General features: G+C 37.7%; 2 protein-coding genes across 2 annotated transcripts; both read right to left on the bottom strand.

Annotated features, from left to right (window-relative positions):
* Positions 1 to 49961: 49961 nt before the first annotated feature.
* LOC141685523 (uncharacterized) lies at positions 49962 to 50393 on the bottom strand. The gene has a single exon (XM_074490617.1). It carries the CDS (start codon positions 50391 to 50393, stop codon positions 49962 to 49964), a length of 432 nt encoding a protein of 143 aa, XP_074346718.1.
* Positions 50394 to 58416: 8023 nt separating this feature from the next.
* On the bottom strand, positions 58417 to 59099 carry LOC141684316 (uncharacterized). The gene has a single exon (XM_074489232.1). It carries the CDS (start codon positions 59047 to 59049, stop codon positions 58606 to 58608), a length of 444 nt encoding a protein of 147 aa, XP_074345333.1. The 5' UTR covers positions 59050 to 59099; the 3' UTR covers positions 58417 to 58605.
* Positions 59100 to 72089: the final 12990 nt, after the last annotated feature.

Here is a 72089-nt window from a genome sequence, read left to right as displayed (position 1 = left end):
TTCTTTTGACCAAGACTTTCATGAGTACTATGAGAAGGCTCATATACTAGTAAGTATATACTAGTAATTATCTTACACACGATAAAAGATTCTAGTAAGTATCCATTTAGATACTTATATTATTGTTATCACTATATATTATCTTGCGAGCTGTAAGGCTCACTCTTGCTTTATTTCTTCATCACACAACAACAGTTAGGAAAGATGGCCAGACTCCAGCAGACCCAGCGCAAGCGCGTGGGAAGCGTCCCGCGTCTTCCCGATGATGTTGTGGCTGCTATAGCTGCAGAGGTAGATCTATTGGTAGATCAGGCATTCTATTTTTGAGAATCAATTATGTATAATTATAACTTGTGGCAGATAATGGCAATTAACTGTAAATTTATCAAGTAATCATTTTGGGTTGTAATAATTTTAAATTGTGGATTCAAAGACTTGTACTTATTTCAATTTCATCTCTGAGACTATAACGGGTTGTGGTGTGTGTTAGTGTGGGGTCACAGCATAAGGTTATTATTATTAATTAAGTGAAGTGATATTGTGGAAAGAAAGACCGTGACGACCCGGATCCCCGACCCCGGATCTGGGGGTGTTACAAGTTATCTATTGCGATTACATAGGACAAGTAAGATGGTTAAAAATACCTACGAATCATGGATACAATAACACATGAACCTATGCTAGCATGGCAAGTTCTAAATTCTTAAATTCATTTACGCTTCATTAAGAATTAACACGCTATCTTATAAGTTTGCGACGCTCATAAGACGAATAAGCACAACCAATACTAGGTTATCATACAATCACCAGACACTAAGGCAACGAACAAATTAACTAAAGAAATCCATAAATAAATCCGCTAGAACCCCACGATAACGATTAGCCTGTAATCGGACTCATCATCAATGTGGGTTCCGATGAAAGCATGGTATAATAAACGTAGTCTTTATAAACAAATAATAAACAAAGTACGTAATCCAGAGTATTAGGTTCAATAGAAAAAGAAACGAGCATCCAAGATTACAACTTAGAACAAAGATTTAAAAGAATAAACTAGATCTTCTTCGCCTTCGTTGAATTGTGTTATAGGTCTTCTTGTCATCTTCTCCTTAAGCTCTGTTACGTCTCTCTCTATGAAAAATGTCTTTTATTTGGGTATATATAGCAGCCCATGCAAAGTAGAAGTCATCTAATTAGAAGCCAAGTAGAATCAGGATTTTATCATCCCGACCCAGCGCCGGCGCGCGCTATGACAGTGCGGGCGCGCTGGCCTCCTGGATAAAATTCTGCTTTCTTTCTTTTCTTGCTGCAATGAGTTGGTTTCCCGAGCTTTATTCCTTGGACACCATCCTAACACCATATTAGCATCAAATCAATGCTAATTCACCTGAATCTCGAATTAATATCTGAAATGCAAAAATACTAGAAAACACATTAAAACACCAACAACTTGAGTACAAATACACCAATTCAAAGCTTAATGGAGCATTATAAAGTGTCATAAATGCCACTTAACAATAACATGGATTGAGGCTAACACATTGACCAAGATAACAACTCAACAAATTTCTGAATTTCTCTGGGAAAATATGATATAACGGTTTGGAATCTCATACATCCTTGTTACAGATAATGGGCGATAATTTGATAATGCAGAATTCAAGGAGTACTGTAATCATAATAGCATAGAACTTCGCTTCACCTTGGTTGCTCATCCACAAGAAAACGGGCAAGCAGAAGTTTTTAACCGAATCATCCTTGATGAACTTAAGAAGAGGGTCGAACGGTCGATAAATACTTTGGTGGATGAGTTACTGCATATACTATTGGCATATCTTACCACTTGCAAAGTTACAACTGAAGCTACCCCATTCATGTTGGCTTATTAAGCCGAAGCTGTGGTGCCCATAAAGATCACCCATGGATCACCTAGGGTCAAAGCCTATGAACCAGAGACCAACAAAGAAGGTATGAGGCTCGCTCTTGACCTTATTGATGAGGTTAGGGATGAAGTTAACGCCCTCAATGCATAGCGTCAACGAAGAGCCTCCCTCAATTACAATAGAAGGGTTAGAAAAAGGTTCTTTCAAAAAGGAGACTTGGTCTTGAGAAAGATTCAGGCATTATGAGTCAGTCATAAAGAGAAGCTTGCCCCTTACTAGGAAGGACCTTACAAGGTCAAGAAGACAATAGGACGAGGACCCTACAAGTTGGAAATCATGAGCAGTGACAAAGTGCCTCGTACTTGGCACATTTCAAACCTGAAGGTTTATTATGTTTAGGACACGCAAGACATGTTCCTAGTACTTAGTAGTAGATGGAGGAATAAGGTCGACGAAACTATTTTCCATTCTATGTAAAGGTTGAACCCATTTTCCAGGATATTATCTATCATCTTATCTACCAATGTACGAGCATCTAATGAATGCAAGTACCGAAAAAGATGAGTATGAAATCAAACTATAAATGTGTAATATAGGAGATCCCGAAGGATCATAAATCAAGTTTCGATAGACAATCAGGTTACACATCAAAGACGTTCAAGTCCATGAAGGATCGAAAATAGATAACTGTAGAATAAAAGCCACACATGACAAACAAAGCAATGCAAGGCCATAAGGATCACTCATCTGAAGAGTCTCCATGTCCATCATCATATCACCCTTTTTGCTGACCTCCTCCTTCTCCTCTTTGTTAGACTACTCAGAAGAGGAGGAGGATGAAGAGTTGTCATCACCTCTAGTTATCTTCCTTGACACAGATTGTCGAATTTTCCTGTAAAGAGGTCCCTTAGACTTAGGGCTCACGAAAGGAGCTTTCCCCTGGAGCTAGAGCCTCTATGGTTTGAGCAAGAATCAGAATGTTGACGGACAATCTAGAGTCCAAAATCAGATGATTGGCCAATATGGCAACCTTAGAAACAATCCAAGGGTTAGGAAAGTCTAGTGGATCCACCACATCCGGGTAAGAGCTATGAACAGAGCTGATGGACATATTAATAGGGCACATTTCATGATCATGAGTGTCAATCATCTTGAAAAAGTCTTCTAACTGTTGATAAATTCCAAAAGAGCTCTAGACTCCCAATCTTGAGATTTTCTCTCAAGTTTCTTCATCAATTCCTCCAAGGCTATGTGCTCACTCCTCAATTTCGTACTCTTAGTGGAAGAAACTGCGAAGTAGGCGTTGGCCTAATAAGAAAAAGATTTTAAAAAATAACTTCATCAAATGTATTTGGTCGACTAAAATCTACACTACATACTCCATCCTACCAAACAAGGCCTTTGGCCGATCAGACATCCCTCAGAAGGGACTCCAGCCGACCTAAGAAGGTCGACCAGTCTCCAAGGAAGGCATTAAGCTATCCAAGCTCTTACTGAACAAAATAAATTGATGTATTGAAATCTTTAAAAAGAAGAAATGTACCTGATACAAGGCATGAGCCCCGCACATCTCCGCTTCAAGGAGCTGTTCACCTAATAAGAACAAATTTGGACAAGGGTAAAGTAGGAGAAATATAAGTACCCTCAATAGAAAGGCCTCCAAGGATAGCTTCAACAAACTTCCTTTGAGTCTTGAAGACCCGAAAATGAAAAGATAAAAGCTTGGAAGGAAAAGCTTCGAAGATGGATAGAAATCAAGGATTCCATATGAAGTTCAAGGTGCATCACGAACACAAACATGGTAGTTTATGTTTGAAGCCCTTCATGAACATGACCAAGATATGTTGTCCAAAAAAGAGAAAAATATTTCCCACAACATGACTAGAGGGTGATGAATGGACCCCTTGACCGACCAAAGGAGGCAGAGTAGCCATCCAGGTAGGCCTTCGGCCAACTAAAGGGTCCTCGAATGAGGACCCAAGCCAACCAGGCACTCCTCGGATAAAAAAAATAGAAGAAATGATAAGGATCATGATATTCTAATCGAAAGAAGTGGGATTCAATGCTCAATCTACGGTTTATGGCTAACTATAGTCATGACTGAACTTTGAGAAGGGTTTTTGTCTAACTAAAGCGCCCTCAAACAAAGTTCAAGAACGACCGAGACTTTCTTGGACCAAGTTTTCAGCCAATTAGTGGTTCCTAGAAAGAAACAACGATCGAAGGAAGGAAACTAGCCAAACAAGGAGAAGTCTTGAGGCCAACCAAGACACCCCATGAAAGGGTTAAAAATGACTAGGATATCCTCGAATGAACGTCCAAGGACGTCCTTGAAAGGACATTTGTCCAAGAACATCTTCGAAATGTCGCTCAAGGATGTTCACAAGCAAGATCTAGGAAAGTCCCCAAAGAAGGTTCAAGGAATCCAAGGACGAAAATCTAAGGAGGTCCACATACCAACTCCCAAACCAATCAAGGACCTAACGGACGAAGCCCCTGGGTGACTAGGCCAGGACGACCTCCCAAAATGCAAGGTCTTGGCCGACCAGGACGTTCTCGAATGTATGTCTTGGTCGCCCAAAATGTTCTCGGACAAAAATCTGAGGAAGTCCATGAACCTACGTCCCGGCCTATCTGAGACCTCTCGGACGAAGCCCCCCGGCCTACCTCCCAAAATGGAGGGATTGAGTCGACTAGGAGGTCCTTGAATGGATGTCCAAAGATGTTGGGAACTAGTAGGGATGTACCCAAGAAAAGATTCAAGGAAAACGTGAAATAAGACCAAGGGATGCTCCCCAAGAAGGCTCGAGAAGTCCTAGAAAGGAGGCTCCGTCAAGATAAGAAACCTCCTCGGAAGGAGGCTCCGTCAAGACTAGAAACTCCTTCAAAGGAGGCTCCATCAAGACCAGGTTAGGCCGACCTCCCAATTTGGAGGGTCTAGGCCGACTAGAACCTCCTCAAAAGGAGGCTCATTCAAGACTAGAACTCCCCGAATGAAGGCTCTGTTAAGACTGAAACCTCCTCGAAAGGAGGCTCCGTCAAGACCAAGTCAGACCGGCCTCCCAATTTGGAGGGTCTAGGCTGACTAGAACCTCCCATAAAGGAGTCTCCCGACCGACTAAAGTGTTCTCCACTCACAAAAAAATCTCCAGTCGTTTACCAGGCACCCGCGATACCCGAAGCAGCCCCGGCGCCTGAGGCGGCCCCAACCGACAAGGCACCAACGAAGGCGCCTGTCGACGAAAGCCGCCCCACTCGGCACCAGCGAAGGCCTCGGCCGAACAGGCGCAGCCAACCAAGCAACGGAGGAAGCCATGGCTGACCAGGAAACTCCAGTAGCCTCCTAGTTGGGCGGAACATTCTCAAACAAAATTTTTGTAGTTTGTCGGGAAATTTTTTGGCCAAAAATAAAAAAAAAATCAGATTTTTGTATTAGACCCGATTAGGGATGTTTAACTTGTTTATGCTTATAATTAGCGTAAATTAAGATTAATTAGTGACTTTTGCTCAAGTAGCTCCGATTAAGGCATATTAGTCCCGATTAAGGTCTTTAGCCCAAATTAGGGTCGAGTACCTCTTATTAGGGCCGACTAGCCTCGATTATGACCAATTAGCATATTTTAGCCTAAAATTAGGTTTTTTAAGCCTGATTAGCAGCTTGTACATGAAAATTAGTCCAGTTTAGGCCCGATTAGCCCTGATCAGGGCATGTTAGCAGCTTTCGCCCTATAATTGACCTTTGCAAAGGTTTTAAAGGTGATCAATGCTTGCTTTTTAGTCTCGATTAGGGCAGTTTAGTGTCCAACACTATTTAATTAGCCTGTGCAAAGGCCAAAAGTGTGTATAGACGCACAAAATATATATAGTCATTGTAAATGTGTAGGTCACTCCACACTTTACGATAAAATGAAGATATCCATGAAGGACCGATACCCGAGAAGGGCCGAAAGTACCCCGACTCGCGAAAAGACCACTATAACTTCCACAAAAACTCGAGTAGTTTTCCCGAAGGTTTGGGGGGAAATGATATGGGTCGAAAATGCACCCTAAATATATAATGAATTTCGCATTAATTATAATTGGAATTCATGTCCAAAACCCAATACAAACCAGGTCGGTCAAGGCCTATCACGGATTGAAAATAGCCCAGGCCCATAATGCCCACGAACGGAGGTTGTTCACGGACAAGGCCTAATACGGCTGAAGACTAGAGAAGTGACGTCCAACATGGACTCTAACTCCTACAAGGAAGGATTTAGAATCCGCTGCTTTACAGGAGTCCTAAAACCCTCTAAGTTGGAGACTTGTCCACCAAGTCTTCCAACCTAAGGGAGATTGATTTTTTTATTAATAAAAGTGATGTAAGGGAGAGCTAGTAGCTTGTGATTTAAGAAGTCATTAAGACATGCTAGTAGTTTGTGATTTAAGAAGTTATTAACTCAATTTGTGTCAAATTTTTTATCTTTGCAGTTAAGAGCTCATTTAAGTAAACTGATGCCCTTGCTCTAAAACTTTTAAAGAGTAAATTAAAACAAAGTTGGACTTGCTCGTAGAGCATATCCAATCACATTAACTAAATATTAGCTTAAATAGTAAGAATATAATCATTTAGTAGATATAGTGAACTTATAAAAATGTGTCCAATGTTGGGCCCGCTTGAAATTTCTTAAAAAATGAAATTTATGACTTAAAGTCGTAAGTGTCACATAAATGATATGAACATCTTAACTTATAAGTTATTGAGGTGTTTGGATAATTTTATGTATATGTTATTTATAAGTTGATAATGTGTTTGGTAAATTATAACTTATAAGTTCTATTTTTTTTGAAACAAAATTAAAATTTAAGTTACAAATTAGGTGAATTAATTATTTTAATACATGAATATAAAATAAGAAAAGAAGATTAAAAACAGGGATAATGACCTCGGGATAAAACTATATATATATATACACTATTCATCTCGACGATAATAAAATATACTATTTATTTGGGCTAAAAAACTAATATAATTAGATTGATTTAGTTTGGTCGTTAAAAAGTGTCGGTTAAAATAAAAATATATAATTATTAAAATGATATAAAATATATTCTTGCAAAATTATTTAAAAAAAATCGTCTTTTAGAAAAAATATTTATCGGCTGAGTTACTAATTTTACGATTCATCAGGAGATTTAAAAAAAATCGTATGATTTATCGGTGATTTACAAATTGGTCAAATAATTTTGACATGTCGACAAATTTTGAAAAATCGATCTATTTGTAATAGAGATTATATACCTTGTGAGAATAATGTTCCTGAGGTTATCAGAGATATATGTAGTTTTTAGTATAAAATAGTAATGGTATTTTTGTAAATATGTATAATTTTCTGCAATTACAATAATATCCTCGTGTATTTACATGGGATTTTTTTTTAATCTCGGGTAAGCTTTCTGAGGTAACGTCGGGAATATTATTCTCATACCTTATTCATGTTTAATTTGTTGTAATTAATCTGATTAAATATTTTTTTGATAAATCTAATTAAATAATTAGTCAACAATAAAGATTATCCAATACAGTATAATGACATTAAAATTAATTGATCGGAAGAGCAGGGTCATGATAGAGAAAGTACAGCTCCTAACTTTTAGTTTTTCTACGTTTAAGTTGTTATTTCCTTGATTAAACAAATTACCCAAACACTGTGTCAAAAACATCGAACCTACTTTATAAGGTTGGATAGTTATCAATAGCTTAATATCAAAATTTTATTACACTTATTTGAACTAAAAGAAGAAGATGGATGCCTACGAGTCTAGTTGACAGACGTCTAAAGAATGCCTCACTATAAATATAGGAGCGTGTTTGGAATTTTTAAAAAAAAATAATTTATGATTTAAAAGTTAAAATGTGTCATAAAATAATATGAACGTCGTAACTTAAAAGTTATTTGAATGTTTGGATAATTTTAAATATAAGTTACTTATAAGTTGATAATGTGTTTGTTAATTAATAATTTTGATACATGAATATAAAATAAAATAAAAAGTTTAAAAACGTAGATAATGGCCTCGGGATAAAATTATATTCCCACTTTCTCATTCAACTCTATATACTTTCCTTTTTTAAATGTCTCTCTCAGTTATATACATTTCAATAGTTACCAAAATTAGTAAAGTTTTATATAAAAGTTAAATACAATCATTACTTTTTTCAATTACAGTCATTTTTTACATTAAATATTAATTGGTCTCATCACTTTACACACTTTTCTTATATTTTTTCCACTAAATTATATTTTTCCTTAACCGCTGTGCCCAAGTCATTTGTATAGAACTCAATGGGACGGAGAGAGTCTAATATACACCATTCATTTCGACGAAAATAAAATAATACTATTAATTCAGACTAAAAAACCAAAACAAAATATAAATTATATTGATTTAGTTTGGTCGGTATAATGATCTCGGGTAAAAATAAAACTATACGGTTAAATGGGTTAAAACAAAATCAAAATCAAAATATAACTAACCGTCATTTAAAAAATTTGTATCTTAAATTTTTTATAAAATTGAATTTTGAAAAATAATTTAATAATAAAAATATTTTGTATACGTACTAGTTTTTAATTAATATAAATTAAATAAAAGAAAATAAGAAAGACAATAAATGAGATGGGAATGAACATGGAGAACGAAAGAGTATTTTTTTGTCACAGAAAGTAAAGATTTATTACTCATGAAAATCTTTATAAAACATATGATAAAAAGAAGGGTGGACATTCCTCAATTCCCACTTACATTCATACGTTCAGCTATTGAACAACTATATCTTGTTAGATAATGAGCTCCACTGTTCGCGGAACGTTTAACAAAACGAAGCACTACATTCTGATTTTTTAAGTTCTCCAATAGATGTGCCTGCATTCATCCATAACTCGTCTTAAGTAAGAATAACTTGAGAAAGAACTGCAAATTAACTGGATTACCTGGAGACAATCAGTGTAAGAACCCTGATTTTTGTAATATTTTAAAACTTCAGTGAATAGTAACTGGAACTAATTATGTAGTACGTATGGAGTTCATCACAAATATGAATAATGGAATTTTGGAAATCCAAGATCATATTCTTGTTTATCGAGGAAAATAAGTGAATGTAAAAGCCGTCGGAATTCGAAGATTCACGATTATACTACGTGTTTTCGTATCCGTAAGGAATGGCGTAGAACCGGGAATACTACGTGAAATAAATATTATATCAAGGTGTTTCTATGATCAAGAGAAAGGAATAGAGTTGGTTAAAGGATTATAAGCGATAAAAGAATTCACTACGAAACGAAATGTTATGCGAGTAAACTATCGGAATGGAACGACAATCGCGTGTGCGATAAATAATCAAATGAGAAATTAATTCCATGCAAGTTAGCCATGAAAAACCAAGCTAACTAGTAGTTAGGAGATGTAACTAGGGAATTAAAAGCTAACTAGAATAGTTAGTGGAATAGTAAGTGAATAATAAGTGAATAGTAAGTGGGAGACAAGGAAGTACAAGGCCATACCTCCTCATTTCTACTCATCTAAATTGTCAACCAAGCCTTTTTTTTGCCGATTATTATGTCCATATATACACACTATCAAGCACATCTTATACACTCCCACACTTTAACAAAAAAATCAAGCCAAACCCCCCCCCCCCATCCCTCTCTTGCTCTCGGCTGCTTCATGCAGAAATGGAGAAGAGCTCTCTTCTTCACTTCACTTCTCCATCCTTCCCTCTATTAAAAATTCTATAAAAATTCACAAAGCTTCCTTACATCCTAGTAAAGGTATTTTTATGATTTCATGGCCAAATTCTTAATGGTTTGTGAGAAACAAATTTTTGAAGTTCAAGAACTTTATGTACTATTTTGACTAACATGGTTTCTTGGTTTTATTTCTTAAGGATCTAGCCCTTCTAAGTATTTTTCAAGCAAACCAAGCCCTAATCATCATAGTAGTAATCCTCCTAGTGCTCAAGAAGGTATAACTTCCAACTCTTTAAAGTTTTAAGGGTGGGTTTAAGAGTTATTTATGATGTAGTGACAAGATCCAAAAGTTTGTGTATATGTGAGGTTGTTTTGCTCATATTCTTGCTAAGTACTTAAGTTTTTGAGTTGTGATACTTGTATGTGATTCTAGATAAAGTATATAAGGTGTATTTGGGTGGATCTTGAGAAGTAAAAAGTGTTTTATTGGTCATAAGTAGTGATTGTGTCAAGAACAAGTAATAGAAATGGAATGTGGAGCCTATTGCACTTGGTCTGCTTTCTGCAGTATATTTGGCCATGTAAATGTTTGAAACTTGTGAAGCACTGGCCATGAATGGGTATATCTTTATTTGTAGTTTCTGTACATGTATGGATCATCGCGAGGGGATTTACGGTTTAGGAGTTATGACTGTTTTAGTGTAGAGCGTTCATACGAAAAGACAACTGCACATAGGCCACTTGCATGATGATTTTAAAAGGCTAAAAATGATTTTGGAATCTTGGAAAAATCATGATAATTAAATATTGCCGCATGGAAAACTGTACAAAAATAATTTTAAGAAAATATTAATTTTTCGATTTTATAAAAATGGTTTAGTGAAGTGAATCGATAATCGCGTACTAACTAAGATCGTTGGTTATTGATTTTAGATCGCCAACAAAAGCCCCGAGACCATACCACTCCTAGCACTCGAGGAAAGTTTACGAAACCCTATCACAAATTATCCATGCTATATATACTGTTGTGATATTGATGCCATGATTTACAGTTTGAAAATATATGTTTGTCTGCGATATCTATACATTCAAATTATGCGATTGTTTACGAAAACAAACTTCGTTTTATACGAGTATGAGTAATTGAAACGTAATTTTAATATAATACAAGATAGTGGGAGTCGGAGATATTTTAAATCAATTTAATTCTGGAACGAGCCGGACGCGGAAGATTTCTATTTCAATAAACAAAGTACTTTCGCGTAACATACATATTAAGCGAACGATTGAGATTAATTTATAACTATAAGAGATAATCGAATATTCACTCAAGGGATATCCTATTTGATTATTTATTTATAAGTGATACCTAAAGAGTTACTAAAATATCCGGAAAATACTTAAAGAGATATTGAAAAGTTTTTAAATCAATTCACTCTATCTAAAACGTATGTAACCATTCGAAGGATAATTATAAGATGTCAAATTCTGTCTTAAGTATTTAATTGAAATTTTTATCAATTCATTGAACCTTATTGAGAAACATTTTGTACTTAAGGTTTTATCAATTCATTGAACCCTTCTTAAAAATATTATGAGACCGTAAATATTTAATATTTCGTACTTCTAAAAATCATTTAAAAATAGACATAGTTCCCAAGGATACTTTCCTAATTATTCAAAATTCTCGGAAGAGATCAATCATCTGAAACTTATCAAAACCTTAGGGAACTTAGTTTAGAAGCATAAGGGTTTTGCTTCCTCGCTCAATGAAAAACAAGTGAACAATATATGTAAAACTCTACTACATTAAGGGTTTGAAAATGATTTTAAATTCAAAACTCCGACAACTCCCAAGGATCAATTGAATTAAAGTGACGAATAAATCATCTTATTTAAAGGTCAGCTCAGAATGATCTATTCCTTCGATAAAGGATTTTATGTAAATGATATAATTGTTTTGGGACTGGAATGTGCCCTGCCCGACACGGAGAGGTAATGGGTAGTGACCAAGCGCGGAGTGGCGCAATATACAGTTATATGGTCTCTGTGACCATTGACTTTCGAACTTGCACGAAAATGGGCAACCATCGTGTAATGTCTTGATAAGCCCAAAGGCGGCTAGGTTTGTATTCCTTCTACTAGTAGAGACAATTTCGTATTCGGCTGATCACAGGTACGTGGTTTATTCCAGTATAGTCCCTTTCCTCCACTTAGGATAAATTGTTGTGAAACCTACAGCAGAAGGCCGACAAGGCTAAGTTTTAAATAAGAATGTTGATGGACATATATCACATCCATTTGAGAATCTTGGTTCAAGCTTCGTATTGAGATTTTGAGATGAAATGAGTACGAGTATAAACTGATTAAACTAATACATTTAGAGTTGAGTTTATCATAAAAATTGACAAGCATATAAACTTTTAGAAATCTTGTATATACAATGCTAATTGGTTGTTTTTCCCTATATGACCATATTTAAATAATGGTTATCTATATCTTGCTGAGCGTTAGTGCTCACTCTTGCTTTTATAAACATCATATCACAACAGATTACCAGCATGGCCCCAACCAGGACGACTGCCCGCAAGCGGGTAGGGGACGCACGTGAGTACCGTAGACTGTTCGTCCGCCAGCTATCTCAGGTAGACGAGTAGAGATAGTTTCCTTTTGAGTACTTGAACCAAGACTATTTGTAACACCCCCAGATCCGGGGTCGGGGATCCGGGTTGTCACGGTCTTTCTTTCCACAATATCACTTCACTTAATTAATAATAAATAACCTTATGCTGTGACCCCACACTAACACACACCACAACCCGTTATAGTCTCAGAGATGAAATTTAAATATGTACAAGTCTTTGAATCCACAATTTAAAAGTTATTACAACCCAAAATGATTACTTGATAAATTTACAGTTAATTGCCATTATCTGCCACAAGTTATAATTATACATAATTGATTCTCAAAAGTAGATGGTCTGATCTACAATAGATCTACCTCTGCAGCTATAGCAGCTACAACATCAACGGGAAGACGCGGGACGCTTCCCACACGCTTGCGCTGGGTCTGCTGGAGTCTGGCCATCTTTCCTAACTGTTGTTGTGTGATGAAGAAATAAAGCAAGAGTGAGCCTTACAGCTCGCAAGATAATATATAGTGATAACAATAATATAAGTATCTAAATGGATACTTACTAGAATCTTTTATCGTGTGTAAGATAATTACTAGTATATACTTACTAGTATATGAGCCTTCTCATAGTACTCATGAAAGTCTTGGTCAAAAGAAATGAACCAAGTTTGATATCTTAATGCGATGAAGTCGCAAAATATTCAGTATATATACATATATACTTTTCAAAATATTGGAAGTCCTCTTCCATGCATAATATACACAAAATCCCAGTGTATAACTGTATAAAAATATCGTTGCAAGGTGATCTCATATATCTAACCTTGTCTCAACGTTTTTCTGAAAATCTTTGTCATTCATAAGACAATTATTAATTAGATATAACTTTAAAAGATGAGGTTACCAAATACCCCAATATACTTATATCTTTCCCAATACTACTTGAACTACCACCGTTCAAGTTATAACCAGTTTCAAAAGTTCATCACATAGATGAGACTACAAGACAAGATTTGAATAGATTCAATCTTTGAAATATTATTGAATGAAATAAAGTTACGAGATACTTTATTTAGTCCCGATATATATATATCCACATATATATATCTCTTAAACATTTCCTGGAACCTCTGTTATGTAAAGTATGAACAGAGTTTGAAACATCCAATGAATTTTGGAAACGAAAAGAATTTTGGCATAAACCCGATATCTCGCTGATCAGGCAAAGATATCAATAAGTAACCTTTTCTACTGTAGATGGATGAATTCCTCACCGGTCATCACCCTGGCCGCATTAGGACCTCGCGCTAGACCGTACCCCGGCCCCTCACGCGTTGATGGACTGCCACCCAGCCACTTACACAATAATAGACCGTACCCCGGCCTGTCGCTTATGCCGACTCAATCAAATGGACTTACTTCCCGAACATTGGGCAAGTAATCAAATTGTTTTCTCAAAACAGCAACCTCGTTACGAATATAAAATACACCACAGAGCCGGATTCCCCAAGTTTTGAGCGAGTATTTAAATCCCCTTTAAAAAGGAAGATCTTAAATATAAAAATGAGTTTTGGGATCCGCTCTGACTTTTAAAAATCATTTTGAAGACTCGAAAACACTTTAAAGAGTGTTTGGAGTAAGGCTGATTTAATGGAGTAAATCAGTCCCCAGAATATTAGAAAATATCTGAATATTATTAATTAAATAATATTCCCATAAAGAATAGTCTTTATAAAAATAATTGAAGTAGAAGTATTAAAATTTATACTTGAAACGAGTATTAAATAACCAAAGATATACTTATATGAAAGTATTATCTTTATTTGAATAATCGAAAATAAGTTTGATTATTTACACCTTATTCTTTAATAAAATAAAGAATATATCTCAGCAAATAATCGGAGTCATAGATTCTCAAATGAATATTCAAATAATATTCAATAAATAAAATAAGCTGAGTCGTAATACCTCGAATGAATATTATAAATAATATTCATTAAATAAAATAAAGGAGTCATACATCCTCAAATGAATATTCAAATAATATTCAATAAATAAAATAAGCTGAGTCATAATACCTCGAATGAATATTATAAATAATATTCATTAAATAAAATAAAGGAGTCATACATCCTCAAATGAATATTCAAATAATATTCAATAAATAATATAAAAGAGTCGTAAGCCTTCGAATAATATTCGAAATAATATTTAATAATAAAATAAAGTTTCAAGTTATCGAATAAACCTTATTCGATTAATAGTTTAGAAAACTATAACCATACATATATATAAATATATATATATATATAAATATCCATATCCATATATATAAAATCTACTCGGGATCCTCGACTCCCGGTTTTTGAAAATATTTTCACCTTTGGATCCCTATACTAAGGGTATATGCAAGATACCGCTATCCTCTAGCATAGGTATTATCAACTGAACCAACAGATATATATTTCAAGAATATGAAACAGGCATGCATATATACCATATCACATGCTACAATATATCGCAAGAATTTGCTAAATAACCAACATGCATCTATCGCAAGATAATGCATATACAAGTGTATACATCACAACAACAGTATAACGGATAGAATACTTGCCTGAGCGACTGGGGGTTACGAATGGCTCGGGACGAGTCTGGTAACCTATAAACAACAAGTAAGTTGGAATTAAACCAAAATCACTTGTAATTCTATACTTTAACTAACTTAGACTCTAACGCTTGTTTTGCGCTCACTGATTTGCTTAAGTCGCTCGGGTACCCTCGGCTCCACCATTTTTAATAATTTAACCTTTACGAGTTTTAAAGAGATTCCTTCGCGAGTGTCTTACCAACTGCCTAACACACTTACCATAAATGTTTCATACATTAATTAACCCTTTTTGGTCTTTAACCTATGTTTCAAAGTAAGGCGAGGGGAAAAGTTTCGTTCGCGAAACGTCGTTACTTGAAACGGTCGTTTCTCCTAAACCGTAAATCGGAATCGAACGAACTACATATCAAAACGAAGCTCGTAACATGAGCTATCTAAACATGGCAGTGGTCACAATCTAGCAGGGGGTTCTCGGGTCCTAATGCTATGCACAAAAACAGTCCAAAGAAAATCGGACGTTACGACGGCTATGTTTACGCGATTACCAATGTTTAAACTACTCCAATTAACCACCAACCAACTCATAACCATCAATACAACAAAATTTCACCTAAACCATACCACATCAGTCCATAATCTCCAAGGTTTTCAACTCAAACAACCACAATCAAGACCTATGAACTATAATCAAGCTTCAATTACCAAAACACTTCCAAATCAAACCAAACTACTAATAATCACAATCCATGCTTCTCATTTCACAACACCAACCATTAAACTTACTAAAAAAATAAAGTAAAGGCTAGGGTTTGAAGTTTATACCTTCCTTGGGAGGTGTTAAGTTGCTAGGAAGCCTTAGGGAGCCTCCTACAAGCTTGATCTTTCCAAAGAAATCAAGAACACAAAGTTAGGCTTTGAAGTTTCTAAAAGTCCGATTTAAAGAACTGTAAAAATGAGGGTCTTACCATGATTATTTGGACGAGACTTGTGAACAAGAGTTGTAGGCCATCTCAATACCTTTCCAATGAGCTATAGAACACAATATTTGAGTGAGAAATGAAGGAGATACAGCAGTTTTAGTGTTCTGATTCTGTTTTGGCCGAGAGCATGAAGAACAATGCCTTGGTTTCTTTTTGATTTTGATGAAAAATGATTTGCTTGGCTTGGTTGCTTGGTTTTTGTGCTTGCTTTAGTCAATTACCTTCTTGCCCTTGAATTTGTGTGGTTACAAAGCCACCACACCTCCTTCCTTCCCATGTCATGCTTATGTGACCTTGCACATGTCATAATGCTCCCACTTGTCCACACCTTGTGGTTTGATGATGTCATAATCCCTGGCTTCTTGTACAAGCTTGTCTCTTGGTCACTTATTTGTTTTACGGTTCGCTTATCTTTCGTTCTCGTTTATCGTTTGAGGGATCATACCCGGGATCTTATTACTTAGGTTCCCTTAACCTTTCTCAATATATCATATTCCTTTTATGATCCTCTCCTATAATCCTTTAATTTAAATCCTTTTTATCCTGTTACCTTATACTCAATTCTCTCCGTATCTTGTGGATTTCCGGGAAAAATCAAAGTGTTCGGAATTGGATTCTGACGATCTTTACATACACTTATATCCCATATAAAGTACTAATAAAATCTCAGAATATCCATATCAGAACCCCTACATAGTGTGGCATGAAAAGTTTTCTCATTCAGCAAAAACACTATTCATAAGGGTTTCAAAAATTTCCCAAAAATTGGGGTTATTATAGTCTCCCCTCCTTAAAAGGATTCCGTCCCGGAATCAGATAGAAAGTGAATAGGGATACTCTCTTAGCATTGCACTTTCTAACTCTCGAGTAAATTTTCCCACATTGTGGTTCTACCATCAAACTCTGCCTAGTTTGATAATCCTTCTCCTAAGCACTTGTTCCTTTTCACTCTATAACCCTTCCTGGTTGCTCCATATAGGTTACGTCGGGTTGCATATCTATGCGCTCCTATGCCTCTATTTATCTGGCATCTGAATTACACTTCCTTAACATTGATACGTGAAACACGTTACGACCTGCTACATGTTCGGGGTTAGGGCTAGCTCATATGCTAACTTCCCAAACGTCTCAATATATCCAAGGGTCCAATAAATTGTAGACTTAGCTTTCCTTTCTTTCCGAATCTCATCAATCCTTTCCAAGGGATACCTATAACATTACTAGGTCCCCTATTTCATACTCATTATCCTTTCATGTCAAATCAACATACTTATCATGTCCATCTTGGGCTACTACCAGCCGTCCTCTGATTCGATCTATCATATCCTTGGTCCTTTGGACTACTGCGGGTCCGAGCATCTTGCGCTCTACAACTTCATCCTAACATAAGGGAGATCGACATTGTCTTCCCTCAAGGATCTCATAAGGCGACATCTCGATAATGACATATGATCTATTGTCGTAAGATAACTCAATCCGAATTAAGTGATCATTCCAAATTCTTTCAAGTCTATTGCACAGACTCTCATTATTGCTTTTAGCATTAGAGCTTCTGCTTCTCAATACCCATTCTTTTCCAGTTCGTAATCGCTACTACCTTCCGTTCCTAATATTATACTGGTTATACTTTTGCTCGTTAGCATTCTATAACCTTGTAATAACCACGTCAACCTTAGTATCACGAATGTGTTTCCATTCCGCATACTACCACTACTTTATTACTCCTTTTTCAGTTGTTTCTATTTTCCAAAATTTGATCAATCAAATAGAAGTAAAGGAATTTATTGAGAGATCACTATGATCATGAACACTTGTTATATTGCATAGTTAGTACAGAAGGTGGCCAGCCTTTAGTACTTGACAAGCAATTAAACAATAGATGGTATCCTACTAGGCTTCTATCACACAGATAGATAGACATTCGACAATACCTCCCCTTCTGGAAGGGTTGTTCTTCTCAGATTACATGAAATGAAAAGAAGAGAAAAGAACGAACTGAAGAAAATTGTATATATAAAAAAAATATATACTGCCACAAAATATCTGGCTTGGAACCTACCTCTGAATTATAGAGGTTTGTCATAGGAGAACAAAACATAAACGTATTTATATCAGCATCAAGTATTATAGCATCGTATTTCCCATGCCTAAATATTTCTATTCTGTCCATCATTCTATGGACCCATGCTCTTCCTCGAGCTTATACACAATCACCTTTGAAACTCCCTCGATATCAAAAATCGAATCTGGGATCTCATTCTAGACCTCATCGTTACTAGAATCCATTTCTATACCGCAACCTTCTTCGTATGGGTAATACTACTCTTTATCGATAAGAAGGAATAAATATATCATAGGTAGATAATTGACTTAATTAGTCTATCAATGATAACTTATACACCACCACGACCCGATTAGTGGTACTTACTCTCAACATCCATTCCAATACAACTCTCACGGTTGTAAGTAATCAGCTCATTACTCTCAGAATCATTCCTACATTACTATGGCCCACCGTTGACCTACTGTAGTCATTCATTTTCCATGAAGTTTTAATAGCTAACCATACGGAGTCCATTCATATCATATCGAATTCTTCTAAGGAGGTAACATGATCACCGTTCTTGATTCATGAAGAACACTCCTGATCCTGACGTACATTCATGACGTGAAGCAGATAAAATTGCAGAAGAGTTTCAATCAAAGCAACGATAGCAGGTTAATACCATTCTTAATCATATGCCTTAAATAGAAGACTTAACTCAAAGGTTCGTCTAGTCCTTTTGGAAACATGGTCCTGGCTTATCCCAAGATAGGACCTCCTAAGATAGATAGCCCGTTCATGGCGATTACACGAATTAAACTTTTACCAACTACTATTACGGTTGGGTATTGCACAGTCATCAGAAGGAATGTCAATCTTCCAAACCATAATACAACCTTCACAGTTTTAACCATCATCACTGTATTCCTCTGGCACAAGCGCCTATAATTATCCTCTTACCTTTAAAGTGTCGGCCACCTCTTTGGCCTTTCCTGATATTAAAATTTCCTTATAGTCAATGTCATTTTAACCACCTCCAAATAAATTTTCTACCTTATTTCAATCACTGCTTTTGTGAAGATGTATTCCTTAAAATCTGATGAGTAAAAAAAAATATCACCATTTTTCCATAAGTTATTGTCTCAGTCTTTAGAGGTTAATCACTGTCACGACTGACTCTCAATCATACTTAGAACATCTTTTATCTTAAGTCTTAATTGCCCTGAATAATTTCGACCTTTACTGGTTCGATCCATACTTTCTCGTGGTTTAACACGTGCCCCACTTGGCATCATTATAATTATGCCATATTTCCTTTATCAACATTTTTATTCTTGAGAATTTCGAATATTTCCTTTCTCCTTGTAAAACCTCTAAGGTTATCCTTCAATCGTTCCTCCTGTATTCCCTATATACAGGGCATATCAAAATACCATTTACTGATACTAGAACCATTGTCTATATACTTCTGGAAAATTTCTCCACTGATCCTTAAAGGTTATTATTACCTTAATCCTTTCCAATTCATACTGTCAAAACTCATACTATCCCTATTAAGGGTGAAATGCCAACCTTTATGCATTCCCCTAGGATTCGTTTTAAGTTACCGATGTTCTATCCTTAATTCCACCTTTAAAAAGGTACAAGCATCCTTCCATGGATAAATAAAGTCATATATCCCTGATAAGGGTATCTTATTCAATCATTTCCACCTCGATAGTCTATACCGAATTTCACAATAGCATCCTTATTCAAGTTAAGGTCAATCCACATGGCCTCCAAAAGATAAAAATGGTTATCCGCTTTTCTTTCCTGATTTGGTAATGATCACATGGATGATCTGGAAGATATTGGTCGTGTTCAACATGAACTTCTTCTTAATAAATCCTTATTTACTTTTGTTGTTTATCTCAACAGTCATCTCAATGTTGGGATATCTTTCATACCTGGCGTCTCCCTTCCTGGGTATCAAGCCACCGGTCTTACACTTCACATTCTTGAAGGTCACTTCCTTCATCCAATTTTCTTGATTTCTTACTTTCTTGTCTCCTCAGTCTATCCGCGTCTCATTATTTATCCTTCGAACTATCTCAAGGTTTCTTCGAATCCTCCCAACTTACAGGGGATAATATATATGTATCTCTTATGCCCTCAACCATCAATTTTAACTCATGGTGAATCACCCTCATCCTGACGATTACTTACTTTTCTATTTCTATTACTACGAGTCTTTAGGGTTTCCTCAAACCCAACTTCCTTATCATTATTTCATGAACTAACACAACATAAGCATTGATTTCAAACATCCCGTCATTCTGGATTCGTATCCTCAGAACGAATCTTGACAACTTTTACAACTTAGATTCATAATTTATCATACTCGTCTGCCTTTGTTCTGACTCTAAAGCTTTTACACTATCTCCTTATCTTTGGGAATTACTTTCCCGAAAACAATTGACTGGACTTAAATCAGTTTATTATAATCTCTTGCTCCGTGCCTTCCTTGGCCTTTCACCAGCAGGTGGTCTCTCTCTTAGGAGGGTGAGTGATAAAAACAGTCTTTTGTGATTCGTCAATCATTTAGAATCTCAAATGATTCCTATATTTCCTTTAGCCAGGCTCTTGCCTCGACTAGGTCAACCTGTTCCTTGGAACTCTGAGAGCTTAACGATTTAAAGGTCATGAAAGAATTTCCTGCCGTATTGTCCCCTCAGGGTGGTAGTTGGGGATAATAGTCTAAGTTCTGTCTAGACAGGTCCATAAATTGCCATATAGGAGTACCGTATCGGGTCTCCTTTCCTTACTCGACTTTCTGTTTCCTTAGTATGAAATGTTTCAACCTTCTCCCATAATCGGGGTTATCTTATACATTAAAAACCTTGTTTTCCACTCTATTATGTTATGGGTTCTTTCTTTCTTGATGGCAACCTCCCTGACTATCACACTCTGGGTTTGCCCTAAATCCTATTCCTCAAACTATGGCTCTCATCTAAGTTCTCATCCTTAAGCTCATGAACTTTCGGAACCCAAATTCTATAGGAATACCTCATTATTCCCTTATCATCTTTCTCAGTATTAATCTCATATTTATTTGTTGGCTCTCTGCCTTCATTCATCACATTTTTCTGGCACAATATGCTCTTTTCCAATAATTCGGTCTCTATTGCAATCTCAAACAGCTTTTCGGTACCGGCTCCGGTTACCTTCACTACTATTTCCATTTTCTCAAAATCTCTTATCAACTCTCCCAAAGACATTATCATCTTGAGTCTCTCCTTTTTACTAATGGCATCAGCCACCACATTGGCTTTCCCCGAATGATAAAGAATCTCCCAATCATAATTCTTGATTAGCTCTAACCGCCTCCTCTGGCGTATGTTGAGCTCTTTCTACGTAAGAATGTACTAGAGCACTTATGGCTTAGGTAATTCTCGCACTTCTCTCCATACAAGTAGTGCCTCCAATCTTTAGGGTAAAACTATTGCCACGAGCCTAAGCTCATGGGCGGGGATATCGAATTTCATATTACCTTAATTGTCTTGACGCAGACGCGATTATCTTGCTGTGCTAAGAAGCACCCTAATTCCTTATGCGAAGCGTCACTTACAAATCACAAAATCTCCTTTTTCCATCCGGCAACGCCAACATAGGGGCCGTCACCAACCTTTGCTTCAGTTCTTAAAAGCTGTTCTCGCATTTCTCTGTCCATTCGAACTTCTCAGTCTTACGAGTAAGCCGCGTTAAAGGGGCTACTATCTTTACAAACTTGAACGAACCTCTGGTAGTGACCGGCCAATCCTACCTCTGGTAGTCGACCCAACCAGGGTCATCAATTCATCAGTGGTCCTTTATCCAATCTCGTCAGAATCCTCCATGGGATCCTCCTCAGCAACTATCCCTTCTAGGACAACATCCTCAACCGCTACATCCTCAATATCAACATCATCCGGTCCTGCGTTAGGACGCTCTATTGGATCCACAATCTGATCTCCAATTAGTAATAAAACATCATCGCGTTGATGTTCCTCAACTTCAGGGTTCGGAGTCTCACTACCATATACGATAACGAACTACGCTTCTATCGCTACATTTATAAGGGTTCCCATAAGGGTTTTAACTGTCAGTACTACGTTAGGTAGTCCGACTATGAACTTGGCAAGAGTTCTTATTATCTTAGTGAACTTATTATCTTAACGTCCCATCATCTCTGAGGTTTATAACGCTTAGCTCTGATACCATTTCTGTAACACCCCCAGATCCGGGGTCGGGGATCCGGGTTGTCACGGTCTTTCTTTCCACAATATCACTTCACTTAATTAATAATAAATAACCTTATGTTGTGACCCCACACTAACACACACCACAACCCGTTATAGTCTCAGAGATGAAATTTAAATATGTACAAGTCTTTGAATCCACAATTTAAAAGTTATTACAACCCAAAATGATTACTTGATAAATTTACAGTTAATTGCCATTATCTGCCACAAGTTATAATTATACATAATTGATTCTCAAAAGTAGATGGTCTGATCTACAATAGATCTACCTCTGCAGCTATAGCAGCTACAACATCAACGGGAAGACGCGGGACGCTTCCCACACGCTTGCGCTGGGTCTGCTGGAGTCTGGCCATCTTTCCTAACTGTTGTTGTGTGATGAAGAAATAAAGCAAGAGTGAGCCTTACAGCTCGCAAGATAATATATAGTGATAACAATAATATAAGTATCTAAATGGATACTTACTAGAATCTTTTATCGTGTGTAAGATAATTACTAGTATATACTTACTAGTATATGAGCCTTCTCATAGTACTCATGAAAGTCTTGGTCAAAAGAAATGAACCAAGTTTGATATCTTAATGCGATGAAGTCGCAAAATATTCAGTATATATACATATATACTTTTCAAAATATTGGAAGTCCTCTTCCATGCATAATATACACAAAATCCCAGTGTATAACTGTATAAAAATATCGTTGCAAGGTGATCTCATATATCTAACCTTGTCTCAACGTTTTTCTGAAAATCTTTGTCATTCATAAGACAATTATTAATTAGATATAAGTTTAAAAGATGAGGTTACCAAATACCCCAATATACTTATATCTTTCCCAATACTACTTGAACTACCACCGTTCAAGTTATAACCAGTTTCAAAAGTTCATCACATAGATGAGACTACAAGACAAGATTTGAATAGATTCAATCTTTGAAATATTATTGAATGAAATAAAGTTACGAGATACTTTATTTAGTCCCGATATATATATATCCACATATATATATCTCTTAAACATTTCCTGGAACCTCTGTTATGTAAAGTATGAACAGAGTTTGAAACATCCAATGAATTTTGGAAACGAAAAGAATTTTGGCATAAACCCGATATCTCGCTGATCAGGCAAAGATACCAATAAGTAACCTTTTCTACTGTAGATGGATGAATTCCTCACCGGTCATCACCCTGGCCGCATTAGGACCTCGCGCTAGACCGTACCCCGGCCCCTCACGCGTTGATGGACTGCCACCCAGCCACTTACACAATAATAGACCGTACCCCGGCCTGTCGCTTATGCCGACTCAATCAAATGGACTTACTTCCCGAACATTGGGCAAGTAATCAAATTGTTTTCTCAAAACAGCAACCTCGTTGCGAATATAAAATACACCACAGAGCCGGATTCCCCAGGTTTTGAGCGAGTATTTAAATCCCCTTTAAAAAGGAAGATCTTAAATATAAAAATGAGTTTTGGGATCCGCTCTGACTTTTAAAAATCATTTTGAAGACTCGAAAACACTTTAAAGAGTGTTTGGAGTAAGGCTGATTTAATGGAGTAAATCAGTCCCCAGAATATTAGAAAATATCTGAATATTATTAATTAAATAATATTCCCATAAAGAATAGTCTTTATAAAAATAATTGAAGTAGAAGTATTAAAATTTATACTTGAAACGAGTATTAAATAACCAAAGATATACTTATATGAAAGTATTATCTTTATTTGAATAATCGAAAATAAGTTTGATTATTTACACCTTATTCTTTAATAAAATAAAGAATATATCTCAGCAAATAATCGGAGTCATAGATCCTCAAATGAATATTCAAATAATATTCAATAAATAAAATAAGCTGAGTCATAATACCTCGAATGAATATTATAAATAATATTCATTAAATAAAATAAAGGAGTCATACATCCTCAAATGAATATTCAAATAATATTCAATAAATAAAATAAGCTGAGTCATAATACCTCGAATGAATATTATAAATAATATTCATTAAATAAAATAAAGGAGTCATACATCCTCAAATGAATATTCAAATAATATTCAATAAATAATATAAAAGAGTCATAAGCCTTCGAATAATATTCGAAATAATATTTAATAATAAAATAAAGTTTCAAGTTATCGAATAAACCTTATTCGATTAATAGTTTAGAAAACTATAACCATACATATATATAAATATATATATATAAATATCCATATCCATATATATAAAATCTACTCGGGATCCTCGACTCCCGGTTTTTGAAAATATTTTCACCTTTGGATCCCTATACTAAGAGTATATGCAAGATACCGCTATCCTCTAGCATAGGTATTATCAACTGAACCAACAGATATATATTTCAAGAATATGAAACAGGCATGCATATATACCATATCACATGCTACAATATATCGCAAGAATTTGCTAAATAACCAACATGCATCTATCGCAAGATAATGCATATACAAGTGTATACATCACAACAACAGTATAACGGATAGAATACTTGCCTGAGCGACTGGGGGTTACGAATGGCTCGGGACGAGTCTGGTAACCTATAAACAACAAGTAAGTTGGAATTAAACCAAAATCACTTGTAATTCTATACTTTAACTAACTTAGACTCTAACGCTTGTTTTGCGCTCACTGATTTGCTTAAGTCGCTCGGGTACCCTCGGCTCCACCATTTTTAATAATTTAACCTTTACGAGTTTTAAAGCGATTCCTTCGCGAGTGTCTTACCAACTGCCTAACACACTTACCATAAATGTTTCATACATTAATTAACCCTTTTTGGTCTTTAACCTATGTTTCAAAGTAAGGCGAGGGGAAAAGTTTCGTTCGCGAAACGCCGTTACTTGAAACGGTCGTTTCTCCTAAACCGTAAATCGGAATCGAACGAACTACATATCAAAACGAAGCTCGTAACATGAGCTATCTAAACATGGCAGTGGTCACAATCTAGCAGGGGGTTCTCGGGTCCTAATGCTATGCACAAAAACAGTCCAAAGAAAATCGGACGTTACGACGGCTATGTTTACGCGATTACCAATGTTTAAACTACTCCAATTAACCACCAACCAACTCATAACCATCAATACAACAAAATTTCACCTAAACCATACCACATCAGTCCATAATCTCCAAGGTTTTCAACTCAAACAACCACAATCAAGACCTATGAACTATAATCAAGCTTCAATTACCAAAACACTTCCAAATCAAACCAAACTACTAATAATCACAATCCATGCTTCTCATTTCACAACACCAACCATTAAACTTACTAAAAAAATAAAGTAAAGGCTAGGGTTTGAAGTTTATACCTTCCTTGGGAGGTGTTAAGTTGCTAGGAAGCCTTAGGGAGCCTCCTACAAGCTTGATCTTTCCAAAGAAATCAAGAACACAAAGTTAGGCTTTGAAGTTTCTAAAAGTCCGATTTAAAGAACTGTAAAAATGAGGGTCTTACCATGATTATTTGGACGAGACTTGTGAACAAGAGTTGTAGGCCATCTCAATACCTTTCCAATGAGCTATAGAACACAATATTTGAGTGAGAAATGAAGGAGATACAGCAGTTTTAGTGTTCTGATTCTGTTTTGGCCGAGAGCATGAAGAACAATGCCTTGGTTTCTTTTTGATTTTGATGAAAAATGATTTGCTTGGCTTGGTTGCTTGGTTTTTGTGCTTGCTTTAGTCAATTACCTTCTTGCCCTTGAATTTGTGTGGTTACAAAGCCACCACACCTCCTTCCTTCCCATGTCATGCTTATGTCACCTTGCACATGTCATAATGCTCCCACTTGTCCACACCTTGTGGTTTGATGATGTCATAATCCCTGGCTTCTTGTACAAGCTTGTCTCTTGGTCACTTATTTGTTTTACGGTTCGCTTATCTTTCGTTCTCGTTTATCGTTTGAGGGATCATACCCGGGATCTTATTACTTAGGTTCCCTTAACCTTTCTCAATATATCATATTCCTTTTATGATCCTCTCCTATAATCCTTTAATTTAAATCCTTTTTATCCTGTTACCTTATACTCAATTCTCTCCGTATCTTGTGGATTTCCGGGAAAAATCAAAGTGTTCGGAATTGGATTCTGACGATCTTTACATACACTTATATCCCATATAAAGTACTAATAAAATCTCAGAATATCCATATCAGAACCCCTACATAGTGTGGCATGAAAAGTTTTCTCATTCAGCAAAAACACTATTCATAAGGGTTTCAAAAATTTCCCAAAAATTGGGGTTATTATACTATTTGTGACCCGAGCCAGTCTCATGTAGAGCTGTTCTCGGCGTTCACCCTTTTGAGATAATTCCCTTTGGTCTGTAATAACTTAAATACTTTAACGTTAATTTAGTAATGTTTCTGAGCATATAACCTGTGTGTGTGTGAGAGAGTTTGGTTAAAAGGTCGAGTAATGATGTGAAAAGAGGATTAATTATTTATTAGACAATATTAAGTGATCGTAACAACCCGAATTCCCGACCTTGAATTTGGGGGTGTTACAGAAATGGTATCAGAGCCCTAGGTTATAAGTCTCAGGAACGTTAGGTGAATCAACTGAATCAATGAAGTAGAACTCACATAGAGTTCGTAGTCGGGCTACGAGGGTAGCACTGACATTAAGAACCCTTAGGGGTGATTTCAGTATCCAAGGATAGTAATGCGTGTGTAAAATGACTTATAGGTACCCGATGTGTTAGACCCTGAGGCTGTAGAGACGTACGAGAGAGAGCATGATGAGGCCCTTTTAGCTGAGACCGAGGTAGCTGACCCTGCCCCCACTGTGGGCTTAGAGGTATTCGAGTACCCGGAGACTGACCCTGAGGAGGACCCAGAGGAGGACCCCACTGAGCCAGACACTGAGATAGCCCCTCCTGAGGATATTCCATACGGCAGCATGGAGGTTCCATCTCCAGAGATGATGAGGGTGGATGTGCATCGGAGGTCGATAGAGCGTTTGTTAGATCGGCTCTCAGCAGCCCAGGCTCGAGTCGTTGAGCTCGAGAACGAGACGGGAGTAACAGATTTGATGTATAGGATGATAGCTTTGCAGGCCAGAGTCTCTGTACTGACTGAGGAGTTAGAGGCGGAGTTAGGTACAGCCACCCCAGTGAGGACACCCACCCGCCCCCTGTACCAGTTAGTCCTGCACGGACTGAGACCGACGACGGCATGGACCCTATTCTTGACGGTGTGGCAGTGACTCCTGCAGATTCCCCACTTCCACCACCCATACCAGTCATATCCTTAGCAGATCACGATTGGGTGGCAGGTCGCTATGCTACTGATCTGATAGTGGCCGAGGCCCGTATTGTCGAGCTGAGGGACCAGCTTTCAGCGCTCGACGCGTGCGCAGGACCATTTGCCGTATAGAGCAGAGGACCATCGGTAGGATTCACCACTTATCCCCACAGCGTGACTTGGTGAGTAGACGCGAGGTTATCATGGTTGTGGTCCATGCTATGAGGCGGATTCGTGATGTTGCTCGTGGCTAGTGGACACTGTTAGTAGTTGGTTGTTGTTCCTCAGTAGTGGTACTTAGTTGTTTTGTGATAGTTGTTTTGGTTGTTATCTTTGATAGTGCCACCAGCTAAAAATTATTGTATTAAGGCAGATTGTACTTTTATTATTCAGTATGTTGTACCCAGACCTGACATATGGCCAAATTATGTATAATTATCGTGGTGATTAGTTACGATTTCTAGATTATGGTTTAATCTTCTTTCCTACCTGCATAATTATATACTGTCATAACAAATCAGGAAGCATGAGGATTGGCAAATGAAAACAACCGAAATAAGTTTATGTAATAGGAAAATGCCGCCAAGGAGAATAGTAACAAGAACTCGCCCGACAACATCTGGCGGCCAGGACAGTAATAATGAACAAGGGCATCGAGCACAGACCCCGCCATTAAGAATTAACGAAGAACGAAATGAGTATGATGATGAGGACTATGAAGAGTCAGAGGCTGAAGATACTTAAGGGATGGAAGTGCCAGTGAACCCTATGGAGCAGTTTGTAGAATTTCTGAGGCAAAACCTGCAACAGCAACGACCACCCCAGCAGGCCATGGCTAATGCGTTTAAATCTTTCAAGTCGGTCAAGCCCCCAGAGTTTCACGGTATTGCTGACCCAGTTCAGGCCAGGGCTTGGCTGAAAGAGGTAGAAAAGACCTTTGAGCGAATTGGCACTGAGGAAGCCCACAAGACTAATTTTGCCACTTATCTCTTAAAGGGTGAGGCTAACTATTGGTGGGAAGCCAAGAAAAATATGGAGCCCCAAGGGCTTGTTACTTGGGAAAGATTCGCTGAGTTGTTTTTAAAGAAGTAGGTCCCAAAGTTTATGGAGATTCAGATGCAGCGAAAGTTCCTAGAGCTGAAACAAGAGAATATGAGCGTAGAAGAATATGAAGCTAAGTTCACAGAATTATCGAGGTTTGTGCCACAGCTGGTGAGCACAGAAGAGCAGAAGGCTGAGAGATTTCAACAGGGATTGAAGCAGTGGATTCAGAATAAGCTGGCAATTTTGGAGATAACTGACTATGCCACCCTAGTGTAGAAGGCCACAATAGCTGAAGCAGGGAGTCAAATGAGCCAGAAAATGAAACAAACTAAGAAACGAAAGTTTGATGGTCAAAGCAGGAGTGTGGAAGGGGAGAGCTTCCCTAGTAAGTTTGTCAGGGGGACGGCCTCCCAACCCAACCGCAGTACAGGATTCGGGGGATCAGGGAGCGTGAGTGTGGCCCGGAGCGGGAACCAAACGGGAATTGAAAGAGATATGTCCTAAGTCCAATCATGTATGAGGATTTAGGAATAACTTTTATGTAATCTGTTTTGATTTCATTGATATTAATAAAAGGCTTGTTTTGTTTTTATTGCGGACTCTATCTATTTAAATGTTTAAATAAGATATACCACAGTTTAGAGTAAAGCTTTTTATGGATTGTGATGAGATCATAATAATGAGACCTAAAAGATGATAACTCTAAACTTAAATAGTTCCTAGTTGTAGGATTACTAACTGGTAATTAATAATCCGCAAAGATCGGTACATACTATGCTTGCTTCATTATGAAGGATGTCTGTTCTCATAGACATTTGTGTGGTGACACTATAGCTAGTATGTAGGTGCTTATTATAGAATAAGTTCAATGAACATGACTCACACAGCTGAACAACTGATGGAGTTCACTCACGTGTCAGCAGTTGTTCACATAGTGATAGTTGTACAAGTATCCTTAGACTTGAGGTCATCATAGTCATCTTGTGTACATTGAACTATGCTTTGGTTTAGTTCTTAGTCTCAAGGGACAATTATAAGGGCTCTACTGGGTATAGGAATTTTTACACGAAGATAGTGTATGATCAATAAATGATCTACCCCTTCTAGTGTAGGAAGAGAATGTTCAATGCTGATCCATTTATGTTAGTTCAGGAATCTCTGGCCAGAGTGAATGAAATTAGAAAGGAGTTTCTAATTTACATTAAATAGAACTAAGCATAGTGAATGGGAAAGCAAGTGATTAAATAAGATAGGCTTGACACAAGTTCCATGCCTTGTATTTAATCGTGACATTGCAGGGTAGAAGGAATTAATTGTACGGTAACTACTCACTGAATAGGTTCTTGGTATTCTAAGCAGTGAATTCGTATTATCCGGATAGTCGCGATATGCTGAGAAGTATCCCTCACGATGTAGAATAAATATGATTAATTAATTAATCATATTTAATGAATTAGAGAATTTATATAAATAATGATAAAATAGTTTTATTATTATTTATTTCTACTACCGGCTTAATATTGAACCTACAGAGTCACACCATAAAAGAGTATGATTTAATGGTGGAGGAATTAATTAATAATGGCTGATAATTATTTATTTATGAAATAAATAATTAATTGGCAAATTTAATAATTGATTAAATGAGATTTAATTGATTATAAATTAATTGAGAAAAGGTTCTTAATATTATTAATTAAAAATTTAATTTTTGGAAATTAAATCAAGTGAAAGAATTATTTCTAAAGAGTTTAGAAAAATGATTAATAATTAAAAGGTGTTTTAATTATTAGTGGATACCGGTGGAGTGCTTCACACTTGAGGAGCGGCTGCTAAGGATCTCCGTTCATCGTTCTTGAATCGCTATTAAAGACCTCCATCTTTCCATTAATGTAAAGCTTCTTAAGGTAAACATACTGAACTACGAATTAAATATTATTTTTCGCATGGATCCTGCGGAGGGTTTCGTTTTTTTTTAAGATTAAATTTACGTTTTCGCTGCGTTTATGTGCTAAAAACCCTTCAATGGCATCAGAGCTACTTGCGAAAAGTTTTTTAATTCGTTTATGTGTTTAACTGTTTTCGATATATGAGCATGTACGTGATTTGCCATGATTTGATGTTGATATAATATGCTTATATATGTATGGTTTTGAATATATGATATTCATGTGAGTCGTATAATCGTAAGATGATTATGTAATCTGTATATATACTGATATATACATCATTTATGTTTATTCTAATTATGAGAATCATATTAGATACGGATTCTGAATTGGCTGCTGCAGATTTGCTGAAATCTGGGTCTGGTGTCCGATTTACGCAAACGAATACCCTATTCCATAGGTAAACGAGCGTCTGAACAAAACTGATAGCTAAAGCTATTAACGACTCGTCTGTAAGGCGTTTGACATCATTTACTGCCCGTAAACAGTGATTCTTATTTTTCTGATTTGATTCTGATTTCTCTGATTTTTGTCATATTTTCTTTTAATGATTAGATCATGGATAATATGATATGTTAAGATCAGATTATGTGTTTTAACATGCTTTATTTGTTGTATGAGCATGGTGGATGGTTATGGCCTTTCGACCTTAGTGTAATGGTTTTGGTTTTGGTTTTAAATACGACTTGCATGTCGTCAATCTTTGTAATCATAAATCTCGAATGTTACTCGAGTTATTCTTGTAAGTTCATTAGATTAGTTTTACTTTCAATCATGTAATGTAATTGAAGACTCAAGAAGGCTATCTAATGGAGGTGATACAAAGAAGAAGACGAGGCATACAAGAAGTCTAAACAAAGAAGAAGACTTATGTAATAAGTAGTTGTATTTATTTCCATCACCATATTAGATTGACCTTGATCTTTATCATGAGCTTGATAAAGATAACATAGGATGGGGCCATAACCAAACACATTTACTTTATTGCACTTTACATTTACTTGTTATTTAATTTTATATATGAGATATATGCCTATATTTACCATGCGATGATAGATTTAGGTGAACTTAAATCAATATAAGGCGTGCTCTAGAAAATCTAGAATAGGAATCGTTTCTTGCCTTAACAATAAATATTATGAATACGATCATGAGATTCTTGTGTTTATGAAACACGTAATTGAATATGAATTTTTAATATTGAGAGAAAGGATGATTCTGTCAACAACAGATTTCTATCTGTAAGAAAGGGTTATTAAGTGATGTCTCTTGACAATGCTCCACCCGATATGGGAATCATCTGATTATCGATTATTAATTTGAAATATTTAATTTAAAAGGAAGAATCTCTTTATAATATGATTATGATTGTAACGTAATATAATCCCTCTAAAATTAAATAATATCAAGTAGTAATTGGCCAATGACACAACGGGCTTGTGTTGGTCATAGCCTTCCAACATGGTAGAAAGTGGTTCTTATTTTTAAATCATTTTCGTTTCGTGCTACAGCCGAGGGCTTTGATTTTGAAATAAGAAATACTTGTCTATTACATTGAGATGTGTACATTGAATTAGAATCTAAAGGTCGGTACGTGCTACAGCCGTGGGCCATTGAAGACTGATTCAATTGTACGAAATGTTGGGTTAGACTTGACTTAGAATATTGAGTTTGTCGTGCCACAGCCGTGACTCAATTATTCAAGAGGCTAAACTTATATTAGGGAATAACATAAGATGTAATTGACAAGAGTTGTCTGCCTATTGAACATCACATGACGTTTCATGCCACAGCCGAGGTTGTGTGATGGAATGTAGGATCCCTATTTCCACTAGAATTATGAATGCTTAATTTTCACTTAGGGGGTTGAAAAAATTAGATAAACTAGTGGGAGACACTTATGAATAAAGACCCGATTCATATAGTGTTTTGAAATGAAATTGAATATTTGCTAAGTGTTGTTATGTGTTTATCATTTACAGATTTACTATATTCATCATGTCTTCTGCACTATCACTCCGGAGCATACTAGATGCTCAAAGTTGACTGGTCCTAATTTAGCTGTTTGTTTTCACTGTAACAAGTTGGGGTACTGGAAGAGGAACTGCAAGGTTTACCTTACAGAATTGAAGAAGAAGGGTAGTGAGACTACCGCTTCTGATTCAGGCATGTTCATGATCGAAGTTAATATGTCACTAGGTCAAATTTCTACTTGGGTATTAGATATCGCCTGTGGTTCTCATATTTGAAATTCGTTGCAAGGACTAAAGGGAAGTAGGACTCTTGAAAAAGATGAGGTGATTCTACGTATGGGCAATGGAGCAAGGGTTGCAGCCATATCTGTAGGATCATTTAGTTTACATATGCCTACGGGCAAGACTATTATTTTGAATAATTGTTATTATGTTCCCTCTATTGTGAGGAATATTGTTTCTATTCCTATGTTGGATGTGGATGGTTTTTCATTTATTATTAAGAATAATGAATGTTCTATCCTTAGAGATAATGTTCTTTTTGGATGTGGCATTTTAAATAATGGTCTGTATGTATATGACGTAGAGCATGATTTACTTCAGATTGAACAAACTAATAAAAGAAAATGAGATGATGAAAATCTGACCTGTTTATGGCACTGTAGGCTAGGTCATAATAGTGAAAATAGACTGCGGACATTGCATAAGGAAGGATTACTTGACCCCTTTGATTTTGAATCATATCCTACATGCGAGTCTTGTTTATTGGGTAAAATGACCAAATCTCCATTTAGTGGACATGGAGAGAGGGCTGCAGATTTGCTAGGATTGGTACACACAGATGTATGTGGACCAATGTCTACGCAAGGCATGGGTGGATTTTCGTACTTCATTACTTTCATAGATGATAGATCTAGATTCCGATATGTGTATTTGATGAAACACAAGTCTGAAGCCTTTGAAAAGTTTAAAAAATATAAACAGGAAGTGGAGAAACAAACCAAACACAGTATTATAACTCTTCGATCAGATCGAGGTGGTGAATACTTGAATGGAGAGTTTCTAGATTATCTCAAAGAAAATGGTATAGTCTCCCAGTGGACTCCTCCATATACTCCACATTTAAATGGGGTATCTTAAAGGAGAAATCGAATTTTGTTAGACATGGTTCGGTCCATGATGAGCTATGCAAATCTTCCAGTATTCCTATGGGGTTATGCATTGGAAACCTCAGCATATTTACTGAATAAGGTGCCTTCCAAATCTGTTCCTCAAACACCATATGAGATATGGAAAGAAAGGAAACCGAGTCTTAAACACGTTAAGATTTGGGGATGTCCAGCTTATGTCAAGAAAGTTGACCCAGATAAGCTAGAATCTCGATCCGTAAAATGTAATTTTGTGGCATATCCTAAAGAGACTTTGGGGTATTACTTTTACACCGATCATCAGGTGTTTGCCTCCAGACATGCTACCTTCTTGGAAAAGGAGTTTATCCTTGAAGGAAACAGTGGGAGAAAAATTGAACTTGATGAAGTTCAAGAAGCACAAACTACTACGGATCAAGTGGAAACACATGTTCAGACTGAACAACCTTCTGTGGAACAGCCCATTCGTAGGACAGGGAGAGTGTCTCGCCAACCTGAGAGGTATTATGGCCTTGTCATTGAGAATGACAATGAGTTGTCAATCATTGATGATGACAACTCTGTGACCTATAATGAGGCTATGAGTAGTGTTGACTCAGAGAAATGGCATAGTGCCATGAAATCTGAAATGGAATCTATGTATACCAACCAAGTATGGACTCTGGTTGAGGCGCTTGAAGGTGTTAAGCCTATTGGGTGCAAGTGCGTATACAAAAGAAAGATTGGAGCAGATGGCCAGGTGGAGACCTATAAGGCCAGGCTCGTGGCAAAATGATTCAAACAAAGGAAAGGGATTGACTTTGATGAAACTTTTTCACCTGTAGCCCTATTAAAATTAATTCGGATTTTGCTTGCGATTGTTGCTTACTACGACTATGAGATCTGACAAATGGACGTGAAAACGGCCTTCCTCAATAGGGAACTTGAGGAGGAAGTGTATATGACACAGCCAGAGGGTTTTCTTTCCAAGGGAAATGAACACCTAGTGTGTAAGCTGCTGCGAACCATATATGGTTTAAGGCAAGCTTCTCATAGATGGAACATCCGTTTTGATGAGACAATCAAAGAGTTTGGTTTTATCAAAAACATAGATGAACCATGTGTCTACAAGAAGGTTAGTGGGAGCACGGTAATATTTCTTGTATTGTATGTGGATGACATACTTCTTATAGGAAATGATATACAGATGCTACAATCAGTCAAAGTATGGCTATCAAAGAACTTCACCATGAAGGACTTGGGAGAAGCATCCTACATTCTCGGTATGAAGATCTATAGAGATAGATCTAGAAGAATGATAGGTCTTACCCAGGGTACATACATCCAGAAAGTGCTTAAAAGGTTTAGCATGGAAAACTCAAAAGAAGTCTCATACCGATGAGCCATGGAGTGTCCCTTTCCGAAAAAATGTCTCCTAAGACACTTGAGGAAAGAGAGCGTATGAGTAAGATTCCTTATGCTTCAGCAATAGGATCTATCATGTACGCGATGTTATGTACAAGGCCTGATATTGCTTATTCAATTAGTGTGACGAGCAGATATCAGTCCAATCTAGATGAAGACCACTGAAAAGCAGTGAAAAACATCCTTAAGTACTTGCGAAGGACTCAGGACATTTTTCTTGTTTTTGGTGGTGAATCTGAGTTGAAAATAGAGGGTTATACCGACTCTAGTTTTCAATCAGAAAGTGATAGCAAATCCATGTCAGGGTACGTGTTTACTCTGAATGGTGGTGTAATTCAGATTGTTGAAAGAGGAGATGTCAACGTCGAGAGAGTTGACACATATAACAACGTAGCAGACCCACTCACAAAGCCACTTTCTCAGAGTCACTTTGATCATCATAAAGACAAGATGGGTATTAGATACCAGAGTGATTGGATTTAGTACAAGTGGGAGATTGAAAGAGATATGTCCTAAGTTCAATCATCTATGAGGATTTAGGAATAACTTTTATGTAATCTGTTTTGATTTCATTGATATTAATAAAAGGCTTGTTTTGTTTTTATTGCGGGTTCTATCTATTTAAATGTTTAAATAAGATATACCACAGTTTAGAGTAAAGCTTTTTATGGATTGTGATGAGATCATAATAATGAGACCTAAAAGATGATAACTCTAAACTTAAATAGTTCCTGGTCATAGAATTACTAACTGGTAATTAATAATCCGCAAAGATCGGTACATACTGTGCTTGCTTCATTATGAAGGATGTATGTTCTCATAGACATTTGTGTGGTGACACTATAGCTAGTATGTAGGTGCTTATTATAGAATAAGTTCACTAAACATGACTCACACAGTTGAACAACTGATGGAGTTCACTCACGTGTCAGCAGTTGTTCACATAGTGATAGCTGTACAAGTATCCTTAGACTTGAGGTCATCATAGTCATCTTGTGTACACTGAACTATGTTTTGGTTTAGTTCTTAGTCTCAAGGGACCATTATAAGGGCTCTACTGGGTATAAGAATTTGTACACGAAGATAGTGTATGATCAATAAAGGATCTACCCCTTCCAGTGTAGGAAGAGAATGGTCAATGCTGATCCACTTATGTTAGTTCAGGAATCTCTGGCCAGAGTGAATGAATTTATAAAGGAGTTTCTAATTTACATTAAATAGAACTAAGCATAGTGAATGGGAAAGTAAGTGATTAAATAAGATAGGCTTGACACAAGTTCCATGCCTTGTATTTAATCGTGACATTGCAGGGTAGAAGAATTAATCGTACGGTAATTACTCACTGAATAGGTTCTTGGTATTCTAAGCAGTGAATTCGTATTATCCGGATAGTCGCGATATGCTGAGAAGTATCCCTCACGATGTAGTATAAATATGATTAATTAATTAATCATATTTAATGAATTAGAGAATTTATATAAATAATGATAAAATAGTTTTATTATTATTTATTTCTACTATCGGCTTAATATTGAACCTACAGGGTCACACCATAAAAGAGAATGATTTAATGGTGGAGGAATTAATTAATAATGGCTGATAATTATTTATTTATGAAATAAATAATTAATTGGCAAATTTAATAATTGATTAAATGAGATTTAATTGATTATAAATTAATTAAGAAAAGGTTCTTAATATTATTAATTAAGAATTTAATTTTTGAAAATTAAATCAAGTGAGAGAACTATTTCTAAAGAGTTTAGAAAAAGGATTAATAATTAAAAGGTGTTTTAATTATTAGTGAGAATAATAAAGGGTTAATAATAATAATATTTTATGGGAAAATTTTCAGCTGAAAATTTTGCCTATAAATATACTATTATAAACCCTATTTTTGCCTCAACCAAAAAGATTTACAAAACCCTAATTCTCTCCATCTCCTCCTCCTTCATTACATCGTTTTCTTGGTGGATACCGGTGGAGTGCTTCACACTTGAGGAGCAGCTGCTAAGGATCTCCGTTCATCATTCTTGGATCGCTATTAAAGACCTCCATCTTTCCATTAACGTAAAGCTTCTTAAGGTAAACATACTGAACTACGAATTAAATATTATTTTTTGCATGGATCCTGCGGAGGGTTTCGTTTTTTTTTTAAGATTAAATTTACATTTCCGCTGCGTTTATGTGCTAAAAACCCTTCAGGAATGTCTTATCATAGCCAACCACGACCTCCTCTGCCAGAATGCAGGAGCTGTGGTAAGAGGCATTCTGGGCAATGTATGCAGAAACCGGTGACATGCTTTAAATGTGGTAAGGTACGACATTATGCCACAGCTTATAACCAGGAAGCGGCTAAGTGTTTTTAGTGCGGAAAGATAGGACACATGAAGAAGGACTGCCATGCGGCAGCCCCAGCTAGCTCGAGGGGTAGTGTAGCTGTATCTGACAGAATTCCGACTACCAGGACCTTTAATATGACTGTGAAAGATGCTGTAAGGAACACCAATGTCATAGCAGGTACGCTCCTCCTAAACTCCAATCCCGCCAATGTGCTATTTGATTCTGGAGCTACTAAGTCTTTCGTATCTAAAGAATTTGCTGAAAAATTGGACTTAAAAGTGGAACCTTTGAAAGAATCTTTGCAAGTGGAAATAGCTAATCAAGAGATTATCCCTGTAAATCAAGTTTATGCTAACTGCAACCTAGAATTAGGTGGAGTGAGATACCCAGTAGATTTATTTCCCTTTCGATTAGGGGAGTTTGATGTGATATTAGGAATGGATTGGCTATCTAGAAACCATGCCCAGATTGATTGTGAGGGGAAGAAAGTAAAATTGAAAACACCTAGTGGTAAGAGTATAATAATTAAGGGGCAACGACAAACCAAGAAATTTCTAACTATGGTGCAGACCAAGAGACTTTTAAGGGAAGGATGTTAGGCCTACTTGGCTCACGTGGTGGATATCAAACGAGAAACCCCTGAGATCCAGACCATACCTGTAGTTAATGAGTTTGAGGATGTATTTCCCAAGGATCTTCCCAGACTACCCCCGGATCGGGAGATAGAATTTACCATTGATTTAGCTCCCGGCACGACACCGGTATCAAAGGCCCCGTATCGTTTGGCCCCCGTCAAAATGAAAGAGTTGACTGATCAACTGCAAGATCTATTGGATAAAGGAATGATTAGACCGAGTGTGTCCCCGTGGGGTGCACCCGTATTATTTGTTAAGAAGAAGGACGGCAGCATGAGACTGTGCATCAATTATCGAGAGCTGAACAAGCTGACCATTAAGAACAAGTACCCATTGCCAAGAATAGATGACCTCTTTGACCAACTAAAGGATGCAACGTGTTTTTCCAAGATTAACCTTAGGACAGGTTATCATCAACTTAAGTTCAAACCGGAAGATATACCTAAGACTGCATTTCGCACTAGGTACGGACATTACGAGTTCCTAGTTATGTCATTTGGTTTGACTAACGCGCCCGCGGCTTTCATGGATCTGATGAACAGAGTCTTTAAGAAGTATCTGGACGAATGCATGATAGTCTTCGTCGATGATATTCTAATTTACTCTAGATCAGAGGAGGAACATGCAGAACACCTCAGGATAGTATTGGAAATCCTATGGAAAGAAAAATTGTATGCCAAATTCTCAAAGTGTGAATTTTGGTGAATTTTGGTTGAAAGAAGTTCAGTTTTTGGGTCATGTGATTAGTAAGGAAGGAATTCTCGTAGACCCTGCAAAGATAGAAGCTGTCGCTAATTGGGAACAACCAACCACGCCCACCGAGGTAAGAAGCTTTATTGGACTGGCCGGGTATTATCGAAGGTTTGTAAAGGATTTCGCCAAGATAGCAGGCCCGTTGACTAAACTTACTCGGAAAACAGAAAAGTTTGTTTGGACAGAGAAATGTGAGGAGAGTTTCCAAGAATTGAAGAAAAGGTTGGTATCGACCCCAGTACTGGCCCTACCAGACGATAAAGGGAACTTTGTGATTTATAGTGTTGCCTCCCATAAGGGTTTGGGATGTGTGCTGATGCAGCACGGTAAGGTGATTGCCTATGCATCCAGGCAATTAAAGGAATATGAAATGAGGTACCCCACCCATGACTTAGAATTAGCCGCCATAGTATTTGCCCTTAAGATGTGGAGACATTACCTATACGGAGAAAAGTGTGAGATTTATACTGACCACAAGAGTCTTAAATATATCTTCACCCAGAAGGAGCTAAACATGAGGCAGAGAAGGTGGTTAGAATTGATTAAGGACTATGACTGCGAAATTCTTTATCACCCGGGGAAGGCCAATGTGGTGGCTGATGCCCTTAGTCGTAAGGAAAGATTGAAAAGGATCACCACGTCAGAGGATTTGATCAGAGAATTTGAAAAGTTAGAGATTGAGGTCAAGGTTGCTGAGCCAGAGACCGAAGGCTTTCATGAGATGGTTATGCAACCGGAGCTACTGGAAAAGATTAGGCGATGCCAAGAAATAGTGTTGAGGGAGAACAAGGAACTTGTAAGCGGAGAGGAGGCCAAGTGTGACCCAGACGAGAAGGGAATTAGGAGGCATGCCTACAGGATATGGCTCCCTAATGTCCAAGAATTAAATGATGAAATTTTACGTGAAGGACACAGCTCTAGATATACGGTTCACCCAGGAAGCACCAAAATGTACCAAGATTTGAAGGAGTACTACTGGTGGCCTAATATGAAGAAGAATGTAGCGAAGTGGGTCAGTAAGTGTATGCCATGTCAGAGAGTAAAGGCAGAACACCAGCGACCAAGCGGACTCTTGCAACCCTTAGAAATTCCGATGTGGAAATGGGAGCAGATAGCTATGGATTTTGTGGTAGGATTACCCCGAACTAAGACTAACCGTGATGCAATATGGGTAATTATAGACCGACTAACCAAGTCAGCGCACTTTCTTCCAATCAAGGAAACCTACACAGTGGATAGATTAGCGGAGCTATACATTAAGGAAATTGTGGTAAGATATGGAGTGCCAGTAGCTATCGTATCTGACCGAGATCCCCGATTCAACTCCAGATTTTGGAGGAGCTTTCAGGAATGCCTAGGAACCAAACTAAACATGAGCACCGCTTACCATCCGCAAACAGATGGACAAAGTAAATGAACCATTCAGACATTGGAGGACATGTTGAGAATGTGTGTAATTGATTTTAAGGGTTCTTGGGATGAACACCTGTCTTTGATAGAGTTTGCCTACAACAACAGTTATCATGTGAGTATCGTAATGCCCCCATACGAGGCGTTGTATGGCCGAAGGTTCCGTTCGCCCTTGTATTGAGATGAAGTTGGTGAGAGAAAGTTACTAGGTCCCGACTTGGTGCAAAGGACAAGGGACATAGTTCAATTAGTCAGAGGACGCCTAGCAGCAGCCCAAGACCGACGGCGTAAATACGCCGATCTGGCACGGAAGGACAGAGAGTATGAAGTGGGTGACCAGGTATTTCTGAAAGTGTCACCATGGAAAGGATTGATAAAATTTTGGAAGAAGGGGAAGCTGAGCCCCCGTTATATTGGACCATTCGAGATTCTAAGACGGATAGGACCCGTGGCATACGAGTTAGCTTTACCTCCAAATCTTCAACAGGTTCATAATGTTTTTCATGTATCAATGTTGAGGAAGTATAATGCGGATGCCAAACATATAGTGGAGCATGAGCAAGTAGACCTTCAACCAGATATGTCCTATGTTGAGCAGTCGTTCGAAATCATTGACCGAAAAGAGCAAGTACTCTGGAACAAGAGTGTCAATCTAGTCAGAGTCTTATAGAGGCATCACAACGTCGAGGAGTCGGCTTGGGAATTAGAGAGTCACGTGCAAGAAAAGTACCCCCATCTATTTGTGGATTGATTCCGGGACGGAATCCTTTTAAGGGGGAGACTGTAAGAACCCTGATTTTTGAAATATTTTAAAACTTCAGTGAATAGTAACTGGAACTAATTATGTAGTACGTATGGAGTTCATCACAAATATGAATAGTGGAATTTTGGAAATCCGAGATCATATTCTTGTTTATCGAGGAAAATAAGTGAATGTAAAAGCCGTCAGAATTCGAAGATTCACGATTATACTACGTGTTTTCATATCCGTAAGGAATGGCGTAGAACCGGGAATACTACGTGAAATAAATATTATATCAAGGTGTTTCTATGATCAAGAGAAAGGAATAGAGTTGGATAAAGGATTATAAGCGATAAAAAAATTCACTACGAAATGAAATGTTATGCAAGTAAACTATCGGAATGGAACGACAATCGCGTGTGCGATAAATAATCAAATGAGAAATTAATTTCATGCAAGTTGGCCATACAAAACCAAGCTAACTAGTAGTTAGGAGATGTAACTAGGGAATTAGAAGCTAACTAGAATAGTTAGTGGAATAGTAAGTGAATAGTAAGTGGGAGACAAGGAAGTACAAGGCCATACCTCCTCATTTCTACTCATCTAAATTTTCAACCAAGCCTTTTTTTTGCTGATTATTATGCCCATATATAAACACTAACAAGCACATCTTATACACTCCCACACTTTAACAAAAAAATCAAGCCAAATCCCCCCATCCCTCTCTTGCTCTCGGCTGCTTCATGCAGAAAAGGAGAAGAGCTCTCTTCTTCACTTCACTTCTCCATCCTTCCCTCTATTAAAAATTCTATAAAAATTCACAAAGCTTCCTTACATCCTAGTAAAAGTATGTCTATGATTTCATGTCCAAATTATTAATGGTTTGTGAGAAACAAATTCTTGAAGTTCAAGAACTTTATGACCTGTTTTGACTAACATAGTTTCTTGGTTTTGTTTCTCAAGGATCTAGCCCTTCTAAGTATTTTTCAAGAAAACCAAGCTCTAATAATCTTAGTACTAACCCTCCTAGTGCTTAATAAGGTATAACTTCCAACTCTTTAAATTTTTAAGGGTGGGTTTAAAAGTTATTTATGATGTAGTGTCAAGATCCAAAAGTTTGTGTATGTGTGAGGTTGTTTTGCTCATATTCTTGCTAAGTACTTAAGTTTTTGAGTTGTGATGCTTGTATGTGATGCTAGATAAAGTATATAAGGTGTATTTGGGTGGATCTTGAGAAGTAAAAAGTGTTGTGTTGGTCATAAGTAGTGATTGTGTCAAGAACAAGTAATAGAAATGGAATGTGGAGCCTATTGCACTTGGTCTGCCTTCTGCAGTATATTCGGCCATGTAAATATTTGAAACTTGTGAGTCACTGGCCATGACTGGGTAGATCTTGATTTGTAAATTCTGTACATATGTGGATCGTCGCGAGGGGATTTACGGTTTAGGAGTTATGACCGTTTTAGTGTAGAGCGTTCATACAAAAAGCCAACTGCACATAGGCCACTTGCAGGATGATTTTGAAAGGCTAAAAATGATTTCGGAATCTTGGAAAAATCATGATAATTAAATAATGCAGCAAGGAAGACTTTCCAAAAAGAATTTTAAAAAAATATTAATTTTTCGATTTTATAAAAATGTTTTAGTGAAGCGAATCGATAATCGCATACTAACTAAGATCGTTGGTTATTGATTTTAGATCGCCAACAAAAGCCTCGAGACCATACCACTCCTAACACTTCGTTTTATACGAGTATGAGTAATTGAAACGTAATTTTAATATAATACAAGATAGTGGGAGTCGGAGATATTTTAAATCAATTTAATTCCGGAACGAGCCGGACGCGGAAGATTTCTATTTCAATAAACAAAGTACTTTCGCGTAACATACATATTAAGCGAACGATTGAGATTAATTTATAACTATAAGAGATAATCGAATATTCACTCAAGGGATATTCTATTTGATTATTTATTTATAAGTGATACCTAAAGAGTTACTAAAATATCCGGAAAATACTTAAAGAGATATTGAAAAGTTTTTAAATTAATTCACTCTATCTAAAACGTATGTAACCATTCGAAGGATAATTATAAGATGTCAAATTCTGTATTAAGTATTTAACTAAGATTTTTATCAATTCATTGAACCTAATTGAGAAACATTTTGTACTTAAGGTTTTATCAATTCATTGAACCCTTCTTAAAAATATTATGAGACCGTAAATATTTAATATTTCGTACTTCTAAAAATCATTTAAAAATTGACATAGTTCCCAAGGATACTTTCCAAATTATTCAAAATTCTCGAAAGAGATCAATCATCTGAAACTTATCAAAACCCTAGGGAACTTAGTTTAGAAGCATAAGGGTTTTGCTTCCTCGCTCAATGAAAAACAAGTGAACAATATATGTAAAACTCTACTACAGTAAGGGTTTGAAAATGATTTTAAATTCAAAACTCTGACAACTCCCAAGGATCAATTGAATTAAAGTGACGAATAAATCATTTTATTTAAAGGTCAACTCCATTCTATCTATTCCTTCGATAAAGGATTTTATGTAAATGATATAATTATTTTGGGACTGGAATGTGGCTTGCCCGACACGGAGAGGTATTGGGTAGTGACCAAGCGCGGAGTGGCGCAGTATACAGTTATATGGTCCCTGTGACCATTGACTTTCGGACTTGCACGGAAATGGGCAACCATCGTGTAATATCTCGATAAGCCCAAAGGCGGCTAGGTTTGTATTCCTTCTACTAGTAGAGAAAATTTCGTATTCGGCTGATCACCGGTACGTGGTTTATTCCAGTATGGTCCATTTCCTCCACTTTGGATAAATTGTTGTGAAACCTACAGCAGAAGGCCGACAAGGCTAAATTTTAAATAAGAATATTGATGGATATATATCACATCCATTTGAGAATCTTGGTTCAAGCTTCGTATTGAGATTTTGAGATAAAATGAGTACGAGTATAAACTGATTAAACTAATACATTTAGAGTTGAGTTTATCATAAAAATTGACAAGCATATAAACTTTTAGAAATCTTGTATATACAATGCTAATTGGTTGTTTTTCCCTATATGACCATATTTAAATAATAGTTATCTATATCTTGCTGAGCGTTAGTGCTCACTCTTGCTTTTATAAACATCATATCACAACAGATTACAAGCATGGCCCGAACCAGGACGACTGCCTGCAAGCGGGTAGGGGACGCACGTGAGTACTGTAGACTGTTCGTCCGCCAGCTGCCTCAGGTAGACGAGTAGAGATAGTTTTCTTTTGAGTACTTGAACCAAGACTATTTGTGACCCGAGCCAGTCTCATGTAGAGTTGTTCTCGGCGTTCACCCTTTTGAGATAATTCCTTTAGGTCTGTAATAACTTAAATACTTTAACGTTAATTTAGTAATGTTTCCGAGCATATAACCTGTGTGTGTGTGAGAGTTTGGTTAAAAGGTCGAGTAATGATGTGAAAAGAGGATTAATTATTTATTAGACAATATTAAGTGATCGTACCAACCCGAATTCCTGACCTTGAATTTGGGGGTGTTACAATCAGACTCGACTATGGCATTCAAAATAATATTATTTTTTATCCAACTAAAGGCTTCTCTACACTGTTCTGCGAAAGTACAGGTTACAAGAGCGTGAATAACTGATCCATCACTCAGTTACAAACTGGGCATTGGGAATTAATTTGAATTCGTTTAACTTGTAGCATATCTTTTGTGGGCAAACATTTAGTTCAAGCATGTTGTTACGCCCAGATCCTTTCGGTTGTATGAACAGGCTTCGGCTGGATTGAAGATGGCTTCGGTCGTACCTGAAAGTGAAGAGAATGCGAGGGTTTGGACCCCCGATTCACCTCCGGTGTGAGAATCAGAATATGGCTGTAAAATTAGGGTAGTAATACAAGAGAAGTAGAGTGTTGAGAGTGTATATATTTTATCTTATTTCACAAGGGTTTTTATACCCAATCATGCCATGAATGTTCTTCCATTACCAACCATTAAGGAGGGAGTGAAAAGGGGGCGTTATGTCCCTTACATTGTCCAACGCTCCGCGAGTAGCAGGCCTCGGTCTGGGCTTCCATGGGCCTTGGCGACGCGGGCCTGGAGGTCCTTCGGCCCAGTAGCACAACCGCTTAATGGGCCTTCGTTCAATGGGCCTTATTGGGCCTATAACCAACATGTCCCTGTCCTTCGGCTGGGCCTTCGGGCCGGCCGACGGACACCGGTCTCAGCCCATATGGGGATGGAGGAACCCTAGGGAGATCGCTTCAGTCTCACCTCGATCTTCGGTCGTACACGTGGCAATCTTATGGGGACTTGCAGTGCATTGATGACAGCTGGTGGCACGTCGTTTCATGACTCAATCTCAGCCGTTGAATGCCAACTGTTTTGATCTGGGACGTTCATTTCAAAAACCCCCAAACGTCGCTGCTCTAAATTCATTTTAGGCGCCTATATAAGCCCATTTGTATGTTTCATTTCCTTTTTATCACTTTAGCTTCTCCACACACAGTGACAAATCGTGATGAATCTCTCAATCACGGGCAACAGCAACTCCGTCTTTCCAAATTATCCCATTTCAATCCAAGAACATCTTCAAATAAGTAAGTCTCTCTTCTTGTTTTCCAGTTTTGAATTTGCATGCTAGTTTCCCGTGTTTTATAGAGTTTGCATGCGGACTTTTGTTCCGGGTTTATGGGGATTTTCTGGGTTTTTGCGTGTGCTGTTATGTTTTTCTGGGGTTTTTGGGTAGGTAATCATAGGTTTCTGGGTTTTACCAATCCTGAGGAGGCCCCAAGGGTTTAAAGATGGCATACGAGGTGTTTTATGACCAAGAACGTTCTTCGGGACTTCTTGGTTTTAGAACACCCTTCGGGAGCCGACCCAGGGCTTAAACAGGTGGTCTGGAGTGATGTTTGCGTAAGGCTCTGTAGGCAAGAACATCCTTCGGGTGGGCTTGGCTCAGGAGCAGCCTTCATAAACAGCCTCCGGGGTTCGGGTTCGTTCGGTCCTGGAAAGTGTACTCGGGTGTTTACTTTTTATTTTATCTGATAATCCGAGTACATGGACTAATGTCTCTCTGTTCCTGATACAGGGACATGGACTGAGCAGAACGTCCCCCGGATTCTTGGGACCCCTTATCCAACAGCTTGGTGGGAACGTCTTCCATTCGCCCCGAGCGGATGGGACAGGCCCTATACGGTTCGGCTGCCGACTATCCCGCAGCCAATAATAGATCTGAGCTGACGAAAGGGCGCGTCGTTCAAATGTACGATGATTACTCTATTCCCCGAGGACTTTGTTGGCTATACGCGCCGAGGGAGGTGAGAGAATCTTCGACACTCCCAGGGTACCGGACGGATATGGAGGCTGTGCCGTAGGGATTTCAGAGGCGGCCTTCAAATACGGCTTGAGGGTGCCGCCGTTGAAGCTGATTAAGCACCTCTTTTCCCAGATGGGCATCGTCCTCGGATAGATGGATCCGAACGGGTTCATCCACATCAACTATTTTCAGAACAAGTGTCTTCATGCCGGGATCGCACCCAACACTCGCCTATTCTGGTACCACTACGATTTCAGGAGGAATCCGAAGAGTGCTGGTTTTTATACCATCGCCCGTCGGGCAGGGCGACCCAATTAGACGGCGACCAACTCGAACAATAAGTCCACTCACACACATTGGTGCTATGTGAGTGGTCCGGGGTTGGCGGCCATGTCGGTTTGGCGGGATGTAAACCCCGCTCTGCTTCTCATGCCGAGCTTGACCTTAGAGGAGAAGGATAGTTACACGGCGTTGGTGGACGTCAATGTGAAGAAGCTGGGTCCCGGAGAGTTTCGGGACAAGGATTGGCTCTTCAGCTTGTGGGGTGGGGGTAACAAAACTTCTTCCTTGGTCTTTTAGTTTTGTCCCCACACCTGTATTCCATTTCTTTTTATGCATTTGATTATATATATGCTTGGACTGACTTGTTTTCCCTTCTTATTTCAGTGTCTTCAAGGGAGGCCCTGATCGAGAGAAAGAAGGTCAGGGCGGCCGAGAAGAGGGCGGCCGAAGAGGCGGCGAAGAAGGCCGCCGATAAGGGGGCTACGCCCGATCCATCTGAGGGCACGGGCGAAAGGGCCCCGACCGAGAAGCCTTCATCGCCCCGTCAATCTCGAGTGGCTTCTGAGGCCGAGGAGGGGGACGATCTGGAGTACATGGGAGAGGGGAACCCTTCCAAGAGGACCCGGAGCAAGGAGGGGATAGTGCGTTCTTATCTCCTGGGGTGGGGCGTGCTTACGTCCGACCATACGGTGTATCCTGTTCGGCAGTCCACGAAGGAGGTGGCTTCGGACCTCTGCCATGGTCTTCAGCTCCCGGTTGATCTCCCGACCTTTGCCTCGGCTTCTGCTACCAAAGCCTGCACGAAGCTTCTGTCCTTCCTGTCCTTGGTATATTTTTTAATCTTCTATTTTTCTTCCACTTTTTTCATTTCGGCATCCTTTAGTAATGCTTTTGCCGTCCTTTTGCAGGCTGCCCCTTGGGCCGAAGCCGTGGAGGATAAGGTTAAGGATATGGAGACTCACATGGCCGAGGTGAAGGAGTTGGAGAGGAGGGCTACGGCAGCCGAGGAGGAGCTCGTAAGGGTGAAAGCCCAGAATGAGGTCGAAGCCGTTGAGCTGAAGAAGGATAGATCTCGGCTGGAGACTGAGCTGGAGAGGGCGAATCGGAGGATCTCCCATCGGAACGGCCAGCTGAAGAGGTCCCGAAAGAAGCAGAAGCAGCTGGACCGGACTGAGGAGCACTGCTTCCAGTTCGGCGCTGATTATGTCCTGGAGAAGGCCCATGGCCTGAACTGGGACTATAAGCAGTTATTGGACGACATCCTGGAGGATCCTATCGGTCGTCCAGCAGTCGAAATCCCTCCTGTCTCCTCCGGCGAAGACGAAGAGCTCTCGGATAAAGACCCTCAAGCCTAAACCTTCAGCACTGAGGTGTTTGACATGACTGAAGATGATCTTGTTGCGAAGTTTGTCGTTGGTGTTTCCATGGTCGTACCCAACTCTTGCAGCGGCATTCTTCGTTCGTCTTCCTGTATTTCTATTTTTCATAATCGGTACTCTTTGTAATTGGTAGTAGTTGGTACTCTTTGTAGTACGTACTCTCTGTAATTTAACTGGCCTTCGGGGTTTTATATTTTAATGCATCTTTTGTTTTTCATCAGCATTGTCCGACTGCATTTAATTGTTCACCTTAAAAATGAACCGTCTCTTCGGCATTATTGGTGCCTTAACGATTATTAAAATTGTATCTTTGGCTTACTCATTTGCCTTAACGAAATTAGTGAATTGTATCTTCGGCTTATTCTGCCTCAACAATTTTAATAATAAAATGAATCGCATCTCTGGCTTCATTCGCCTCAACAATCTTATCAAATTGAATAAAATGAATCGTATCTTCGGCTTATTCTGCCTCAACAATTTTCATAATAAAATAAATCGCATATCTGACTTCATTCGCCTCAACGATCTTATCGAATTGAATAAAATGAATCGTATCTTCGGCTTCATTCGCCTCAACGATCTTATCGAATTGAATAAAATGAATCGTATCTTCGGCTTATTCTGCCTCAACAATTTTAATAATAAAATGAATCGCATCTCTGGCTTCAAACACCTCAACGATCTTATCGAATTGAATAAAATTAATAGTATCTTCGGCTTCATTCGCCTCAACGATCTTTTTTTAACGATTTTAATGTATTGCTGCCTCACTACCCCTTACGGCCCCAAGGGTTAAAGGTCGAAGGTTGGTTCGGGCTGTTAATCCTTTCTTAATTCAGGCGAGGGCACATGGGTGCTGATCTTTTAATGATCGCCCCTAGATCAGCGGTCATCTTCGGGATCGCCCCTAAACCTGGTCGGATTAATTGTTTCATTATCTAGGCCGAAGGACCATGTCCTTCCTTTGATCACCCCGGGACAGGGGTTCTTTGGGCCTCATTAATAATAAATAATTAAGTTAAGACGAATGATAGGGCGTTATTCTAGGACTGCCCCTTAAGGCCCTTAATTCGTGTTTACCAATTTCAAGTTTTCATAAGAGTGTAGTGATGTTCGATTTTTGGGTGATTACCCCTTATGTCTTTTCAATTAACAAATTAGACAATGGCGGCGGCCGAAGGGTTTATCTTCTTCGGGATCGCCCTCAGATAATACTCGGTCGGCCGCAGCATGTATAAATAAAGAAATTTTGACAGGAAATACATCTTTATTCAATCAGTCCGCTTACATTCTTCACGTATAATTGAAATACAAGCTTTTTAAGAAATTTCTTACTGATAAAATTTCTGAAGGCGACTGGCATGCCAAGTATTTTTAATTGATTCGCCTGACAGCGTTTCGAGCTTATAGGTTCCAGGGCGAAGGACTTCGGTCATTTTGTAAGGCCCTTCCCAGTTCGGCTGGAGCTTTCCTTGCTTGGCTGGCATAGATGCGGCCAACTCCCTTAATACTAGGTCTCCTACTCCGAATGCCCTTTTCTTCATATAGGAGTCATAGTGTTGTGCCGCTTGCAGTAAATACCTCATGTTCCTTTGATGGGCGGCTTCTCTTTCTTCCTCCAGCAAGTCAACGTTCGCCTTCAACCCAAAGCTATTAGTTTTCATATTGTAGGTCTCGGTTCAGTATGATTCCAAGCCCACTTCGACAGGAACTAAGGCCTCGGTGCCATAAGCCATTCTAAAAGGAGTTTCTCCGGTCGATGTCCGGGGGGTGGTTTGGTAAGCCCATAAGATCCAAGGGAGTTCTTCCGCCCATCTTCCTTTTGCCTCGCCCAACCTCTTCTTGATTCCACGGAATATCACTTTGTTCGCCGCTTCGATCGCACCATTTCCTTGTGGGTGGGCGACTGATCTAAATTTTTGTTGGATTCCGAAGTGGTGCAGGAACTTGCGGAATTTGTTTCCAACGAATTGAGTTCCATTATCTGAGATGCAGGTTTTCGGAATGCCAAATCGGAGAATGACCTGTTCTAGGAAGAACTTTTTAGCGGCTTCTTCGGTTATGGTTGACAGAGGACGGGCTTCGACCCATTTAGTCATGTAGTCAATGGCGATTATGCAGTATTTTGCTTACTTCATGCTGGTAGGAAGTATGCCGACTATATCCACGACCCATACGGCGAACGGAATTGGGCTTAGTATAGAGGTCATCTCTTCTAGAGGCTGCTTTGGGACAGTGGAGAACAACTGGCATTGTACACATTTCTTTGCATAGTCGATGGCGTCTGCCTTCAAAGTGGGCCAGAAGAATCCCTGCCGGAGAATTTTAAAGGCGAGGGAACGACCAGCCAGATGCTCGCCGCAAATTCCTTCGTGTACTGCCTCCAAAGCCTGTTGCTGTTCTTCGCTGTTCAAACAACGTAGAAGGGGTTGACTGACTGATCGGCGATACATTCGCCCATTGATGATAGTGTAGCTTGATGCTCTGTATTTAACCTTCAGGGCATCTTTCCGGTCGGGTGGCAGAATGCCCTTCTCCAGAAAGTTCCTGAGGGGGGTCATCCAGTCGCTTCCCTGGTGAATCTCTAGGCATTCTTTCTTTTCGATCGAAGGTATTTTGGCTTCGGTGAGGTAAATAGAACCGGTTAAGTTCTGTGTCTCGGCCGAAGCTAGCCTGGAAAGTGCGTTCGCCCTAGAATTGTTTTCTCTGCCAATTTGACTTAATTCAAAGGTTTCAAATGATAAAGAAGCTTCTCGTACCTTGGTAGCATAGGCTCTCGTTCGGGGATTCCTTTGTTCATACTCCCCTATGAAATGTTTCACAACCAACATGGAGTCGCTGAAGGCCCTTAGGTGCTTCGCCTCGAGGCTTCGGGCAAGCTTCACTCCTGCGAGGAGGGCTTCGTACTCGGCCTCATTGTTTGTCAAGGGGAAGTCGAACCTTATGGCCTGGCATATTTCAAATCCTTCGGGGCTGGCGAGGATCAAGCCTGCCCCACACTTTTTTCCGGCGACCGACCCGTCTACAAAGAGCTACCACTTCCCTGGGATCCGGATTAGTTGTTCTTCAGGCGAGAGATCCTTTGGACCCGAGAATGCGCATTCAACCACGAAGTCGACCAAAGCCTGGGCCTTAATTGCCGTTCGGGGGACATATTCGAGATCAAATTCCCCGAGTTCGATGGACCACGCTACGACTCTCCCGGAGGCTTCGGGCCTGGTTAAAATCTTCTTCAGAGGTTGATCGGTGACAACTTGGACCGTCCGGCCTTGAAAATAATGTCGCAATTTTCGGGAGGCCATAAACAACCCATATGTGAATTTCTCGGCGTTGGGGTACCTTGTCTCTGCGTCCTTGAGAACATGGGACACGTAAAACACGGGATGTTGATTGCCTTCATAATTCTTCACAAGGACGGCCCCCAGAGTTCTGTCAGACACAGCTAGATAAAGCTGAAGAGTTTCCTTCGGATCGGGCCTCATCAAGAGTGGTGCCTTTGTTAAATATTCTTTTACTTCTTCGAACGCCTTTTGGCATTCGGGCCCCCACTCAAAATTCTTTGACCCTTTGAGCACGGCGAAGAAAGGAAGTGCTTTCTCGGATGACCGGGAAATGAAACACCGAAGGGCGGCGAGTCGGCCAGTCAATTTCTGTATATCTCTAATGCATTTAGGAGGTTCCATATTGATAACCGCTTCGATCTTCTCCAGGTTCGCCTCTATCCCCCGGGAGCTGACCATGTACCCGAGAAACTTTCCACTCGAGACTCCGAAGGTACATTTGTTCGGATTGATCCTCATGTTGTTCTTTCGGAGAGTTTCGAAGCATTCCTTTAAGTCCTCGGCATGATCTTGGAACAGTGACTTCACTATCATATCATCCACGTATGCTTCCATGTTCCTCCCAATCTGCTCCTTGAAGACTTTGTTCACCATTCGCTGGAATGTGGCTCCAGCGTTCTTCAGTCCGAAGGGAATTTTAATATAAGCATAAGTCCCCTTCGGAGTTATGAACGCTGTCTTGGGCACATCCCTATCATTCATAGCAATTTGATGATAAGCAGAAAAAGCGTCCAAAAAACAAAGTACTTCATATCCTGCGGTTGCCTCTATTAGTTGGTCGATGTTAGGCAATGGGTAGTGATCCTTCAGACATGCTTTGTTGAGGTCAGTGTAATCCACGCACATCCTCCATTTCCCGTTCGACTTCTTCACGACCACCACATTGGCTAGCCAATCAGGATACTCGATCTCCTCGATAAATTTGGCCTCTAAAAGTTTTTCCACCTCGGCCTCTATTACCTTCTGTCGTTCGACTGCAAATGTCCTCTTCTTTTGCTTTACCGGCTTGGTCTCGGGCTGCACATTCAAGCAGTGCGTTGCCGTCTTGGGATCCAATCCGGGCATATCTTCGGGCCCCCAGGCGAACACATCATGGTATTGCCGAATGACAGCTATTACCTTCACCTTCAGGTCTGCCCCCATGTTTTTGCCTATCCGTACCATCTTTCCCGAATGGCCCGCGTACAACTCCACTTCTTCAGTCTCTGCCGCAGGTTCAGCAATAGGACTCGAGAGATCGGCCCCAAATTTTTCCAACTCAATGTTTAATGTTTCCCGACTTCCGCTGGGTCCGGATTCTGCCCGCTTCCTCTTTTCGGTTCCATCAGGTCCTTCATATTCTTGATCCTTTTCAAGGTCTTCGAGCATTATGATTCGGGCAGTTTTCTGATCGCCCCTCATTTTTTCTACCCCTTTTTTAGTTGGGAACTTGAGTTTGAGGTGGGGTATGGACTCCACTGCTTCGAAAGTTGATAAGAAGGGCCAGCCAAATATTGCATTGTACGGGATTTCAATCCGAACCACGTAGAACTTCACCAGCTTCTCGGCGGTATACGACAACTTGCCCAGGAGGACCGGAAGAGTAATCGTTCCTTCGAACTGAATTGGATGTCCTCCGATTGCATAGAGGGGAGCCTCGTTGCAGGGCTCTAGTTGTTCTCCCGCCAAGTTCATCTTACAATAGGTCTTATGGAATAGTATATTGGCTGAGCTGCCGGTATCCACATCACTTTCCATATTTTATTCTGCCCGATGATAGGATTGATGATCAGAGGGTCCTCGTGCGGGCGAATGACATCCTCATAGTCTTCAGTGCTGAAGGTCATGGGCATGTGGGGCTTTGCCTGCCCGAACTGATACAGATTGTACACCTGTCGGGCGTACCTCTTCTTTGCTGTCTTGCTATCCTTATCCAGGATGCTTCCCCCAGATATAGTTTTTACTTCGCCCCTTATCTTGTCCCTTCGTTCTGGCTCATCGGCCTCTACTTCCTCTTCTGTGTTTTCCTTCGGCCCCAATCTATCTCTCAGATCTCGGACGAACTGATTAAGCTCGCCGTCTTTGATCATGCGCTCAATGAGCTTCTTGAGGTGGTAGCATTCATCTGTGTTATGCCCCTTTGTCCCTGTGATAGTCACAGTACTTGTGGTTCGGGACCTTCATCTTGGCGGGGCGAACAAATCCCGGCTTGCCCTTTATCTCATGGAGAATCTTGGAGATCGGCGCATTCAAAGGAGTGAACACGACCGAATCTCTATCTCGACGTCATTCGGCCCCTCGATCTGATTCCTTCCTTCCTTTCTTTCTGCTATCCCTTCGGTCAGATCCTGATCTTGAGCCCTCATATCTGTCGGCTCGCTTTGATCGGTCGTCCCTTCTTGTGTCTTTATATCCCCCAATATTTTCCATCTTGCGGTGAATATTCTCGCCTATCACATATATATAATTTAGGGATTTTGGGGGGAAATCGTAAAGAGATGACCGAAGCTTTTTACCTTTATAGGGGACTAGCCCCGCCGTTAGGAAGCCCATTGCTTTGATTTTGTCCAGATTGGTGACCATTCCCGCTTCTTCCTTGAATTTAGCGAGATAATCCCCCAGATCCTCATTCGCCCTCTGCCGACAATGGACCAAGGCTTCGGTGTCCTTCGCCTTTCGGCACAGGTGCAAGTAGTACTTTAAAAATTTTCTCTTCAACTGCTCGTAAGACCCGATTGACCGAGGCTTCAGGGATTTGTACCACATCGAGGCAGACCCTTTGAGATAAGTCTTGAACATTTTGCACGGCATTATATCGTTGTGGCCCATCCCAACCATCAGGAGTTCATACTTTTCACAATGGTCCTCGGGGTCCCCTTTCCCATTGAACTCGCTCATCTTGGGGAATTGTCTCTCTTCGCCCGGAGGGGGTCGGTACAGTTCAATCTCTTGTGTTACAACAGGTTCTCGATCGGGCCTCCTATCACCGAAGAGGGCCTTCTCTAAGCGATTGAGCCTGAGGCGGGATCCATCGGGCTTGTCATCTGAATCGGAAGAGTAGGGTTGCTTAGCCCTCTTCCTTCGGGGATGCGAATCAGAGTCAAACTCATCTTCTTCGTCTACGCCCTTCGTTCCCTTCTATCCTTATGTGCTCCGCCGGTCTTTTCGGCCCGCATCGCTTCTCTCAAGCCTTGTTCTTGCAGTTCAATTTCTTCCCTCTGCAGTTGCAGGGCTTTGAGTCGGAGGGCATCAGCTTCCCTTTTCTTGGCTCGCGCTTCCGCTTCCTTGTCAATCTGATCAACTTTGGACTTACCCTTCTCCGCGGCCTTCTCTGTCCGGATCTTTAGGAGTAAGGCCTCTTCTTCAGGGGTTAACGTGATAACCCCGTCCTCGTCGACTAGGGAGGATGGTTGTCCCTTGTCGGTGAAACCAGGTGGCGGTGAATGCTCATGAATTTCTGTCATTTTCTCAACTTGTAACTCTCGTATTCCCACAGACGGCGCCAAATGTTACGCCCAGATCCTTTCGGTTGTATGAACAGGTTTCGGCTGGATTGAAGATGGCTTCGGCCGTACCTGAAAGTGAAGAGAATGTGAGGGTTTGGACCCCCGATTCACCTCCGGTGTGAGAATCAAAATCTGGCTGTAAAATTAGGGTAGTAATACAAGAGAAGTAGAGTGTTGAGAGTGTATATGTTTTATCTTACTTTACAAGGGTTTTTATACCCAATTATGCCATGAATGTTCTTCCGTTACCAACCATTAAGGAGGGAGTGAAAAGGGGGCGGTATGTCCCTTGCATTGTCCAACGGTCCGCGAGTAGCAGGTCTCGGCTGGGGCTTCCATGGGCCTTGGCGACGCGGGCCTGGAGGTCCTTCGACCCAGTAGCACAACCGCTTAATGGGCCTTCGTTCAATATGCCTTATTGGGCCTATAACCAACACACGTCATAAATTTTTTTCAAAAACCCATACCACTTTTCACTTGGAAGCAGTTAAACGGTTCCAACACATCCGGTGAATACCTTCTTCTTTTGAACTATCAGATCTCCACCAAAATTTCGACATGGCCAGTTCCAACTCTTTATAAATATCAGCCGGAAGAAAAAAACATGTTGATAGAATAATTCGGTAATGTGTGAGCAGCAGTTTTAATTAAAATTAAATGTAAGGAATTCTGACTTTCTTTTTTTAACCCAAAAGTTGTTACAAATGACATAAATCATAAATTGCCAAATAGGTCGGTTGGCTTAAAGTAAGAATGGGCCTTAAAAATGACTGTCCAGATATGTACCAAGTCTACGGAATTATAAGTTTAGGACGTATGAATAATAAGTTTTTTTTTGCAAGTTAATCATGATTCATGAGATATCCAACACAAGCTCAAATTCTGCAGTATGGAAGCTATTTTTTTGTGTCCAAAAATAAGTTTAGCCTCTTTTTTTATATAAACTTATCAAAAGATAACTATTTTCTAAAATGGAGCAACTTTAATCTATGAAATATCCAATGAGTAGAGTATTTACTATATATGTGAGATACCAACTGTTAATGGAATATCACTTATATGAAATACTCAAATAAGTATCATATATAAATTAAAATACTCAATTAATATTGAAATATTTAATCGGTTGAATTGTTATTTTGGCTATTTTTTTATAAAAAAATTGATTTTTTTTGTCGGGTAGTTTGGAAGCTATTATGAAAAATATGATATCGGAGAAAAAAGGACTTTCACAATTTTTAAGCTTGGAACCATTTTTTAGGATGAAACATATTTTCGCATTATTTAAATTTGAATGATAACGCTAAAACATTTGTAATTAATGCTTTCTTGAAATTACATCCCGACGAGTAATTTCCAGTATTTAATAATTTTAGCACACTCTGTCATGCGGATTAAATAAGTCCATGGAGAAATGCGAGTACAATATTCGTTTCTTGTAAAACACGAAAACAGACAAATTGATAGGAATGACGTTTACATACGTAGGACAAGGAGAGTAGAGTAGAGGAGATGAAGACGTATCCGTGAACCACTGCACTATGTAGATACGCAATTAATATAGAAGATATATACTACTGTAGTACTGTATACTATAGACAACCCCATAACTAGGCCCGTAAACACTTGGGATTTCTAGCTCATGTCCAATTGCCTATTTTCTATCTTTCTTTTTTAAATTACTAAATTGGAGGGTTAATCGCAGTCCGGTTTCAAACCGGTTAGATATCAGATTATAATTAAATTATATTATTGCGACTTTGTAAAAGTTCGAACCAATCCAGATCTCATAAACTAATAAAATCAAATAACTCGATTCTGATACCATTTTCCTAAAAAAATGAAAGGTGTATATGATGGGATTCACCAACCTTGTCAATTCCATACAAATCGACCCTGTTTCTGATTTACCATAAATATGATTTACCATAAATAAAAAATTTAACGATTCACTTTTTAAAATCTGATATAAGATTGTAAATTATTTTTTATTATAATATTATATTAGAGAAATGTTAGGTTCCCCAAATGCTATGTGTTCCCTAAACATAATTTGAGAACCCGTGTGCATTAATATGGGTTCACAAATTAAAACATATCATTTATTTGACACATCATTTGTTATATAATTTGGGAAATTTTTTTAGAAACCTAGCACTACTACTTATACTATCCTGTGTTCTAAAAATCGGTCTAGGCGGCGCCTAAGCGCTAGGCGGTGGTAAAACACCCTGACTCGGACCTAAGCGGTGATTTAGGCGTTTTTTCAAAAAATCGGGTCAAAATCGGGATTAGGCGGGCTAGGCGGTCAAAAATCGGTCCTAGGCGGTCTAGGCGGAAAATTATTATTATTTTTTTTACCTTTTAATAATTTAATTCATTAATTTCATAATTTCACACAATATCATGTCAATTTCTAATATAAAGTATTGGTAATAATAACAAGTAATAAAATATATTTACTTTCTCACTTAAAATATAAAATTAACATATTATAATTAATTTAAAAGTGTGAATTAAAATATAGTTAATATTGTAAACTCAATAATTAGTACATAACGCATGTCAAATGTGTAGATATTATTTAATATCATTATAATTTCTTTTTTCAAACAAATATTTGACATATTGATCATTATATAATTATAAAAATTAAAAATAATATTTATATTCTTCCGATTAATCGGTCCGATTAATGTTCCGATTAATCGGTCCGATTAATCTCCGACTTGCCGATTAATCTCTCAAAAGTACCCTCACCGTCCTGGCACGCCTAGCGATTTCTGTAACACTGATACTATCATTAAAATCTAGTAGATTTTTATTATGATCTATCATCCACATAATTCCCGAGTTAACCGATAATTCACAAAAAAAATTATTATTTTCATTTATAATTTTTTATTCACCAGATTACTCTCTTCTTAATTTCTTTCACGTAGCTGTTTATTGTGAAGCTAGTCAATTTAGAGTCCGTTTGAGATTTCTTAAAAAGAGTAACTTATGACTTAAAGTTGAAAAGTATCGTGTATAAGTAGTATGAACATGTAACTTATAAGTTATTTAGGTATTTGGATAATTTTACTAATGAGTTGTTGACGTGTTTGGTAAATTATGACTTATAAGTTATATTTTTTAAAAGGAATTCAAAATTTAATATAATTATTTTAATGCATGTATATAAATTTCAAAAGACAAAATTTAAAAGCTTTATTATTGAAAAATAAATTACTAAAAGCAATAAACAAGGTAAATATGTATAAAAATAATATAATTTGATCCGACATGAAATCTTGAACGTTTAAATTAAACACGCATCAATCTTTTTCTTTATTTGTTTGAATTTAGAGTAGAAATTATGAAATAAGTTGAAGTGAAAGTTAGCCTGACCAGCTTTCAGTTATGATCATGTATGTACCAAATATGATCCATCCATTATTTGCCAACAGGTTGCAGATTTGTTAAACGGGCTTTAAGCCAATATATGAAATTTGATGTTCCCAAACATGCACTTAGTTTTAATGTCCGAATTCAACAATCAAATCAGTGATCAGATATAGAGTTGCAAACGAATAGAATTTCGCGGAATTCTGTCCGAATTGAGCCGAATTTAATTTTTTTTAAAACGAATGAGACAAATGAGTAGATATATACTTTGTGCTGTCAGTAATCAGCATTTAATTCCCCTCAATTCAATCCAATAAAAAATTAGTAACAGTAAACTAATGCAAACATTTGTAACATACATCTAAAAATAATGGAGGTAAAGGCATGGACGGGTTTACATTAATTAACCAAAAACAACTGCACCTGTTGTTCCGGACAACTCTATCGGATTTCTTAGAGACTAATTACAAAGATCATAAGTTACATATATATTGTACTTATAAGGGTCATCTTAGTTCCCGAATAAGATATGCTCAAACGATCATCTTCTGGCGAAATGACTAAGGCCGGGTGGGGAAGGTATTGATGGAAAGACCCAAAACAGGAATAGCAAAAGAAGTTTCCATAAGAAGTCTTTGTTGAAAAGCTTCTACACTAGCACCCCCATCGATCATGTCTTTTATTAAGGCATGATAATATTCTCTAAGCTTCTTCAGCTTCATCTTTATCCACTTCAGTTTAATCCGCCGGAATATTCGGACAATAAAGAACTTTCTTCTAATGTTCTTCTTTCCTCCGAGACGCACTGTCGGCAGTGCTCTCCTTCGCCGGAGAGGTATCAACCTTGTGCGGGTTGGCCACCGGACGAGTGAGGTGGTGGTGTAACATTTTTTGTTGTTTCGGAGAGCAGTGGAAACGGCGTCGTTGGAAGAGATTGTTGAAGCCATGGGAGAGATGAGATGAGAGGGAGGACAGGAGATGTGTAGATTTGGATAGGTGTCCATTTATTTAGTTTAGGAGAGGAGAGGGGGGGTTCAAATCAAATACGTTTCTAAGTGATGAGGAGTGTTATTTTATCCTTTTTCTACTTTAGCTAGGTGATGTATGTGTGTGTTTATGGATAGTAGGGACGGAGATAGGTGTATCGTATAGAGAGTGTAGTTGTACATTTCTTCTATTTTTTTTTTTTGCTAAGTACATTTCTTCTATTAATTGTGATATCTTATGATTTTTGTTAATATTTAAAATTTTTATTTATTTTGTTATATTATAATTTGAATTTTTTTAAATAATATAATTATAAATTTATAATAAAAATAATAGGATAACATGTGGTCGTAATTTAGTATAATAAGTATACTATATTTAGTACATTAACAATTTAGTAGTTTAACTAATATATAATAATATTTATTTATTTTTTTAATAACAGTATAAGGTGTGATTGTAATTTAGTAGGATAAATAGATTATTTGTGTAGTAATTTAATAATTTAGTAATTTAATGGATATATAACACTATTTATTAATTTTTTATTAACCAAATTTAAGTAATAACCGTTCAACAAATTATACTACGTTCCGATTATTATTGTATAGTATAGATTACTAGCTTTATCCCCGTGCAATGTATGGGAAACTTGATTCATATTATTTATAATTTTTTCAAATTGAAATAACTTTTTATAAAAATTTATTATTAAAAAATGTGAAATTATACTCATACACAGTTTTTAAATATTAACTTTTCGTTGTTTTTATTGCTAAATACATATTTTATGAAATTTCATATTTTTCTAAATAAATAAATATATATACATACTATTTCAGCCACTCTAAATGTATTATATCATATATAAAAAAAATTAATTTTTTGCAAAAATTATAAAATAATATTTTAAATTCCATTCACATTATTTTCTAAATTATCTCCGAATTAATAACATTTTTAAATGTGTTTAATACAGTTATAAGAATAATTGTTAGTTATACTTTTAAAAGTGTAATTAAATAGACTAAACTTACGTAGTGAATCCGTTCCCGGTGGTAAATGACGAACATTTTTTAAAAATGGGTCAAATTTCGAATTCAAATTAAGTTGAATTATTTCAATTATTTCTTTTAAAAAAAATTGGGTCAAATTATGATTCGAATTCTCTTTATAATCGTGACATATGTGTATGTGTATGTGTATGTGTCTTTGTGTGAGGCTCTATTTTCAATAAATTTTTAAAAAATATAGGAATTTGTATAATATAATTTATTTAAAAAAGGTGTTAAACATATTTTTAAACATAAAAACTATTAATATGCATGGTAATGATTTGTTAATATATTATGTTTGAATTTATATTTAAATATAATTTACTAGAATTAACTCCACAAATAATCTGGTATTTATGTTTAAATTAAATAAAATATCTCAATGTTAAATGACACTCACATATTATACGAGATTTTTTTGGTGTAGTGGTTTAAAGATATATTGGTAAATGAGAATAAACACATTTTTTAATCATTTATTTAAAAATTAATATACAATGGGTAAATTTGTCATTTCACGAGAATAAATTGTCTTACTAATATTATAGTCATGTTGAGCTATTATATATAGAAGAGATTTACTACTATAAAGTACAAAATATTCAAGTCCTAAGAGCATTTTTTAACTATTATAATATTTTGGTGTAATTTTTACAATAAAACAGTGCGAAAATTTCAGTATTTTGGTATTCAAGTGAAGTATTCAAGTGAAGTCACCGACACTAAATTTTACACCAGTATTTTATAAATTATTTTATTAGTAATGTAAATATAAAGAAGTAAAATTTTATTAGTAATGTAAATGTAAAGTTAAAAATAATAAAGTGGTGAGATATAAATGAAATAAATTTATTATGATAAAAAAGTATAAGGATAACATAATTTAACTTTTAAAATTGGGTTAGAGAAATTTTTTAAAATAAAGATGGTATAAAGATGTATATTTAGAATTTGGTAACATACATTATTCCTAGACAATTTCTTTTTTAACCTTTGTAACTAGAGGACGGGAATATCACTGCATAGTGCATAGTGCTGCTGGGTACCTAACCAATCTGGAGTAAATGCTTATACTCTAACAACCACTATCCAGTACCAAACAATTTCGTTTTTATCTTATTGATATTTTTTATATTTTTTTTTTGCCAAGAAAATGATTTTTATTCATTATTCAAATCATTTAACACTACATAATGTAACTCGGGATGGATATCTCCTACCCTCCATCTACGATCAGCAATGGAACAATTGTGCTTCGCTAGGTAGTGAACAACATTGTTCGCAGACCGTTTTACAAAAATAAGCTTAATGCTTTTGCTTTCCAAACTTGCTAGTAATACTCGACACTCTTTTATTACTCTTTCTAAGTATGAGTAACACAAGAAAGAGCTGCGAATGGCTTGTACAACCTGCAGGCAATCAGATTCCACCGTCACATTGGCATAAGAGAAGTTCTTTATCCAAGTTAAAGCTTCGCGAATACCCATGGCTTCTGCTAGCTCCGGGTCTGGTCTACCAAATGAACACCTTGATCTAGCTTCTATCAATACTCCTTCCTGGTCACGAGCGACAAATGCATAACTGAAGCAAGTAGTGTCCTCAAAAACGGTTGCGTCTGTATTCACCTTAACTCTTCCTGGCATAGGTAAGCTCCAATGTTCTGCACCGTCTTCATTGGTCATGTGACCTAAAAACCGATCGAAAGTTCGATCCCGAACACTTTTCCACTGGTTAAGGACTGAGAACGCCGACTGCACCAAGTCTGTAGGCTCCCTACTTCGTTGCTGCCAAATGAGCTCATTTCTATTCTTCCACAGCATCCAGGTTATTGCAGCAATAATGGTTATCTCTTCTTTACTTTGTTGTTGGAGAGCTAGATGAAACCAATCAGCAAAGGTGTTGAACTCACCATGAAGGTTAAGCTTGCTGTATAAATCCCAACAGGTAGCAGCATGAGGGCACAAAACTAGTGTATGTAATGTGGTCTCTACATTTGCATTGCACAGCGGGCATAAGGGATTCACCTGGACTTTCTTTATCTACAAAGCTTCTTTAGTTGGTAAACAATTGGATGATGCACGCCATAAGAAGTTTTTAATCTTGGGTGGTATCTTTAAGTTCCATAACTTCCTCCAGAAACCTGAATTCGAAGCTGTAGAGTTATTCCCTCTATGATCTTGCAACTGCAGATAAGCGCTTTTTACTGAGTAGAAACCCAGTTTTTCATGCCTCCAATACCACGAGTCATCTACATTCTTGTCGAGAGGGATTGACAGTATGGTACTTATTTCATCAACGTTAAACAGATCATATAGAATATCTAAGTCCCAACTGTTACTATCCATGCTCATCAGAGAAGATACCTTTTGATCCACCAGGGCCATGTTGTCTGATTGAACATATGCTTGAGAGACTGATGGTAGCCAAGGGTCTGTTAATATATTTATAGAGCTTCCGTTTCCGACTCTACACCCCACTCCTGCTTTGATGATTTATTGAGACTCTAGGACGCTTCTCCACATGTAGCTAGGGCTGCTACCTATGGTGGCATTAAGAAAAGTGCCATTAGGGTAGTATCTTGCTTTGAATATCCTGCTCACCAATTTATCTGGGTGTTTAAGCAATCTCCAACCTTGGTTACCAAGTAGAGCCAAATTAAAGTCTCTCACGCTGCGAAAACCCATTCCACCGTTAGATTTCCTCCTGCATAAATTATGCCAGCTCTGCCAGTGAATGCTTTTTTCTTTTTTCGGATCTGTCCTCCACCAAAATCTATACATCAACCTCTCGAGGTGCTGGCACAAGTCTATAGGCAACAAGAACACTCCCATAGCGTAGTTGGGAAGGGACTGAGCAACGGTTTTTAGTAAGATCTCTTTCCCACCTTTTGAGAGAGTTTTTTTGTCCCACCCTTGGATACGATCATGCATTTTGTCCTTTAAGAAACCGAACAAAGAAGATTTGTTTCTGCCCACGATATTGGGAAGTCCCAAATAGAGACTTTGATCACCAGCTTCTGCAAAATTAAGTTGCTGAGAGAGCGTTTGTTTCAATAAGCTTGGCGTATTTTTGCTAAAAAATATGGAAGACTTGTCCACATTGATTTTCTGTCCAGATGCTGTCTCAAAGATGTTTAGGAGCTGCAGAATGTTTGTTGCACTCTCTCCATTTGCACTACAGAAAATGTATGAGTCATCGGCAAAAAACATGTGAGAAAGGACCGGGGCTGTTCTAGCTACTTTGATTCCCTTTATCAATTTTTCCTGCTCATATCTATGTAAGAGAGCTGTTAAACCTTCTATGCATATAAGGAATAAATACGAAGACAGGGGGTCACCCTGCCTAAGACCTCTCCCCGGTTTGATAGAGCCAAAAAATTTTCCTGCATGGGAAATACTATAAATGACTGAGGTAATACAACTCATGAATAGCTATGTCACCTGATTGTTGAAACCCATCTTTAGAAGGACTGCTTCGAGGTAACTCCATTCGACTCTATCGTAAGCTTTTGACATGTCTAGCTTAAGAGCCATCCAACATTCTTTCCCCCTTGTCTTGCGTTTCATGTAGTGCATGACTTCGAAAGCTATCATGATGTTGTCCGTAATTGATCTTCCAGGTATGAAAGCGCTTTGTGATTCTGAAATCAAGAGATCAATAACTGCTTTAACTCGATTTGCTAGCACTTTTGATATGACCTTTTAAACCACGTTACAGAGGGATATAGGCCTTATATCAGTCATAATCACTGGGTTAGGTTACAGAGGGATATTTTTTATATTTTAAGAATAGATAAATTGGTCGGTTGTGAACTTTAAGCAGTTACATACATATAACATCTTCAATTGCAGTTATAAAAAAACTTCAATTGCCTGTAAATTTCAAATTATTTGAGCTGTAAATTATTACAAACTATTTTTTATGTCCATGTGACTCTTTAATGTACATTATAAGTTAATAAATATTAAATTAATGAAACATATGGCATTTTCTAATATATAGGGTTTATTAATGCAATAAAATATTATTATTTTATAAAAATTATCTATCAAATATCACACCACAAAATTTGGGAAGATATTTGAGAAGACAATTGAAAAAAAAGTTGAGTTCTTTTTTCTCTTTGCATGAAATTGCTAAGTACAGAAAATAAGTCCTTTTTAGATATGCCATTACTTCCTCTTTAAACGGTTGTTTCAAAAGTCAGTGACAGAATTAATTATAATTAGAGCATTTTCAATTTGTTAAAACATTTAGCTAAAATCTTGTAAACATTTTATAAATAAACATTATAAAAAATATGTAAAGATTTATATTTTTTACTAGTAATTCCCCCTCTGCATTCTTTGCTAAAATTTTTGCCAACCCTTTATGTTGCCATATTTGTTGAATTAGTAAAAGTACACATCAATTTTTATTATATAAAAATAATATATTATATTTATACAAATGATAATAATATATTATATTTAAGGTATAACCAATTATTATAGATAATACATCACCCGTACATCACCCCTAGTTGAGCAAATTTTACATTTTTTTTATTTTATATAATTTTAGACATTAATTTTAGCAAAATGATTAGAAATGCTCTTAGAGAAAATAACTACCTAAAAATTAAGTTAAATAAAAAAAATATTTGTTTTCAAATTCGACTTGGCTCAGGAGACGGATATTGTGGTGGTCGATATCACCTTAGGAAGGATTCTTTCCTGTCCATGCACATATATATTTAGCTGTCTATACAACGAATTTGCTTAGGAGACAGATAGAATATAATACTGGCTAAACTTTTGGTTGTGTATACTTTCTAAATGATTTAAGTTTGTTTTTCTACGACGTCTAGTCAACTATTTGCGAAAACAACAATCCATCATATGTTATAAAAACAAATTATTTATGCCCTAACCTGGCTCTATACTGAAGTGAAGCAATGATTGCAACTCACTTGTGCTTTTTTATTTTCGAATCAAGTGCTGCAAGTTGGAGCGTAAAATCCTCCAAGCACTTGACTACTTGAGTGCCGCAATAATTCCTGGACGGCAATTTTATTAGTTTTATGGATATTTATGATAAAATAATAAACTCTTTTGAGTGGGAGAGGAGTGCTCTCTTTGTGCGTATGTTCCGGTTGTTTTCATCTGCAGGTGCCGTTGTTCGACCCGTTGTTCTCGTGATAGTCCAAGTAGACCATGACAGTCACCCGGCTCATTTCACGCCCCAAAATCAGCTACGTAATAGGCTCATTAAATAAATCTGAGAATAAGGTTCACAATGACACCAACATCATATCCAACATGGAAATAGACTCCTACTACGAAGAATTCAGAATTCACCGTCTAAAGGAGTCCTACTTATCATTTAAGTAGGAGACTTGTCACAAAGTCTACCTATCATAGTCTAACCCTAGACTCAATATCTATATAAAGAGCTCTACCTCTTAATCTAGAGCTATGTTTTGACTTGATTCTCTATAACAAAGAGATAAATATCCATCTTCTGAGGACGGTGTAGTCTCGATTACAAGCGCATCCATTAAAATTTGATTCTCAACAACCCTAGCATTAAATACAAACGAAATCCTAGTTTTTATTCCACAACATTTGTCGTCGTCTGTGGGAAAACAATAACCACCATGGTGAGCACATGGAACAGAAGTAACAATGGAGTCGTGGACCCAATTCCATCGCATATAAGGATGTAATTCGAGTCGAGTCGAGTCGAGTTTATGCTTATTTAATTTGAGTTCGAGTTTTTTTTATTCGAGTCGAGTCGAGCAAAAAAAAAATCGAGCCTGAAAATTATGTCCGAGCTCGACCCGGATAATAAACGAGTTGAGTTCGAGCTACTCGCGAGTTTTCGAGCTTTTCAAGTTTTTAAATCGAGTTTTCAAGCTTTTCGAGTTTTTTAATCGAGTTTTCGAGTTTTCGAGTTTTTAAACGAATTTTCGAGCTTATTCCATTTGCACCGTATTTTTGCAAAAAATAAATAAATTATAACTAAGGTATTTTTGAAAAAACCCCTAAAATTAATTTTGTTAACGAAAATGAAGTTATTAAGTTATTATTTTATTTTAAAATTTAGATAGCGCTTATCGTCTATTTAAACTAATTAGAGTTGATTTTTTCAAAAATAAATAAATTAAACTCATATTTTTTAACATTTAACTATAAAAGAACAATTAAATATATTTTAACAAAATAATTCAATTCAAAATTTTTACCAAATATAATAAAACGTAATAATGCCGATATATTATGAAAAACTAGTATTAGTCTGTAAAACTAATTTTATTGGACAATTGAATGACACATATATTAGCAAACACATAAATATTTATAAAAAAAATAATCGAGTTCGAGTTCAAGCCGAGTCGAGTTTATCGAGTTGATCTCGAGTCGAGCTAAAAAAAACTCGACTCGACTCAAGTTTTTTATCGAGCCAGAAAATGTGTTCGAGCTCGAGCTCGATAACGAGTTTGAGTCGAGCTCAATTTATTGAGTCGAGTTCGAGTCGAGTTCGAGCCGGCTCGGTTCAAATTACACCCCTAATCGCAGACGCTCTCATCCACGGCGGATATCCCTCCATACTCGACCTATGCCACCACCGGAGGAGTAACTCTTGTAGGGGCATATGAGACTCAAACTCAATGAGCGAATCCTTCGATCCAAGGACGAATCCCCCAATCTTAGATCCACTCGTAGGGGCTGAAGGGTTTTTAGCACATAAACGCAACGAAAACGTAAATTTAAATCTTAAAAAAACCGAAACCCTCCGCAGGATCCATGCGAAAAATAATATTTAATTCGTAGTTCAGTATGTTTACCTTAAGAAGCTTTACATTAATGGAAAGATGGAGGTCTTTAATGGCGATCCAAAAACGATGAACTGAGATCCTTAACAGCTGCTCCTCAAGTGTGAAGCACTCCACCCGTATCCACCAAGAAAACAATGTAATGAAGGAGGAGGAGATGAAGAGAATTAGGGTTTTGTAAATCTTTTTGGTTGAGGCAAAAATAGGGTCTATAATAGTATATTTATAGGCAAAATTTTCAGCTGAAAATTTTCCCATAAAATATTATTATTATTAACCCTTTATTATTCTCATTAATAACTAAAACACCTTTTAATTATTAATCTTTTTTCTAAACACTTTAGAAATAATTCTCTCTCTTGATTTAATTTCCAAAAATTAAATTCTTAATTAATAATATTAAGAACCTTTTCTTAATTAATTTATAATCAATTAAATCTCATTTAATCAATTATTAAATTTGCCAATTAATTATTTATTTCATAAATAAATAATTATCAGCCATTATTAATTAATTCCTCCACCATTAAATCATTCTCTTTTATGGTGTGACCCTGTAGGTTCAATATTAAGTCGGTAGTAGAAATAAATAATAATAAAACTATTTTATCATTATTTATATAAATTATCTAATTCATTAAATATGATTAATTAATTAATCATATTTATTCTACATCGTGAGGGATACTTCTCAGCATATCGCGACTATCCGGATAATACGAATTCACTGCTTAGAATACAAAGAACCTATTCAGTGAGTAGTTACCGTACAATCAATTCCTTTTACCCTGCAATGTCACGATTAAATACAAGGCATGGAACTTATGTCAAGCCTATCTTATTTAATCACTTGTTTTCCCATTCACTATGCTTATTTCTATTTAATGTAAATTAGAAACTCCTTTCTAATTTCATTCACTCTGGCCAGAGATTCCTGAACTAGCATAAGTGGATCAGCATTGAACATTCTCTTCCTACACTGGAAGGGGTAGATCCTTTATTGATCATACACTATCTTCGTGTACAAATTTCTATACCCAGTAGAGCCCTTATAATTGTCCCATGAGACTAAGAACTAAACCAAATCATAGTTCAGTGTACACAAGATGACTATGATGACCTCAAGTCTAAGGATACTTGTACAACTATCACTATGTGAACAACTGCTGACACGTGAGTGAACTCCATGAGTTGTTCAGCTGTGTGAGCCATGTTCAGTAAGCTTATTCTATAATAAGCACCTACATACTAGCTATAGTGTCACCACACAAATGTCTATGAGAACAGACATCCTTCATAATGAAGCAAGCATAATATGTACCGATCTTTGCGGATTATTAATTACCAGTTAGTAATCCTACGACCAGGAACTATTTAAGTTTAGAGTTATCATCTTTTAGGTCTCATTATTATGATCTCATCACAATCCATAAAAAGCTTTATCTAAACTGTGGTATATCTTATTTAAACATTTAAATAGATAGAGCCCGCAATAAAAACAAAACAAGCCTTTTAATAATATCAATGAAATCAAAACAAATTACATAAAAGTTATTCCTAAATCCTCATACATGACTTGACTTAGGACATATCTCTTTCAATCTCCCACTTGTACTAAAGCCAATCACTCTGGTATCTAATACCCATCTTGTCTTTATGACGATCAAAGTGACTCTGAGAAAGTGGATTTGTGAGTGGGTCTGCTACGTTGTTATGTGTGTCAACTCTCTCGACGTTGACATCTCCTCTTTCAACAATCTGAATTGCACCACCATTCAGAGTAAACACGTACCCTGACATGGATTTGCTATCACTTTTTGATTGAAAACTAGAGTCAGTATAACCCTCTATTTTCAACTCAGATTCACCACCAAAAACAAGAAAAATGTCCTGAGTCCTTCGCAAGTACTTAAGGATGTTTTTCACTGCTTTCCAGTGGTCTTCACCTAGATTGGACTGATATCTGCTCGTCACACTAATTGAATAAGCAACATCAGGCCTTGTACACAACATCGCGTACATGATAGATCCTATTGCTGAAGCATAAGGAATCTTACTCATACGCTCTTTTCCCTCAGGTGTCTTAGGAGACATTTTTTCGGAAAGGGACACTCCATGGCTCATCGGTATGAGACCTCTTTTGGAGTTTTCCATGCTAAACCTTTTAAGCACTTTCTGGATGTATGTACCCTGGGTAAGACCTATCATTCTTCTAGATCTATCTCTATAGATCTTCATACCGAGAATGTAGGATGCTTCTCCCAAGTCCTTCATGGTGAAGTTCTTTGATAGCCATACTTTGACTGATTGTAGCATCGGTATATCATTTTCTATAAGAAGTATGTCATCCACATACAATACAAGAAATGTTACCGCGCTCTCACTAACCTTCTTGTAGACACATGGTTCATCTATGTTTTTGATAAAACCAAACTCTTTGATTGTCTCATCAAAACGGATGTTCCATCTATGAGAAGCTTGCCTTAAACCATATATGGTTCGCAGCAGCTTACACACTAGGTGTTCATTTCCCTTGGAAAGAAAACCCTCTGGCTGTTTCATATACACTTCCTCCTCAAGTTCCCCATTGACGAAGGCCGTTTTCACGTCCATTTGCCAGATCTCATAGTCGTAGTAAGCAGCAATCGCAAGCAAAATCCGAATTGATTTTAACAGGGTTACAGGCAAAAAAGTTTCATCAAAGTCAATCCATTGCCTTTGTTTGAATCTTTTAGCCACGAGCCTGGCCTTATAGGTCTCCATCTGGCCATCTACTCCAATCTTTCTCTTGTATACTCACTGGCGCCCAATATGCTTAACACCTTCAGGCGCCTCAACCAGAGTCCATACTTGGTTGGTATACATAGATTTCATTTCGGATTTCATGGCACTATGCCATTTCTATGAGTCAACACTACTCATAGCCTCATTATAGGTCACAGGATTGTCATCATCAATGATTGACAACTCATTGTCATTCTCAATGACAAGGCCATAATACCTCTCAGGTTGGTGAGACACTCTCCCTATCCTACGAATGGGCTATTCCACAGAAGGTTGTTCAGTCTGAACAGGTGTTTCCACTTGATCCGTAGTAGTTTGTGCTTCTTGAACTTCATCAAGTTCAATTTGCTCCCACTATTTCCTTCAAGGATAAACTCCTTTTCCAAGAAGGTAGCATGTCTGGAGACAAACACCCGATGATCGGTGTAAAAGTAATACCCCAAAGTATCTTTAGGATATCCCACAAAATTACATTTTACGGATCTAGATTCCAGCTTATCTGGGTCAACTTTCTTGACATAAGCTGGACATTCCCAAATCTTAACGTGTTTAAGACTCAGTTTCCTTTCTTTCCATATCTCATATGGTGTTTGAGGAACAGATTTGGAAGGCACCTTATTCAATAAATATGCTGAGGTTTCCAATGCATAATCCTATAGGATTACTGGAAGATTCGCATAGCTCATCATGGACCGAACCATGTTTAACAAAGTTCGATTTCTCCTTTCAGATACCCCATTTAACTGTGGAGTATATGGAGGAGTCCACTGGGAGACTATACCATTTTCTTTGAGATAATCTAGAAATTCTCTATTCAAGTATTCACCACCTCGATCTGATCGAAGAGTTATAATACTGTGTTTGGTTTGTTTCTCCACTTCATGTTTATATTCTTTGAACTTTTCAAAGGCTTCAGACTTGTGTTTCATCAAATACACATATCCGAATCTAGATCTATCATCTATGAAAGTAATGAAGTACGAAAATCCACCCATGGCTTGCGTAGACATTGGTCCACATACATCTGTGTATACCAATCCTAGCAAATCTGCAGCCCTCTCTCCATGTCCACTAAATGGAGATTTGGTCATTTTACCCAATAGACAAGACTCGCATGTAGGATATGATTCAAAATTAAAGGGGTCAAGTAACCCTTCCTTATGCAATGTCTGCAGTCTATTTTCACTAATATGACCTAGCCTACAGTGCCATAAATAGGTCAGATTTTCATCATCTCATTTTCTTTTATTAGTTTGTTCAATCTGAAGTAAATCATGCTCTACGTCACATACATACAGACCATTATTTAAAATGCCACGTCCAAAAAGAACATTATCTCTAAGGATAGAATATTCATTATTCTTAATAATAAATGAAAAACCATCCACATCCAACATAGGAATAGAAACAATATTCCTCACAATAGAGGGAACATAATAACAATTATTCAAAATAATAGTCTTGCCTGTAGGCATATGTAAACTAAATGATCCTACAAATATGGCCGCAACCCTTGCTCCATTGCCCATACGTAGAATCACCTCATCTTTTTCAAGAGTCCTACTTCTCTTTAGTCCTTGCAACGAATTGCAAATATGAGAACCACAGGCGGTATCTAATACCCAAGTAGAAATTTGACCTAGTGACATATTAACTTCGATCATGAACATGCCTGAATTAGAAGCGGTAGTCTCACTACCCTTCTTCTTCAATTCTGCAAGGTAAACCTTACAGTTCCTCTTCCAGTGCCCCAACTTGTTACAGTGAAAACAAACAGCTAAATTAGGACCAGTCAACTTGTGAGCATCTAGTATGCTCCGGAGTGATAGTGCAGAAGACATGACGAATATAGTAAATCTGTAAATGATAAACACATAACAATACTTAGCAAATATTCAATTTCATTTCAAAATACTATATGAATCGGGTCTTTATTCATAAGTGTCTCCCACTAGTTTATCTAATTTTTTAAACCCCCTAAGTGAAAATTAAGCATTCATAATTCTAGTGGAAATAGGGATCCTACATTCCATCACACAACCTCGGCTGTGGCACGAAACGTCATGTGATGTTCAATAGGCAGACAACTCTTGTCAATTACATCTTATGTTATTCCCTAATATAAGTTTAGCCTCTTGAATAATTGAGTCACGGCTGTGGCACGACAAACTCAATATTCTAAGTCAAGTCTAACCCAACATTTCGTACAATTGAATCAGTCTCCAACGGCCCACGGCTGTAGCACGTACCGACCTTTAGATTCTAATTCAATGTACACATCTCAATATAATAGACAAGTATTTCTTATTTCGAAATCAAAGCCCTCGGCTGTAGCACGAAACAACAATGATTTAAAAATAAGAACCACTTTCTACCATGTTGGAAGGCTATGACCGACACA

This window comes from Apium graveolens, chromosome 9, assembly GCF_009905375.1.
Source record: "Apium graveolens cultivar Ventura chromosome 9, ASM990537v1, whole genome shotgun sequence".
NCBI classification, from domain to species: domain Eukaryota; kingdom Viridiplantae; phylum Streptophyta; class Magnoliopsida; order Apiales; family Apiaceae; genus Apium; species Apium graveolens.
The sequence above is the reverse complement of the archived record's forward strand: the minus strand, read 5'-3'. Positions and strand labels throughout refer to the sequence as shown.

What these genes read in the sequence shown, in the direction of transcription:
- LOC141684316 (XM_074489232.1), bottom strand. Translation starts at nt 59,049, where the DNA reads ATGGACACCTATCCAAATCTACACATCTCCTGTCCTCCCTCTCATCTC.
- LOC141685523 (XM_074490617.1), bottom strand. Translation starts at nt 50,393, where the DNA reads ATGACCCCCCTCAGGAACTTTCTGGAGAAGGGCATTCTGCCACCCGAC.